At 42.3% G+C, this 72089-nt stretch overlaps 2 protein-coding genes across 2 annotated transcripts in view; both read right to left on the minus strand.

Annotated features, from left to right (window-relative positions):
- Nucleotides 1-4485: 4485 nt before the first annotated feature.
- Nucleotides 4486-35401, minus strand: ZNF326 (zinc finger protein 326). The gene is made up of 10 exons (XM_034778395.1): nucleotides 35241-35401; nucleotides 28627-28759; nucleotides 26085-26490; nucleotides 22944-23139; nucleotides 17458-17572; nucleotides 15772-15919; nucleotides 14320-14419; nucleotides 11580-11710; nucleotides 10009-10104; nucleotides 4486-5226 (listed from the first exon to the last, which is right to left on the minus strand). The coding sequence occupies exons 1-10, from the start codon at nucleotides 35254-35256 to the stop codon at nucleotides 5053-5055; spliced, it is 1515 nt and encodes a 504-aa protein (XP_034634286.1). The 5' UTR covers nucleotides 35257-35401; the 3' UTR covers nucleotides 4486-5052.
- A 32019-nt stretch (nucleotides 35402-67420) lies between these two features.
- The window catches only part of LRRC8D (leucine rich repeat containing 8 VRAC subunit D), a 72891-nt gene continuing 68222 nt past the window's right edge, over nucleotides 67421-72089 (minus strand). Inside the window, 1 exon segment of the mRNA XM_034779424.1 lies at nucleotides 67421-70298. Within this exon segment, the coding sequence (XP_034635315.1) occupies nucleotides 67723-70296 (2574 nt within the window). The 5' untranslated portion in view covers nucleotides 70297-70298 and the 3' untranslated portion in view covers nucleotides 67421-67722.

Genomic DNA, 72089 nt, shown 5'->3' on the forward strand with positions numbered 1-72089 from the left:
CGCAGACTGTAGCACTGCTTTGACAAATGCGACATCATCTCTAGCCTTCTCTGTAATGGTGTAGTAAAGGTCTGAATAGACGACCACATCGCCACCCTGCAGATGTCTTGAATAGGAACCTGCGCAAGGAATGCTGCAGACGAAGCTTGCGCTCTTGTGAGGTGCGCCATTAATACTGGGGTTGGTATCTTTGCTAGGTCACAGCATGACCTGATACATGCTGTGATCCATGAAGAGATCCTTTGGGATGACACCAGGAGCCCCTTCATTTGCTCAGTAATCGCAATAAAGAGCTGTGTCGATTTCCGAGACGGCTTTATCCGCTCAATGTACAAACCTAATGCTCATCTGACGTCTAGGGAATGGAGCATCCATTCCTGGTTATTAGCATGTGGCTTAGGGAAGAACACCGGAAGAAAAAACGTCCTGGTTCACTCAAAACTGCGAGAGCACCTTCGGGAGGAAAGCTGGGTGTGACCACAACTGCACCTTATCTTTATAAAACTCAGTGTAAGGAGCCTCGTACATCAAGGCCTTGAGCTCTGACACCCTTCTCGCTGATGTTATAGCCACTAGGAATGGCACCTTCCAAGAAAGGTAAAGGAGAGAGCATGTTGCTAGGGACTTAAAGGGTGGGCCCATCAGCCTCGAGAGCACCAGGTTGAGATTCCATGTAGGAATCGGCTGCCTTACTTGCGGGTACAATCTATCTAGCCCTTTGAGGAAGCAGCCAACCATGGGGTTAGCGAATACTAACCATCCAGCTGAGCTAGGATGGAAAGCCAAAATAGCGGCCAAGTGTACCTTTATCGACGATACCACCAGGCCCTGCAGTTTTAGGTGAAGTAAATAGTTCAGGGTGAAGGGAATCAATGACTGCAATTGAGGAGTGTCCTTCAGCAGAGACCAAATTGAAAACCTCTTCCACTTGGCCAGATAAGTGGCCCAAGTGGATGGCTTTCTGCTGCCAAGGAGAACCTCCCTAACCCAGTCTGAGCATGCAAGCTCTAATGGGTTTAGCCATGGAGTTTCCGTGCTATGAGGTGAAGAGACTCTAGATTGGGAAGCTGGAAGTGACGGGGGTCCTGTGTGATCAAGCCTGGGACCATGGGCAGAGTTGTAGGCGTCTAGCAGACTAATAGGTCTAGCAGCTGACGTGTCCACGCTGGTGCTATCAAGATTATTGATGCGTCCTCTCGTCGGACGTTGAGGAGGACCTTGTGGATGAGCGGGAAAGGCAGAAATGCACACAGGCAGAAATGCACAGGAGAAAGCCCGGGCTTGCTTGCGGATGCCTATGATTCATGAAGGAGCAGAATTGCTGACACTTCCTGTTGCACCATGTCACGAACAAGTCTATCTGGGGAAATCCCCATCTTTGGAAAATGTTGATCGCGACATCAGGACAGAGAGACCACTCATGGCCATGAAAAGACCTGCTGAGGTGATCAGCCAGTTTGTTCTGTGAGCCCAGAAGGTATAATACATTCAAATATATTGAGTGGGTGATGCAGAAGTCCCACAGCTTGAGGGCTTCTTGACCCACGGGAGAGGAGCGAGCACCACCCTGTCTGTTTATATAGAACATTACTGTGGTATTGTCTGTCAATACCAATACACATCTCCCCTGTAGATGGGTTTGGAGCGTTTGGCAAGCGAGGTGCACCGCACCAGACGTTGATGTGCAGCAGAAGTTTTGCCTGGGACCAAAGAACTTGAGTCCTGAGTTTTCCTAGATGCACCCCCCCCATCCCATTAACAATGTATCTGTGACTAGGGACAGCAATGGCTAAGGTCTGGAAAAGGGTATTCCCGCATATACTGTTTGCAGGTCAAGCCACCACCGGAGGGACTTGAGGACCAGAAGAGTGAGTGTGACCAGTCTAGGTGGTCCTGGTTCGGCTTGTACACCTGGGCTAGCCAAGCCTGCAGAGGCTGGATCCACAGCCTGGCATGCTGTACCACATATGTGCAAGCAGCCATATGCCCGAGTTCCATGCTGTAGGGGTAAGGAATCTTCTGAGATCCTCTATGATGGCGCTCATGGCGAGGAAGCGAGATTCCGGGAGGAATGCTCTGGCCTGACTGGAATCCAGGAGGGCTCCAATGAACTCTATTCTTTGAATGGGGGTTATGGTTGACTTTGCTACATTCAGAATGAGGCCGAGCCTGTGGAACGTTGTCCTCCAGAGGTACAGAGGATAAAGTAATTAATGTTTGAAATACTCAAACTACAGTAATGGGGACCACATATGTACCTAGCCAGAAACCACCCTTCCCTATTAAAGACCTGTCTTATGATTGCCATGAAAGCCAAGAGATCCCATGCTAACCCTGATGGGCTGTTCATTCAGACATTCAAGTTGGCCAGAACAATCACCCCAGAAAGAAACTCTGCCAGATCACCCAGGGCTACAAAGTGCAATGGGATGAACAATTTCCTAATACCACATTCGATCTTAACTCCATTACAAGACTTTCACACAATGGACACACTCAACCAAGTCCAGCTTTGGAAAAGGAGGCTTGCAATTCAGATTGGTGCAACAATTATGGCCACCTGCCTTTATTTTCTCTCAATTCAAACTACCCCCTGTACCTGATAAATTCGGGCCAATAGCAGCTCAGACATATCTCAGTAATACATACATTTAGGGACCATATCTGTGACAGGTTGCCCCTTTTAGGATGTCATCTGATGTGCTGAGATACCGCTGAGCTCGCCTGTTATGCCAGCCTGGGTACCCTTTTTACCTGTCTTGCTGAGCCAAGCTCTTAAGCCTCCTCTAGCACACACGCAGGCAGGGCCACTCCCAACTGCAGAACGAAACAGACACTGAGATCAGTTCTGGGAAAGCTCAGCTTAAGGGACTTTCCCGAGCACTCAGGTGTCGACCTCCCTTGAAGTGCAGACCCAAAGATATATTATGAAATCTGCCTCCTCCCTCAATGTGAAGGAAAGTATTCACAGCATCTCCCCCCGACCCCGTGTGAATTGTACTAATGGGGTTATATTATAAACAAGAAATACTTTTATTAACTACAAAAAGTGAATTTTAAGTGAATATGAGATAAAGTAGATTACTGAGCAAATAAAACCAAATATGCAAGCTAAACTCAATATACTTAAGAAGCAGGTTACAAAATACAATTTCTTGCCCTAAATGTTCTTAGGCCAGTTGCAAAGTTTCTGTGGTTTAGAGTTCCAGTTATTTCTTTTCAGACTGGACCCATCTGTCTGGACTTCCCCCTTGCCTTCCTTTCAGGTGTCATTAGCAGTCTTTCTCCTTGGGTGGACAGGCCATGGAGAGGAGGAGTCCCGTTTGCCTTCCTCCCCACCCTTAAATAAGATTTACATAAGGCGGGAATCCTTTGTTTCCCCAAACTTGACTCCCCTTCCCTTTCAGTGGAAAGTTAGTGGAAAGTTACAAGAAGTCCCAGATAATGTTTACTACCAGGTGACAAGACCACTTGACCCAATAGTGTCACAGTTACATCCCCAGACCCCTCCCAGGAGGGAGGGGCATTAGTAACTTCATGGTTCTGTTGTTCCTTCCTGATGGCCCATCAAATCTAATGGCCTGTCGTCTTGTGAGTGTCTTCCCAATACACACCCAGTTGTAATTGTTATAGTCCATATTCCTAACTTTAGATACAGAAATGATATATGCATACAAAGTGGATAATCACATTCAGTAAATCATAACCTTTCCCATGATACCTTACAAGACCCATCTTGCATAAAGTATATCTGCTACATCATATCTATATAAGCATATTTTCAAAGAATATGGAGCACAGCAAAACAGTGTCAATGATCACGTCTTGAATATGTTTTAATCTCACAGACCACCTACCTTATATTTCACAAGAAGTAACATTCTCTTTCAGCCAACCCCTGCTCACCTTTTCACTCTAGATTATATCAATGGTCTAGAAACTCCAACCTGGTCTGTATCACATAAATTATCTCTTAGTTTCCACAACTAGTTTCCTTCCTCCTCCCCCTAGCTCCTTTATTCTCAACCCTGTCTGTAAGATAAAAATGGCAATGATATAGCTACAAATTAACAGTTTGTTCATGTGTTTTGATTAATCCAGTTCAAAAGAGGACTAGATCAAAGCATATTAAATGTTAATGCATGTCACAAGGTTCCACAAGGATAGATATTCCACAGCAGGCTAGCACGGGGCTTTCACCCCAACTGGATAGAACTGTATGCAGAGTGTGCACAAACACACACACGCTCCCCATGTATACATACAAACCAGGTGGAAGCATGGAATGCATATTGATAGGTGGGGACTGAAACTGTGAAGCATCAAATAAAGGGTGCCATGTCAATCATTGAACCGCAAATGGAATAGTAGGTTTGCAAATTGGGTTAGTGGGATTTATACTTGAATTTTTACTTACAGACATTTCCCCACAACTACAGAAAAAAAATATTTTTGCTAGTATTTAACTACAAAAAAGAACACCCATGTTTCTAAAACATTTTATTGCTACAAACTGGTACATTTTATCACAAAAAGCTACAAGGCATGTTTATAACATGTACACTACTATACAGTGTGCAATACAGTCCAAAAAATAGCCACACTCACAGCACAATTTTTAAGTTTATGCATCGTAGCCCTAAGGGGTAAATATTATGAGCTGCATAATGTATTGTGTCACACAGCACTTGGAATATTTACCCTCAAACTACCTTTCTCAAGTGATTAGAACAAACACTAATAATATAGTCCATTTTCAACACCAAAAAAAGGAAAAGAAAGCTTAAAAAAATATACAACACAAAATGTTTTAATCAGCTCTAACAGTTTGGTTGCTATAAAAGCTCAACTAAAATCATCTTAATGTCATTTTAAACAAATGGGAAACACTGAAATTATATAAACAAGTTCTCCGCATAATGGAATGCATGCATAGGGTGGGGATGTTACACAAGTCTCATCTGTGAAACTATTACAAGGTCTTACATTTAGCCACTTTACAACAGAAATAAAAAGCTGTCTTTCAATTTGAATTTTTTCATTTTCATGCATTTAGTTATCTTCAGTTTGGTCAAGGGTGAAGTCAGTTTGTTCTTCTGTTTCTTCCTCCTCCTCCTCCTCTTCCTCTTCCTCTTCAGCAGGCTCATCAGCCTTGTCTTCTTCTTCTTCTTCTTCCCCCGCCTGCTGATCCTGAGATTGATCAGTAATTTCAAAAGGATTTTCACCCTAAAATAGAGAAATTAAACTGTTCAAATATTTTAAAATCTAAGACATTAAAAATGAAAACTTAATTTTATTTAGCAGAAACATGCACTGTCAAGTCATGTAAGAGAAAAAACTGTTGAAATAATGCCCAAATTTGTTACATTATTTCTGGGGCAACACATGGAGATCAAAAAATGGATTTTTGAGGTTCATGATGGGCTACATCTAATTTTTATATTTAAAACAGACACCACATGAGTATAAAGTGAGAAATAGAAGTACAAATCTCTAGATGTTAGAAATCATGATCTCAATATTTGGCTCTAATGAAATCAAAACTGGCACTTAACAGTTTTGGGTGCTTTCAGTCTGCAGCAGCTCAGTGTTAGATATGCAGCTAAAACCTTAGTATCATGTCAGCATTAACAACTCAATAGATAAAACAGCATGCTTAAACTTCACAAAGAAGCAATTCTTCATATAGCTCCAGCAGCTTTGCTTCCTGGATTGAAGGATGAATTTGAAAAAACTGGTTTCCTTCTACCTTCTCTTATTCACACTAAGTCAGTCTATTCATTCTCAAGAAGACAATTCTATGTCAAAAAGGTGAACTATAAGGCAAAATTATAACCAAGTTAAACCCAGAATTATGAACCTTTTAATGGTCACTGAAATTGTCTGATCTGAAATTCATATTCTTGGTTAACCTTAGTGAACCAGGAAGTAGCAAGCAGATTTCAAAGACAGAAGTGTATTTTAAATAGATTAGTCAAAACTTAATTTTCTCCTGAATGTTCTCCCTGTTTAGTAGTGACATTCAATACAGAACATTTTTGTTTTGCTGTACACCTTTAAGAACTATGTATTAACAGTAAGCAATAAAAACAATGGAATTACATGAAATGTAGACAGCTGTTTTGCACAAGCTACTAATTAAAGCACAACTAGTTTTCTAAGAGTATTACTTAAAGGTGATCTGAAAAGGAAAAAAATATTGGGCTTCTGTTATTTTTGCTTATGATGTGTAAAGAAAGCCATGTAAGTTTGGAGTTTATTTATTTTTTAAGATTTTTTTCAAGCACCACAGTGTTATTCAAGGTCTACTTAGGAGGACTACAACACCAGACATGACTGGAACTTGATAACATCAATATTTCTACAGTTAAAAAAGCAACACTTGAATCTGGATTTATGCCTTCTTTTGAGATACACACACACAGAGCCTGAAAACAGAGGTTACTTACCTTACAGTAACTGGAGTTCAAGATGCTTTTGTCCACATGGATCTCAATGCAGACAAGTGCACCTAAGACATACAAGTGTCCACTAGGGTTGCGAACACACCCTGTGTACCTTCATGGATGGTTCTTGCAGGAAAGGTATAAAGCAGCCCAAACTTCCAGTCAGTTTTTACACTAATACAGAAATCCCGGTAAGAACTCTGTTTCAGTGGGGAAGGAGGGTGGGTCCTGGGATCCATGTGGACAAAAACATCTTGAAGAACTCTTGTTACTGTAACATAAGTAACCTCTCTTCTTCAGGCATTTACCCACACATGGATCTGACTGTAGAACTAGCAGTTATCCTTCAAGGAGATGGGTGATAAAGTCCTATCTAAATGACAACTGTAGAACAGCCCTACCTAACTTGGCATCTGATCTAGAACCTGTAACAATGAAGCAGTGATTGGTAAATGTCTGAACAGAATTCCAAGTAGCTGTTCTACAAATTTCAGAAATAGGAACCCCTCTGAAAGAAGCCACAGATATCAACTGGATCCTAGAAGAGCGTATCCTAACTTGAGGGGGAACAGGTAGATTATTCAAAAGAATAGGAAATTTTAATGCAGTCTAACCTATTTACAGAATCTGAGAGGATACAGCCTGTCCCTCAGACTTATTACCAAAAGCTACAAAAAAAAAGTCTAGATGATTTACAAAAAGGCTTCATTGTGAAAAGATAAAAGGGCATATCCCTAAGAATGTCTAAATGTGTGGAGTTTAATCTCCACAGAAGAGAGTCAAGAGGCTTAAGAAAAAATACCAGTAAGGGAAGAAACTGATTTATATGAAAGTCCAAAACTATTTTTGGTAAAAATCTTGAATGTAGCCTGAGTGTAACTCTGTCCTTATGAAACAGCATATGGAGGGCCAGCCATCAAAACTCGAATTTCGCTCACCTTGTGTGCTGCGGTGATGGCTACCAAAAACATCACTTTAAACAGAGAGGTGAGACAAAGAAGATGACAAGCTCAAATGGAGGGTCCATCAGACATAAGAATCACGCTCGAGTCCCAGGTAGCAAATGGTTCCTTAATATTGGTGGAAATATATGAATTAGGCCTTTTAAAAACCTACGTAACATAGGGTGATGGGAAAAAATCAAATGACCATCAACATTCGGACTATATGCTGATCTGCAGCCAGATGGACCCTAACAGAGCTAACTAATAGCCCTGAGTGCTTCAAAGACAGTAAGTATTCCATAACATAATTAATTACAAACCCAAAGTAATGTATTATAAAATTATTTTATTTATTTTGGTCTTGATCATGTTTATGCATCAATGAGGAGACAGAGTACCAACTAGTAGCTGAATCTTTGCAGAATACCACCGCAGAAATTAGGTTAGCTTTAACCAAAAGAAGGCTGTGGGGGAGATATGATTGCTCTCTTTGAATACATCAGAGGGATAAATACCAGGGAGGGAGAGGCATTATTTAAGTTAAGGTCCAATGTAGTCACAAGAACAAATGGATATAAACTGGCTGTAAACAAATTTAGGCTTGAAATTAGATGAAAGTTTCTAACCATCAGTGAAGTGAAGTTCTGGAACAGCCTTCCAAGGGGAGCAGTAGGGGCAAAAACAAACTAACTTGCTTCAAGACTGAGCTTGATAAGTTTATGGAGGGGATGGTATGATGAGATTGCCTACAATGCCATGTAGCTCAGGGATGGTCAACCTGAGCGTGAGAAGAACTCAAGTTGGCACCTTACTCACTACTACAGGCAGTTAGAAGGAACTGAGTGGCAGTTGGTGCTTCTCTGCCTTTTATACCCTTCCTGTGAGAGGTGCAAAAGTACACCGGTTGCACATGCAGCCGAAAGGGACACTTATGGCTAAAAGATTTCAGGTTTATGTGCACACACATTTGTGGAATCCACAAATTCTCAAAGAAGAATAGTTTGTTTATTTTTTTTAAATTCCTTTGCAGGTCAACTGTAGGTTGCTATTGTCCAGGTACAATCACAACTCATTCTGGCAGTAGTGAAATGAATATTTAATAGATCAGTAAGTGTAAAGTGTATATAACTCAAAATTCTGAACCTTCTTTAAATTGTTGTATATGTTCAATCTTACCATCTGCAACTTCAGGGAAAGACACTTTAAACTATCAGCTTTAAGAACTAAATGCAAGAAAACCAGGAAATTCCAATTTGAAAGTATAGAAATGCATTTTTAAAGTCACCTAAACAAATTTACCTCTATTCTCTCTCCCTACCCCGTTTAGCTTGCGGGCTAGAAATGTTTTGCTAAGGATACTGAACTATAAGTCCAAATTCTGTATATTTGTAGAATTTAATTAAAGACTCAAGAGGCTGGAGCTCATGGTTTCAACTGATGCATCTATGCTAAATCTCACAGCATGAGAACAATTTGACATTTTAAATCCTGGTTATTTGACACATTGATTGCAATCTTGTAATTTTTCCTGAAGATTTTACTCTTGTCAGTATAGATTGAAAAATCAGTATTATTTTGACACCTATGTACGGACAAAATGATGGCTATTTTGACACCTACTTATAGTTACTCTCACTACAGTTTAAATATCAAAGTAGGGTATATTTAGTTGATCCAGAAAATTGGGCATTATATATGAAACTGCATTCACAGGCATCCCAACAGATGTCCTGCTCAAGGGTTGCAAAGATACTTTAATTCTAAGTTTATGGTGGCATAGACTGCTATTAGTAATGCTGATTTATTCGGACACTGAAATAAACTACACTTCTACCCCTATATAATGTGACCCAATATAACACGAATTCAGACATAACGCGGTAAAGCAGTGCTCAGGGGGACAGGGCTGTGCACTCCGGTGGATCAAAGCAAGTCCGATATAACGCGGTTTCACCTATAACATGGTAAGATTTTTTTGGCTCCCCAGGACAGCATTATATCGAGGTAGAGGTGTATATCACCTCTATATCAGACTAGTAATTTTCTTTTGCAGCAAACAGAAGTGGAATAATCAAGTGGTCTCTGGACATATTAGCAATTTAGTATGACAGTTATGAGATGTGCAATGGAATCTTTGAATTTATATTACTGATGAAGTAGGATATTTGGGCAAAAGGATTAGTGCAGTTTTAATACAAAGTCACAGAATCTGCAACCTCTGCAAGAGTCAGTGTCATACATACTGTTATTTACTAATAAAGCATCAACAATGCACCTAATTTACAAACTCAACATGAGTCTGCTTAAAAACTAAAAAAGAGACAAGACTGGACAAACTAGGACACCCCAAAATGGGAATACAATAGGATTTTTTTTTTAAAGTGTTAATAGCAGACTTATTGGCATCACAAAATTTTTGTGAGGTACATAAAAGAGGGTAGAGAGGTGGCTCAGTGAATCAAGATGGGAGGGTATTCCATGGATTGGGGTGGTCTGTAAGAAGGCAGAGGAGACAAACATGCACTGAGATTAGCATCAATGGGGGATGTAGAGAGAACAGGGTGACACCATAAACAAGATCAGAGAAGACAGTATCATTTTTTCCATTCATATCTTACCTTGACATACAGCTCATATCGTGCCTTCACTATTGGGTTATTCAAGATGCTGGTAGCAGTCAGTACACTCTCCCTTTTTATTTGTTCTCTGTAGGCCTATGAAATGGATTTAATTGTAACTATTACAAACCTGATCTATTTAAATAGTCATGTGATACAAATTTAATTCATGCTATATTGGTTAGGGGCTGCTACATTAGAGCTGTTACACATTTCTTGTTGAAGCAGGAAACACTAACTCTTGGCATCAACAGTCCAACCTACACAATAACTGAAATCAGAGGAACTGGGTACAACACAGCTATATTTGTATGTGGGTGAGTGGACTGGCCCATGGCTTTAGCCTTGACTAGGGACAGTTAAGCCCTCATCTACATTACAAACTGCAACCATGTAACTGGTTTCTCTGAATGTATTTAATGCACATTTAAACTTACATTGGCCGCTAATGCAAAAAAGTTCTCTGACGTATCAGAGCAGATTGCCTTGCATATCATTTTCTATAATTTATTATAATAATTATTAAAAATATACAAAACCTCAGTAACTGTATAATGGACAGGGAATGTCCAAACTACTGCAGATTTATATTATTCTCCAAGCCCCACTCACCAGCTACCACCATTTTTCCAGTCATGTTCCTCTTTCAACCATTCACCTTATGAGATTAGTTAAATTAAAAATGAAGCATTTTAAGTTGCAATGGAAATTTTGTTTTTGTGTAGCACTACTACTTCTCAACTGTTCTAATTCTTTCTATATAAGATTTTTCCTTCTTATTAAAAAAGTGCTTAATCAGAAGAAACACCTTGGCTTTAAACAACAGTGAGGTGGCATGCATATGTCTATATGAAACCTGCAGAGGAAATGATGGCAGCAGCACCACCCAAAATACATGAATGTAGTCCTTGCACTAGGTATACATTAAAGTCTGCTATAGACGGGAAAGGACAATGAAATACTAGTGCAATATCACTATAAATAATTGCCTAAATCAATGCTCTAAACTCCTATTTATAAATTTAAATAACTATTGTTCCAACAATTCCTTTCAGTTATCTCATGCATTCAACCAAGAACAGTATTTAGTACTCCTGAATATTTAGTGCAGTAAGTTTTCTTATTAGTTTCAATTTCTAATAGATCGAGGAATTTACTAGAGAAGTATGTCACCACTGATTTTCTTTTGATCCTGATTGGCAGCCATAAAGCACCTTATTATTAATGTATACACTGTTACTGGAAAGTTGAACCTTCGTAAACCATTACTTTCACTAGAAAACTAGCATATCAGAGTATATACTTATTAGTCAGAATATAAATCTAAAGCTTACACTGAATCACAAGAAAACTAAAAAACCCCGTAGCTACAGATCACAAACTCAGCCCTCTTGTCAAATAGCTTATGTTATTGCTCCTCATTAGATGCCCAGTATCAAAATATAAGATTCTAAAGTTAAAAGGGAAACCTGCATTCTATTTTCTCTTCAGATTAGACTGTACCTTCAGCAGTTCACAGAACAATTAATTACGAACTAAGCATTACACATTTATAAAATACTAAATCTTACTTGTTTTCCCTTTGTGTGATCAGGAGATTTTAAGTGCTGTTGAACAGAACTGTGTAGTGCAGGAACATACACACTGCAAGCACTGCAGTGAACAGTCTCAACTTTCATCATGTGGTCATCAGCAGTAACGCCTAGCAAAGAAAACAAGACATTACCACAATTATGAGGCTCTATTGTCTACATCAATCATACACAAGCAAACATTTACAAAGCTCAGTTCATGCTAATTAAATTTGCCAAAGTAAGACAGAGTTGCTTAACTGAAAGAAGTCATACAGATGCTCCTGGGCAAATAAATCAAACTCACTTTAATATTTCAAATATCTGATTTATTTAAAAAACAAAAACACCAAAGACTCAGGTCTAGCACTCTTAAATGGAGCTAGTGGACGACAGTCTTTATGTTTAGAAATCAGAACCAAAGGCAGTCCTGACAGATCCTTTTTTTTATGCATTTTAACCACCCGCCCGGGAGTCTTAAGTGGTCCTGAGCCCTTCAGAATTGTGAGCGAAGGCTCACCTGACCTAGACACAGTCAGGGAGGGGTCTCTTCTTTTAGGAATAGACCTGGATGGGGATCTGTCCTTGTATCTATGAGAGTACCCCTCTTGTGCAAAGCCCTTGGGCTTAGCAGCTCTAGGCTCCATTCTCAAGCTCATCCTCAGAGGATTGCAGCTCATCAGTTAAGGTCAATGTACAGGGGAGTCTCCCTTGCCTGAATCCAAGTGAGATCTCATGGCCTTCTCCATAAGGCGTGTCCCAAGCTGAACATCATGAGCTTCACATATTCATGGGGGAAAACAAATTTCAAATACTGCACTTTGCTGAGATATGCATCTTACCCAGACAGTAGTGGTAGCACTGGTGCTAACTGCTCATGGAGAAGAAGCGAGGGCAAGATATGCAATTCTTGAACCCTGGGACATCAGGCCTAGTCCCAATCCACAGGGAGGGACTCCCCAAAATGGGAAAAGCTAAGTCAAACTAACTAAATTATCGCAAAACTTAAATTATGCTAAATATTAAAACTATTTACAATATATATTTACAGACTGCTATGAAACAAGCTGGGGAAAACTGTGGACCCAGAGGATTCTGAGGGCAGAACTTCACTACCCGTCGGATTGGCGGGTAGGGATTGATCTATCGGGGATCGATTTAGCCGCGTCTCATCTAGACGTGGATAAATCGATCCCCAAACGCATTCCCCATCAACTTCAGAACTCCAGCTCGCGAGAGGCGGAAGCAGAGTCGACGGGGGAGCAGCAGCGGTCAACTCGCCGCCGTCCTCACAGCCAGGTAAATCGACCTAAGATACGCCGACTTCAGCTATGCTATTCGCGTAGCTGAAATTGTGTATCTTAGGTCGACCTCAGTGTAGACCAGGACTGAGGCAGGCCATGTAGCAGTAAGATGGAACAGGAGAGGTGTCAGCCTGCACTGACTCTTATGCTTTCGGTCTGCAGCACGAGGATAGCAACTGTGCATGTGAAGGCCACCAGACACTGCTTACTAAGAATTTCTGGACTCGGGTACACGGCATGCATAGGTACCCATGTGTGGAATACACATAGGGACTAGCACTCAAAGAAGAACCTAATTTTATTTAAGGTACTTAGATATTTTTAAAGTTAAAAAAAAATTTCTCTAGGATTGATCCTATTGTAGTAGCTGTATGAATTGCCACTCTGCCCGACTTAAGGATATATGAATTCCCCCCCCCCCCCCCGACAGGAAAAGTTGCAAGACTCAAATTCTACTTAAAAACTTACAATATTTGCATTCAAGGTTTTCTGTTAACAAGCTAACATGAAAAGGTTTTCCTATACACCGAAAAAAAAGGGGATGACTTTTTAGAACTGCTGTAAATAGTTTAATTTAAGCTATTTTAAATGTTTTATAGTACACCGTAATTTACACCACATTTAGCAGATATGACATCCACTGGACCAAAGGTCTAAGGGGCCTGCCTACACATGAATCGTGTGGATCTTTGATCCAGTGGATGTCTTATCTGATAAGTTCTGTGCTAATTAAGACAAGACAAAGATCAAGGGTAAGATCCTGGCCACTATATGCTCTACAAAAGGGCCAGAGTAGCACGAGGGAGGATTCTTCTTAGTGCACACACTCCGGAAAACAGCCACAATGCTGCCTCCTGAAGATTCCTTGTAAGACCCAGCATAGAAACTCCATCTGGACAGAGAGGGGTGTTGGGGCAGGGCTGCTTACACAGTACCACAGCTCATAAGGCAGGGAGGTCACTGTAATTCAGAAAAGTCTCTAGGGCTAAGTTACACCGAGGGCTTCTCTAGCCCCTAGGACAGCCCTAGAATGGCTACACCAGTGGCTTAAAAGTCATTTTACCCCACCACCTCCCCGAGTTGCAAGTTTAGTGCTGCACTTCTTAAAGGCCCAGAACAGAATCTCATCCCAAAAGAGGAAGGGTGTGGAATAAGTGACATGTAATCGACTCAAAATCTTAGTAATAGTACCTAGTTTCGGAAGGTTTTGAGACCTTTAACACTACAGATGCACTGGCGACCAGAATTCTAGAACTAAAATGAGGAGACTTGCCTTTGGAGTAAACAGCTTTTAAAGAGAGTCTAAAGAGTCCAGCAGATTTTAATCCAAATATCAGATCAGCATGTTCAAATGAGAATAAAATTAAATTAAAAGAAAAGAAAAAAGACCTGGGTATTCCCAAAACATGCACTTTCATATGGAGTCTGTTACTTGCCTTCCATTACATCTTTTTCAACAACTTGGACATTTTCAGTTTGGTTGTTAGTCTGCTGTTTGCGCATAGCTGTCTTCTTGAATTTATTCACCATACACTCCTAGAATGCGGGAAACAGAACATCAGTTTTAAGTGACTGACGTATTTCTCCACCTACACAACACCCCAAATCAGAAACATACTAAATTTTGAAAGTTACCCATCTCTTTCTACTCTTGATTATTAGATATGTACATCTCAACTATTATTAGTTCCAAGGGAATGTTCTGGCATAGTGGCTAACAAAGACATTCAAAACTATTAACTTCAATAATGGCTTACTTTGTTAACTAGCTGTGAAGCAATGCTACTTCTCAAAAATTCTGAACTTGCCTTTCTGTTCAGTAGTGTTTACCATGGACAACCCTTTTCCTGAGTGAAATGATCTAATGAAAAATTAAGTACTTGTTTTGAAGATGATAAATGGTACAATTTAATTTAAACTCCAATATGCAAGTGACCTACAAATCAAGATAATTTAGATGTATTCAAGTTGGCAAGGTCTGACAAAATTCATCCAAGGGTATTTAAGGAACTAGCTGAAGCAATCTCAGAACCATTAACAATTATCTTCAAGAAATCACAGCGGACAGAGCCCTTCCCCACTATCTCCCCTGCTCCCTCCCCATCCCACCACCACTGCTTCCCCTGCTCCCTTCCCCCACACCATCAGAGCCTTTCCTCTTCCCTCTCTCCCCCGCCCCCCCTCCAGAGCCTTTCCCCACTGCCTCCTCTCCTCCACCATGGGAAAAGGCTTTGGCAGTGGGGAGGCAGCTGGACACTACACTACTAAAACTTGAAGTGCAGACATGGGAGGCACGGCATGGGCATGTAGAGAGCCATGTAGGGTATATACCCTAGGGGTTCAGGGCACTTACTCTATTCTACGTAAGCCAGGCCTCTGTATACACTGTATTTTTACTGGTGCTAGCTTTGCATGCCGTGACTGAACTCTACACGCCACTGTCAGTGCACATATAAAGAGGACCATAATTAATTATCAAAGGGGTAGCCGTGTTAGTCTGGATCTGTAAAAGCAGCAAAGAGTTCTGTGGCACCTTATAGACTAACAAACGTATAGGAGCATCAGCTTTCGTGGGTGAATACCCACTTCTTTGGATGCAAACATAATTAATTGTTCTCCATGTCCACTGAAGGTAGGACAAGAAGTAATGGGCTTACTCTAGAGCAAGCAGAGAGGTTTAGGTTAGATGTTAGGAAAACTGTTCTAACTGTAAGGGTAGTTAAATTCTGGAATAGCTTTAGGTTGTAGGAGACTCACTGGAGTCTTTCAACTCACAGGTTGGACTGGGTTTACTTGGTCATGCCTCAGCACAGGAGGCTGTACTAGATGATCTCTTGGGGTCCCTTCCAGCCCTACATTTCTATGATGCTATGAACATAATGACTTACGTGCAGAAACTCCATCACTACTTTGTCAAATTTGGTTTGCTTCTGAATATGATCCAATGTTTCCTGGTGAGCAGCACTTTCCAAATGAGCTTCAATGTCTTTCTCTTCAAAGGTTCGAAATTTACAGAATGAGCAAGTGAATGCCATTCTAGCAGGAGAAACATGTATGTTAAAGGTGTTACTGTTCAATAAGTTTTTGTTTGTTTTTTTAAGTCAGTGTTTTTCAAGAATTACCTAGGTGGCTTATGTGGGGACATGTTCAATCCAGTCACCTATGACAAGTAGGAAAGTTTTCCCTAGTAAGTGTAGAAAATTAAGCCAACTTTTTCTATAATTTTTATTAATGACATTTACATAAGAGAAAGCTAAATTTGCAGTGCTATGTTTCTGAAGGTAAGGGCCAAAAGTGAGCTGAATGCAAACCCAACCAGTGACGTCTATCTGAATTTTTAAATAGGCATGTACTGAACTGTTACTCAACATTTTGTTAACTGTTGGTTAATTTTATTGCTGATATTCAAAAACTCTGTCAGTGTTTAGCAATAGCGAAACTATCAGGTGTGTCAATCTCATATTGGTGGGGAAAGGTACAAACAGCAGGGACAGGAAAGAGGACCAAAAAAATGGAGACAGTTTGAGGAACAGATGTAGTCAGAGAGCTTTTCTTTCCCTCCACCCAGATAATACGTAATCCTATATAATCACAAGACTACCAAAAAAAAAAAAAAAAAAAAAACCACTTCAGTCAGAATAAGATCACATCAGGGAGATCTCAATTTATTTTTACTACAAAGCTGAAATCTTACATCAAAATTCCCCTTGCACTCTGGAGAGTTTGAGATCCCGGTATAATCTTAATGAATCCATTTTCCTGGGGCACAGTTTAGTGGAATATACTTGAAACTGAATACTCCTCTTATTTACTAAAGTATTCCATTTTTGTGTGAAACCCAGGCCTCCCAGATAATTTGGCACTTTTGTAATGCTTAAAATGGAGACAAATGAAACACAGAATAAGATCAATTCCTATCCTGAGGAGCTTAAGAAGGATAGCAGAAATACCCTTTCAGCATGTAGATTCATCTAATTGTACTAGAAACATATGGCGTAGTACTGAAAAATGGTACCACTGTAAAAGATGATTATTTTAACATCTCATAAGCATAGTGGTGTGCACTAATATACTTTCAGAAATATTAATGCTACTATATCTCAAAATGTTTCAAGTACTCTAGTTGAGCAATCTCCTCTCCTCCAAGACAAATTGTTTTTTTTAAAAACACTGTTGTATACCTAGCACCCTTTGATGTATTCCTCTATAGAGAGCACCCAGCAAAAGGTGCTTCAAGGGCAGGGATGGGCAACCTTTGGCACATGGCCCATCAGGGTAAACTCCTGGCAGGCCGGAACGGTTTACCTGCAGCATCCACAGGTTCGGCCAATCGCAGCTCCGGCTCCAGGCCAATGGGGGCTGTGGGAAGCAGCAACCAGCACATCCCTCGGCCCGCGCCGCTTTCGGCAGCCCCCATTGGCCTGGGACGGCGAACCGCGGCCAGTGGGAGCTGCAATCAGCCAAACCTGCAGATGCTGAAGGTAAGCAAACCATCCCGGCCGTGTGCCAAAAGTTGCCGATCCCTGTACTGGGAATGATGATATTAAATAGAAAACAACACCAACAGCACAAACCTGTATCCATCACCATATTTTTCACTGTTTTTCTCCCTTCTACGCCTCTGTTTCTCTCTTCTTGCCTCAATTCGGCGTTTTTCCTCCTCTTCACTTTTGACCTCTGGTTTGGTACCTGAACACATAGTGAATTGGGTTAAACACTTTATATCTCCAAAATCCAGAGAGTAGAAAGTGTAATGCTTGACTTCCCCTAAGTCTTTAACAACCATCTTTTCTAGTCCCAAAATGTGAAATAAAATTCAAGTCATAGTGACTTAATGGCATAAGTTTTGGGTATTTTTAATTTAAAAAAAAAAAAAATCAGTAAACATTAATATTTCAATGCAAGTTTAGAGGATAAGGGCCTGAATTAAACTCACAAAGTGAGGAAATTCAGAGTTAAAGCCAACCCAACCCCATTTTGCCTAGATACTAAAGGCATTTCCAAGTAAGTGACCAGGAGGGACACTGGAAAATCGCAATTATTCAAATACCCCACAATTTTAGTGTTTCATTGCAATATTTGCAGTTGCATAAAACATAATTTATCATTAAAAAGAAATCAGTCTCTAGCCACCCTTTTTGTTGTGAAGATAGCTTATACAATGAAAATAAATACAAAGATGATCTACAAGGAAAAAACACAATTGTTAATGTTTCCTTTTGATTATTTATGATGTATAGGCACTGAATATCAATTTTTAAATCCTCCCACACATACTTTTGGCTTATAGCTTGAAGATAAATAATAAATCTTCCTGGTTTTTGCTAGAGGACTAAAGTAGTGGAGGATGAATTTTCTTAGCAGGGATAGTAGAATCTTAAGCAAAGAAATTCTGTCAAATGTTTCTCAGGCATTTGAGTAAGAATATGTTGCCAAGTAACTAAGTTTTAAAATGTCTGACTAAAAATCCCTTCCTTTCTTAACTGCTCAGTTTTCAGGCTTTTACCAATCACAATAGTTCTGTATTTCTGCTCTAGGATTCTAATGAACAACAACATGTGTTTAAAAAAAATAATAATAATAATTCAGGCCACCGTTCACAAGAAGTAAGAAGGTATAATTTGTTTTTCCTTTTGCAAGTCAACTTTAAAGAAAGGTCATTTCCCCTGAAACGTGTGTCCAGCCAAACAAACAACAGAAAATGTGTACCCACCCCTATGACAAACTCATCTCAGTGAAGAGAATTTCAAAAAGCTAGCTGGAACCAGAAGTAGTATTAAGTGTTCAAAACATTCATAATTACTTTAGAAGAGCTGTGCTTCCCTATTGGCCTCCAAAGACATTTTGTATTTTATTTTGTGGAATAGGCTCTTCACCCTCCATGTAGGAACTGAATACTACTCTGCTCCAGCAGAAAAGAGAATATCCCCCACCCGTATCATTCTTTTTACATTTCCCAATAAAGCGCTCCAGGGTTAAAATTTTCAATGTGGCACATTACCTTCAACCCAAAAGATGGGCAAAGGATTCCTTGTTTAACTGCTGCATAAATCATCTGGTATGGAGTTTTGTGGAGTGAAATGGCCTGAGCATCTTACCCTCAAGATCAGTAGATACCTTTAAAATGCCCAGCCTCTCCAGGCCAGGGAATGGAAGCCTTAGTCCAGATATGAACTTGAGTCTCCCACTTTCCTGCATGACATTGCATCCATTTAAAAAGCTGCATAAATTTTCACACGCATTTACTAAAGTGGCATTATTGATGGATCCAGAGATTTGCAATGTTTCATACAGGACCTCATTGGAAAAGCACACCTGCAAAATAGGTTAACTAGCAGTCCATTCTTTACAATTTACTATTTAAAGTGAATGATTTGCAGTATTATGCATTTACTGAGTGAAAGTCTCAGAAACTGTTCTGCAGATTTCAGTTGGTCTTGTAAGCAGAGTAACCACACAAACAAAAAGGTGTGTTATAGTTTAATGGAAAGTCCATTACACAGTATGGAAAGTATGCCCACAGCAGTCCAAGAAAACAAACTGTACAATTTGCAGCAATTTTAAAGCATTCCTTGTTATCAGACAAACCATACATACAATAGCAAGGCATATCAGAAAAGGGGATTTCTAGTGTAGAACAGGCCTCAGATCCATTTAAAGGCCTGGTAGGCAGAACAAGCTTCCTGTAAACTGAGCACATCTAATATGGAAGCCAGTGACTGAAACTTGGAACAAAACAACGTGGGGTGTTCATATAAACACCCCACGTTTTGTGTTTTGTTGTTCTAAGTTTTAGTCGCTGGCTTCCACATCAGCGGTGCTCACGTTTCAAAGGGGAACCTTTTCAACCTGCCAACATACAGAGAACTTAGTGCTTACTAAATAGCTAGCATGTTCCAGTGAACATGTTCTGGTCACAAGACTGAGGGTCAGCAGACTTGGCTTTTCAATTAGACTATTCAAGGCAGTAAGCCAAGTAAATTCTTCAGACTTTCATCCTCACATTGGAGGTTCAGTTAAACAGCTAGTTATGTTGCACAAACAATTCCACGTCCTCAAGGTCACCCAGACTGTGTTCTCATTTAACTGAATACTCATTTTTGCTGTGAAGTGCCACCTGTTAAAAATTTTAAAATGCATGCCTGTGCCTATCCAACTAGATGTACAGTTGCCAGCTAGTATTAACACTCGTTTTTTAACAGGATATATGCAGACACTATGCACTACAACTGGAATGGAATAGACAAACTGCCCAAAATCACAAGTTTTCAATATGCTAAAACGTAAACTTTAATTTTTACATAAAACAGATGAATTTTTTTTTACTTTAAATATTTTATAAAGACAGTTTAACTGCCTATAAGTCTTTCGGTCAAAAGCATTTAAGAAATTCTTCTTCTTAAAAGGTGCACTTCATAAACTCCATCCCAGAGTGTCCCAAAACTGTATTTTCCAATTCTAAGGATATTTACCTTGGCAGCAGAATCCTGGATAAGTGTCTTCAGCTCTATAAGCATGAAATTAGGAAGAAATTTAAAGAAAATGAAACCACTGACTAAAACTACTCTGTCATTTATTAGTGTTTTGTCTAAAGCCTTGAACATTAGAGAAGTAGGAAGTGTGGTCAGAAAAAAGGAAAGATTAACATCCAACTTAGACTCTATAATGTAGATATAAAAGTATTACATAAAATTCATTTCCCTGAATTTAAGCAGCATTTTATAGGCATCAATATTTGTCTCTCTTTACCCCAAACAGACAGATTCCACAATACTGGAAAGAAAATGGTACTCTGCAATTACTGAAAATGGTACTCTGCAATTACAGCAAAACCATTTTGAAGTAAACCTCCATACTGTGTAATTTATTTTCAATTATGTTGTTACACACCTTTTAATTTCAAAACTTCACAATTCCTGCTTAGAGCACCCTCTATTAGTTATGGCAACTGACAAGAACTAAAACACAGTAGAAAAATTCATAATTGGAGTCAAGTTTCCATTCCTCTGGTTTATACAACAATGCACTTTTTAAGATTTGGCAAGTCTCAACAGCTACAATACAAAATACTATGGAATAGCAAGCATTTATCATGCATCTTTACTGAACTCATAGCATCCTGAGCAGGCACTGATGCATCACACTGCAATTTTTCCATGGAGGATTAGTATACTGGGAATATGTTTTAAAACAACAAGGATAAAGGTATGCACAATCCCATTCTTACAGCATCAGAGCCAGGCATGGAAAAGAAACCCAAAGTAAGGTTCAATACTTAAAAAGAATGCCCAAGTTCAAGCTGAATGTCTAGGGTTACCATAATTCCACAATCAAAAAACAAGACACTGGGGGGGAGGGGGGAGCCCCGCCCCCGCCCCATCCACTCCCTCCCACTTCCCACCCCCTGACTGCCCCCCTCAGAACCCCAACCCCTCCTGCTTCTTGTCCCCTGACTGCCCCCTGCTGAGAACCCCCCACCCTAACTGCCCCCTAACACCCTACCTGTCCCCTGACTGCCCCGACCCTTATCCACTCGCATGGGTGGCAGGGTTGTAGAAATTTTGGTAGTGCCCAGAACCCTCGCCCCCACCTGCCTAAGGCTCTGAGAGGGGGGTTGGGTGAGGGGAAGAGGTCTGGGGTGCAGGTCCTGAGCTGGGGATTAGGGTGCAGGAGGGGTGCAGGGTACAGGTTCTGGGATAGAGTTTGGGTGCTGGGTGCAGACTCTGGGCTGGGGCAGGGGGTGGATGTGCAGGAGGGGGTGAGGGGTGCAGGCTCTGGAGTTTGGGGGTGGGAGGCGGTGCAGGCTTTGGGAGGGAGTTTGAGGACAGGAGGGGGGGTGGGAAGGGGAGAGGGGGTCTGGGGATAGGAGGGGATGCAGGGTTGAGGGCTGTGGGTCTGAGGATGAGGGGTTCATGATGCAGGAGCAGGCTCGGGGCTGGGGCAGAGGATTAGGGTGTGAGGGGATGAGGGCTGGGGCTGAGGGGTTTGAGGCGTTGGAGAGGCACAGGGCTAGGATGGAAGGGCAGGGTAAGGGCAGCCTGTCTTCCCATTAGTGGATGGGGGACGCTAGGACCCGGGGGCAGCAGACAGCAGTTGCTGCTGGCTCTGGTAGTACAAGCAGGCAAGGAGGGGGGACCCCCACGGGGGGGGGAGGGGGAACGCACAGAGGGAACGCGCGGAGGGGTGGTGGCAGGTGGAGGCCAGGGACCCATCCAACACTCCCCTGCTCCCTGACTGCCCCCCCACCCTCCCCTTACCATTCTAGCTCCACGTGTAGGCAAAACACGCTGCCCGGTGGGTCGGTTTGTGTGTTACACAGGGCTGCAGACAGAGGGAGGGGGGAGCAGGGGAGGGCTCTGGCTGCTGGAGGCCAATGGGAGCGGCTCAATCGGCCCAGCCGCCCAATCAGCAGCCGCACTCTGCATGGAAGGGAGGGAGGCAGGCAAGGGAGAAAAAAACCCCGGACATTTTAACCTTGTTACCATTTCCTCCCAGACAGCTATTTAGAGACACAAAAGCCAGACATGTTCGGGGAAATACGGACGGATGGAAACCCTATGAATGTCAGACTCCCAGGTTTAATATTTGCATTTAAGTGATCCCAAGATCTGAAATTACTTTAAATAATGAAGGGGGATTATTTAATAACAAATTTGCTGTGACACTGTTTGCTTAGAGACAGTCTTCTGCAATACTTATTTAACACACCAACACGACCCTTACTCTCATTGGATAAGCTATCTTCACAACAAAAGAACGAGAAAGTTTATTTAAATAAACAATTTGTTGGCGAAAAAAAGATACACCTGAATGGATTTACCTTCTACCTATATGTATTTCTAACATGCCCATGACCATAATATCTACACACCAAGGTGCCGATCTGATCTATAGTTTTTCAAGCCCTTAGGTAATAAAGTTTTGACTTGTGCCAACACCAAGCCCTAGTAGAGAACTTCAGTGCTGAAGAATGAAGAATTGCAAAACATTACAAATGCCTGTGTCTAAAAAGAAGAAATTAAACAATGCTATTTGTATGATTTTTCATTTAATTACTTACTAGGTAGTTTATTCTGGTTCATCATAATAGGTTTTGTCAGTTTGGGTTTCTTGATAAATGTCCCACCAGGTTTGTTATATGGCTGCTGTATAATTTTTCTCTTTATTCCTCTTGCAGCAACTGCTGCAGAACTGGGTTTGTTATGATAGTCAACAACAATTCCAGGTCTATGCATCCCTCCAAAGTCTCCCATATGCTGGAAATTTGTGAAATCAAGAAAAAGTATTAGTATATGAAATCAACAGAAACAACACAATTGCTACATGTAAATATTTATAAATACATTTAAGCAGATAAAAATCTGTTCTCTGGAACAAAACACTGCTAAATTAAAACACATCAAAATTGGGTGCTTAATGACTTTGTTGATGCTTCACTAACAGATTAAATGTGCACCTATGAACTGGGTTTCTGCTTATTCAGAACCATTAGTCCAGGCTATGAGTATGCCTATCAGAATTCATAGCTCAGTACACCTCAGCTCCTTCTCTTTAGAGTCTCTAGTTGATACTTCTGTTCTCTTTTCTGGCGAGAAAGCCATCCAAGTTCTTCAGAACTCAGCTGACAGCCAGAAAAAAAAGTTTTCTTTGTGGATTTGGGACAAAGAAAGAGAGATAACCGTCGAGCTTTTTCTATTTTGATGGCTACCTAAAAGCACAGAAGTTGTCCGGACCACTGACTACTGGAGAACATCCAATATACTCTAGTTATTTTACCCTGTCAGGAGGATTTAAGACAGTGAATCCAGTGAATTTACGACTTCTTTACAAAATTGCTTTTGGAGGCAAAAACATCCATGCAAAAAGGAGCTGAACAGGTCAGCAACAGGGACAAGAAATTTGGCTAGATGACAAGTCCTCTAATTCCTTTTTGTCTCGTCTCTGAAAGAGACTGTATAATGGTGCAGAAGTCTGGAGAACTGTATCTGTGACAGTCAACTCTTCAGAGGCAATGGAGCAGGGCCGCCCAGAGGATGCAGGGGGCCTGGGCAAAGCAATTTCAGGGGCCCCTTCCATAAAAAAAAAAGTTGCAATACTATAGAATACTATAGTCTCGTGGGGGCCCCTGTGGGGCCTGGGGCAAACTGCCCCACTTGCCGTCCATCCTCCCCCCCGGGCGGCCCTGCAATGCAGTAATCTGAAGAGGAGGAACCAAGGCATAACATCACAAAACTGATCTATTGCTCATTTACTTGATTAACAGAAGGTAGACAGGAAAGCCCACATGACTGGATGGATGAATCAGATAAGCAGAAATACCTGTACTATCATGAAAACAAAACTAATGTTTTATTACTCAAATTAAGAGTATCTCAGAATCATTTAGTGTAATGTACTATATGAAAAAATATATATTCATAAACGGTGAATACATTTTAAACACACATGGCTGGAATATAGTACATATTTAAAATAGATATATTTACAGTTTTTAAAAAAATAAAAGTCCATGCACAATTTCTCAAATAATTCCAATGTATCTATTTAATTATCAAGGTACTACTACAAAGGTATCTAGCACGTGTGTTTATACTGCATGTATTTAAATTTGATGTGAAGTACACACTTGAATAAACAGTCTTTCCAGGTGATTCACATTTTTACAAGCAAATATTTCCATCATCTATTAAAGGTGCAATGCATTTTAAATATGGTAGTTGTTTTATATTGTCCTCAAAGAATTCTTTTATGAAGGGTAAAACTGATAACATTAATTTTTAAGAAAAAAAGTTTAGATAAAAGTACTACACTATATTTTTAGACAGAACTTTTAGGTCTGAAACAGTTCTAAAAAGGAGGGCATCTGAATTTAAAACCCCATCACTTTCAGTTTGACAAACAGAGGAATATAAAAATTAGAATCTTTCAATTACTAAGCTGGAAGTTAGCTAGCAGCTATCTGTAGGTTTTCTGGGCTAAATTGATTATGGCAGCTATATTACTTAAGAATATTGGATAAGTAAACCTTTTTAACAAAAAACCAAAACACACAGGCATTTAGAAGACCCAATACAAATTATTCTCATCTACATTTTAAGCTACAAACAAGCTATATAGTTTACTATAACAAAACTGCTTCATAAAGAAACATGGTATGTTTACAAATTGTATAAGATAGTAAGTTATCTCTAAGGTCAAGGCAAAAAATGTTCAGTAGGTGAACTATTTGCACGAAAAAAAAAATAAAAGATGGAATTATAAAATTAAGTTAAAGAGACACCATCAACTTAAATATCAATTCTATCTGGATATTTTTCCCTGTTATAATATCTAAGATTAAACAAACTGAAAAAATGTAGAGCATGTTTCTCCAATCTTTCAGCTTTTCTACTTTGTGCAGTCAGTTTCACTATTTCCTATTTGTCTGGCTCTTGTACATAGCAACATGGGAAATGTGTAAGTAAAACAAAATTGGCAGAGGTAGTGGGAGAAGTAGATGTAGTATATGAAACTCATTTTAATTCCGTTTAAGATTACTAGATTTCAAGTTGATGACATCCTTTCAAACAATACTTTAAATTTAAGAAAAACCACTATAACTGCTTGACACCTACCTTTGACATTTCCGCCCCTTTCCCCAGATACAAGTTAGAGTAAGAACTAAGTTTAAAATGAGACCTCCTGTTTGGTCAAGCATGTGTTTAACAAAGAATTAGCTAAAATTTCACCTGCCCATATGAAGAAGAAAAAAAAAAAACTGTTTTATGGCATACACAGTCTAACATTTTATTTTTACATATACATTGCACCTTTAACCTACTCAAAACTTCAAAAAGGTTCAAGTTAACCTTTCATAATCATCCAAGAACTTTCCCACCAGCAAATATGCTAGTGTTTACAAGGAAAAAGGCAACTCCTTTTAACCCCTTTTAGACCAAACCTAGTACTTTTATCTTCACCTTTCAAACAAAAGGAGAGATTTAACAAAACCTTAGCTTATATTGCTCTTTACTTCCAAAACAGAGGGTCTCCGTACTTCTTCATAAATCAACTTCAAAGGGATTACCGGGCTGATCGACCAAGACAGTTTGCTTGATCAGAAGTACACTGTGATGAACAGTGTATTAATTTTAAAGCTGTGGTCTTGAAAGGGTTTAAAAGAGTGACTAGTGAAAAGAATCTGAAAAGATTCTGTACTTACTCCTCGGCCTCGGCCTCTGCCTGTTGATGGTCCTCCAAAAGCATCATAGCTTCTGCTTCCAAATCCACTTTCAGGATAAGCAGGCGTTCCTCTCCCCCGAGAGCCTACAGGTGCAGGCTTCATATGGGGTGAAGAAAAACTGCTGTAGGAAGAGTAACTCTCTCTTCCTCTGTCCTCCATAAACCCAGGCCTCAATTTTGAACGTGAGTAAGGTGCTTCCCAGCTAGACCCGCCCTGGTTTCTACCTCCGAAAGAGTCAAGGCTATTCCGGTAGGAGCTGTCAAATCGACCACCATAACTACCTCCGAAGCGGCTTTGTTCGGGTTCATTATAACCATAGCCAGATCTGTACAGATCTCGCCCACCCAGAGAAGACCCGGAGTCGTAAGACTCATAAGGTCCAAACCTGGAAAAGTTGCACAGTGGGGAAAAAAAAAAAAAGTAAGCTTACTAGTGTTATACATTTCAAAAGACAAGTTATCAGTTGACATTTATCAACTAAAATCAATTTATACTAGACTGGTTTGCACGGTTTTGTTACTGTTTTGATCTTGATTAGGGCTGGGCAATTCAAGCTGGGACCAGATAGAACACTATTGGAGTCATTTTCTGTACAAACAATTCTAAAGTTCAGTATGTCTGAACTTCGTTCAATTTAATTTCTCAGCAGTATTTACTAAACATTGTTTGAGCCCAGCCCTAGTCTCAGGAAAATAATCACCTGCAGAAGCTCACAGGGTAGTCAAACTGTTTCTTTTTCAAAGTCATGCCTAACATTTTAACAATTAAACAGCATTTAAAATAGCTTAATTTTCAATTGGGAAAATAGGCCAAAATATATTTAGTATTTATAATACAACAGAGGTGATTTTTACACCCCCATAGTTTTACTTTAAAAAACAGAAAATTAGTGATCTATAGTACTCATTTGTATTTTGGACATTCTTTTTGTAAAATTTAAAATTTTCCAGTCACAGAGATCATGATCACCAATACCCCTCCATCTTTTACTTGTAGACCATTAAGTCTAGCAACTTCAGCATTTGGAAAATCTGTACAAATATGTACACATTACACATGGAGATGATCCATGGGAATCTCACAGTAGAGTGATAAGTAACAGAACTCTTTAGTTATTCACTGGGATTTGTTTTGTTTGTACTTTTTGAGGGTAGGGAGGAGGCGGGGCAAGGAATCATTTTCATCTCTAATCATGTTGGGAAGAGGAGCTCATTAGTCTCCCCAGAGAATTAAAATAGGGCAATTCCACAGAAATAGGGAAAGGCAAGCCCTTTACTAACAGAAATACAAACTAATAAAACGGACTCAATTGCTTTCCATGTCTATGGTAACATGAACGCCTTCATTTTAAAGACGTTAGTCTCAGAAGACCCAAAACTACACACAAAATGACACTATTTACAGAAACAGTCCATGCACAATTGCAAGGTTTTATGACAACAGACATTTTAATGTGTTCAAGTCTCCAGTCAACCTCAATCATATACAGATTACTAAATGGTAGGTACATCTTATTCCTGGACCTGTGCACAGATTTTAATTGATCATAACATTTATAATTTGCAAATCCTAATATTTATCAACTAGTAGTCTAACAAAACTGCAAAGTATATTTTCTGTATTCTCCCTACTTGCCCAATGACTCTGCAATAGCATTTTCTCTATCCTCCCTCCTGTCCTTGCCCAATGGCACTGCAATGGCTACATACAGTTACCATACAGTAGTCCTATCATCTCCAGTCGAGGATTCAACTGTGCAAATGAGGATACCACCAAGTTATTACACTTTCTTCTAGCTTTATTTTGTCCCAGTTCAAACTAATCTGCACAGGATTTTAAAACCTGAAATAAACCAGTTGGTATATTCTGTATGTGTAAATTTAGCCTGAAAAAGTATCAGGAACACTTGAGCATTACATATGCAACACTGCACTAGAAATTTTACTTTTAGACCAATGCATCTTACAAAATAGCCCAGAATACGCAATTTTGGTGTAATTAGTACCTGCCAATAAAATAATCTGGACATGACTTTAAGTCATAATACCAGTGAACATTCTCACAGTTTACATTAGAATTGAAGGGGTAAACACAGATCCTAAATGTTCCTTGGAAATGGAATGTTGATTCTATTCTTAGATTCAATCTAAAGCACTGAACCAATTAAAACGTTTTACCTACAGACTGCTAAATTAAGAGACATTAAATTAAACCACTCTAAATTTACTGATCAGCCACAGACTGATGAAAGTCACTAACTACAAAAAGAGCATTGTAAGTTTTAGTTAAAAAAAGTAAGTATGTCATTATGACTGCAAGAATTATCCACAAAGGTATTGATTTGGACTATCAAGATGTCATAGCATAACTTTTCCAGTCTTTATTGAACATGACTTACAGAGAATGGAACTCCATATATATCACACAACATGCCTAAGGAACACTTAAGTTGGAAAAAGATAGTCTTCAAAATGTTAACTGGATTTGTTAAGTTCCTGAGACAACTGAATGATTATTTTACCTGTTACCACCTCCTCCTCCTCCTCCTCCACCACCTCCTCCTCCATGACTCTCCATCCCGTAAGATTGATTTAGATAAGAGTCCATGGATCTTGGGCCACCATAAGCTCCATGTCCATAGTCACGGTCCATTTCTTAAAAGAACAAGAAAGAAACATTTAATAGAAGTTCTCTTTTATTTTGAGAAACAGGTAAAGTAGAGCTGCATGATGGTATCCAAAGAAGATTTGGTAGAGCAAGCAGTTGACAAGATTGTACTGTATAGTGTCCTTGCTTGCCTACAACCTGTCAAAGACTAATGCTTGGATGACAGTCAGTTAGGTTCACCCTGGGTAAAATGGATTTATTACTGGCTGTAGAAAATACCTGGAATATGGCAATGACAACTCAATAAAGGTGGTCCACCCTCCACTTTGAAAAATTCTAAGGAAAACGTTTTACAAAAATCAAAAAGTGGTTAACCCTGTGGACCACAATTTTATCCAGCTCTGGGATTATGAACTTGTTATCATAAGAGTGATTTTTAAGTGATCAAGTTCTATATGGATTGTTAGAGTGACCTCCATATCATATTGTTTGCAAATCAAAATTAATTCTTGCTCCAAAAACTTCTGTGATCTATGTTCTCTCATCCATCATAATCATTAAAGATTCTGCAAACAGAAGTGAACAGACAGTTTTGTTGCGATGACTTGGCATTGTTAATCAGCCTGGGTATACATGCATTTGCACTCTCCCTCAAATATATATATGTTTTCCTTATGTCCACAATGCTGTCCACAAAACATAAATTTACTTTAAGGAGCGTCTAATCCTTTGGTCACATAAATAATCTTCCAAGCATAGAGAGATGCAGTGGAGAGTCTTCAGACAGACTGGAACATTAGCGCTAAAAGTGGTGTGGACTTCCCCCATTTTGCTGCCTGATTCGATGTCAATTTCAACTTCAGAAACATCCAAGCTAAGGTGTGGTCAAATACTCTATTATTTTAAATGGATATTCCATACAAATAAGGTTTCAAAAATTAAATTTGTAGGGTGACAAAATGTAGGATGTCAAAAATGTTTACCATAGTGCCCAAACTGATGATATGAAATGCAAGTTATGTCCCAGTTTCAACATAATCAGCTGGCTAGCTGACAAATCTCCCACAGACTGACCATTACTCCCTGCCTGTACTACCCAGGAGAGGCCCTCCTTCCTGTTTTAAGGTTCATTTAAACAAAGGCAGTGTTTACACAGATATTTCGGCAATTCTCCCACTAGTGGTTTAGCACTAGTACAGGTTCACCAATCGAAGCACTAACACTGATTGGGTGATGACATATTTATTATATTGCCCTAGGATACCGTACCCATAATGGTGGGATAGGTAAGATAACACACAAGTACAACAGGTGTTGGAAGGAAAGCTGGTGTCAATAACATCAGCTCAATCTTCAATGGTATACTGGAATATTGCTTTATTGCAGGGTTTTCATTAACTTTTTAAAAAAGTTTACATATAACTTGTGCTGTCCTAGGAGCATTGATTTTTGCCTCAGCTTGGCCCTCCCTCTGTTGTCCCCTAACACACAATGCATCAGTGTTCCCTCTAATTTTTCCCACCCATGTGCAGAACAGATTTTGTTATGTGTACCAATATGGAGGGAGAGACCCCCAGGCCCAACCCAGCCCCAAACTTGCTGTGGCTGGGGGACAGGCGCCCCTCCGCCGGCCCCAAACCTGCCGCAGCAAGGGGACAGGTGCCCCTCCCCCAACCCAGCTGCGGCCAGGGGACAGGCACCACTTCCCCAGCCCAGCCTGGACCTGCCACGGACAGGGGAGAGACGCCTCTCCTCCCAAGCCTAGGTGCTTCCATGTTGAGAGAGAACGGGTCCTCTCTCCACACTGTCGCCCTAGGGAAGCCCACTGCACCCCAAACCCCTCATCCCCAGCTCCACCCCAGAGCCTGCACACCCAGCCAGAGCCCTCACCTGCCCCCGCACTCCAACCCTCTGCCAGCCCTGAGCCCCCTCCCACATTCTGAACCCCTCGACCCCACCTCGCCACATGAATTTTGTTACATGCACCAAAATGGAGGTGATGTGTGACACCTATCCCACCATTATGACACATCACCGCCATATTGGTGCACATAACAAAATCCGTTCTGCACATGGGTGGGAAAAATTAAAGGGAACATTGATGCATGTGTGTGTGTTAGGGGACAAAGGAGGGAGGGCCAAGCTGAAGGCAAAAATCAATGCTCCTAGGACAGCACAAGTTATATGTAAACTTTTTTTTTTTTAAAGTTAATGAAAACCCTGCAATAAAGCAATATTCCAGAATCCCACTGAAGATTGAGCTGATTTTACTCTTTCAGATTATTAATTTATTTTAAAGCTCCTAGAAAAGTTAGCCTTTTTGACATAGCACCTGAAAAAAACACCTAAAAATAAGTTTTAGCTTGAAATTGCTATTGCATTATTTTCTGGGGCTTTTTTTTTATTTTTTTTTTAAAAAACACCCACAAATCTGCTGAGCTAATAAAAAGCTCAAGAGTTCGCGAATGCCCAACTAACATCATCCCTAACAGGGGCCTGCCCTTTCAAGGCATTCAACATAAAATTAGGAAGTGCTATGAATATATTTAGAAGCAAAAGGACCAGCATCATTTTCAAGCACAGATAACTGTGAAGAATAAAGTCAAAAGAAAGAAGAAGAAGCAGGGACAGAAAAAGAAAGTTCTTGCTAACACTGATTTGAAACAGCTAATGGAAAAGAAAAACCTTTTTGTGAATAATTTCAATGCCAACTTTAAAGAAACTTTCTTTAAAAGGAAAGTTTAAAAATCTGAGCTAAGGGACTCCTCTTGACTGATAATTCCTATATGCAGTGGTGTTGTAGCTGTATTGGTCCCAGAATATTAGAGAGGCAAGGTGGGTGAGGTAATATCTTTTACTGGACCAACTTCTGTCCATTTCAGATGGCAAAATTCGATGTCTTGCCATTTTACAACCAGAATTGCCTATAGTAATCTTAAGTCTTGGTTATGCAACAACAAGTCAAATGTTTTCTGGCAAAAATTATGTATTAAAGTTGACTATGTCCCTTTTAAGACCCTGTCCCGCAATTAGATCCAGAAAGTCACACCTCTGTGCATACAGAGAGCCACTCAAGTCAATGCCTCATCCATCCATATGGATGAATTTGTGAAATGAGGGTTTATGTGCACATAAAACATTTAGGAACTGAGTTATATGTACAGTCATGAGCATATTTAAAATGTATAACAGGTGACATTCAGAAACAACAAGGAATCTGGTGGCACCTTAAAGACTAACAGATTTATTTGGGCATAAGCTTTCGTGTTGTTTTTGTAGATACAGACTAACACGGCTACCCCCTGATAGGTAACGTTCAGGTATGTTCTAGAACATGTATGCACCTGGTTCCACTTTCTTTCCAGATTAAAATGAAATTGATTACAGCAGTCTATGTATTTACATTAATTTACTATAGTTTTAGGTAATTTATTCCACAAGCTGCTCCAAGTTTTTACTGTCCCTTCATAATTTCAGACCAAGCTATAGGTCCTAGAAGAGTTACAGCAGGCATCGGTCACCCTTTAAAAAGTGCTTAGAACTGGCTAAAAAAATTCCATCAGAAAGAAACTTGCCAAAAACTCAAACCAGACTTAATTGAGGAAAAGGAAAAAGTCCATATACTGTACTAATATGCAGTTTGTGTCCTCTATTGCCACCTACTGGACATTTACAATTTAACTTTCAATCCACACTGCTCTGTAGAGAAGAATTGACCCAATCTGGATGCAACAATGGGTCAGGCATCCCCTTCTACAGCACACATGGCAAGGATTAAGATCTGATCCTATACACAGTCTGTGGCATCACAACTGATTTTTTCTAGTACTTTTAAAAAGTGTTCTTTTATTTTAACTAATGCAAAGCGAAGCCATTTTAGAAGCATCTTAAAGTTAAATTCTAATGATATGATATATACAACTGACCACTACCCCTCATTCAGAGAGAAAACTGATTTTGGATTCATTTTAATAATGATAAATAATACCATCCAGATCTTTTACAGCGTTTTTCAGCAGACAGGTTTTAGAGTCATCCCATTTGGTTAATGACTTTACTGAATGTTTCAATATTTTAATGCCCATATAAAAATTGCATTTTTCATTCCAGTCTCTTCCACTGACAATGCACTTCCTACTAAAATGCTGAAAATTACTAAAGATCGGCATTTGAACTTAATATCAAGATAAAAGATTTTAAACAGGTTATTTTGGCTTCTATAAAAGATAATGAAACTTTGGATTTATTGGGAATACATTCAGCCAAAGGCTGAAAGACCATACCATAGGAACTGTGACACTGGGGTCTAGTACTGTTTCGGATAGTGACTATTTAGAAGTGCTTACAAGAAATCCTGTAAGGAACAATTATGAAATAATCTGCCTATTGAGGGAACATCTTCAAAATCCCAGTCTTTTAGTGGATTGTTTATGTACTGAGGCATAAGGATTTAGAATACCTAATTTTTTTTTAAAAAGCCATTCTAATGTAAGGGTGGATATAGTTAATGAGAATATTGATGTCTAATCCTTTTTTGAATCCTTATCTCGTCCTTGTACTTCTTGTAGAAATGAATTCCACACATTAATTATGCATAAATCTGCGAGTCTGTCACAGCGGTCAGGGATTCCATGACTTTCTGGGACCTCCATGACTTCTGCATCTGCGGTGTGGCTGATCCCAGAGCTGCTTGAGCAGCTGGGACAGCCTGGGGGCCAGCCTCACCAGCCACTGCCCCAAGCAGCTTTCCCCAGGGGATGCAAGAGCAGCAGCGGTCCCGGAGCAGTGACAGTTCCCTGGGCCCCCCCCCACCCCCTAGCAGCCATGATGCCCCGGGCCACCCCCTCCCTTTCCCCGGAACAGGCGTGGCACCCTGGAGCCCCCTAGAAGCACCTAAGAGTTAGGCCTTGGCTACACTTGCAGCCGTACAGCGCTGTGAGGTAAACCTGTCTTCGTGCAGCTGAGTAGGGAAAAGCACTGAAGTCTGTCCACACTTGTAATATTTGCAGCTGTGTTGGGAGCGGTGCATTATGGGCAGCTATCCCAGCATTCACGTGGCTGCAATGTGCTTTTCAAAACGGGGGTGGGGGGATTGTGACAGGGAGTGTTGGGGGAGAAAGAGTGCTTTTTAGAGCAGGTCAGCTCTCTATTTTGCAAGTTCCGAACTCCCAGCCCCCTGCTCATTCATTCACTCCCTCAAAGCAAGCTGCAATCTGTTTGTGTTTCTCTGTGGTAGGAGCTTTGAAACCAGCACTTCCTCATTCCTGCAGCCAGTCACAACAATGGAGAGGATTGGCCACTTGACAAGGTATTTAGTACTGGTTTACACTCACACTCAAGAGTCGTAGCCACTCCACCTGCAGCGGTGTACCCAAGGAGATACAGCGCTGGAAGTGCCCTGCCAGTGTGGACGGGAAGTGAGTTACAGCGCTGTAACTTGCAAGTGTAGCCAAGGCCTAAGTCAGAGGTGTTTATACAAGTCATGGACAGGTAACAGGCTGTGAATTTTGTTTATTGCTCATGACCTGTCCATGACTTATACTAAAAATACCTGTGACTAAACATAGCCTTAATTATGCATCATGTTAACATTTATTACTTTAATCACTTAAATCTGTAGCCTCATTTTTAAAAACCCTTTTTCATAAAACAAGAACAATTTGCCTTCTCTGAATCATTTATTTCAGATCCCTTTCAAGTCCCCTCCTACTCAAGTCATCTCTAAACCAAACAAACCCAATCTTTACTCATATGGAAGTTTTTCCATGCCTGTAAAAGTGGGATGACAACAAAGCCTGCTCTATTTCTACTATGTCATTTGTGATATAGAGTAACAAGAAGTGAGCACAGTATTCCAAGTAATATCATTCTATTTTTTTCATTGGTTTCCACCCCATTCTTTGAATAGCTCAACATTTTATTCCCCTCTCTCTTTTTTTTTTTTTTTTATAAGGGGAAGAGGTTTGTATTGATATGTCCACGCAGACACGCAACTCCTTTTCCTGGCTGATTACAATTAATCTAGATCCAGATCATGTGTGCAGCTAGCGCACATTATACCCATTCCAGCGAATAACCTTGTTATTATCACCAGTGGCTTCTCAGGCAGATCGCTTTGGACTGGATTTGCTGCTCACACCCGAAACTGACACCATATCGTAAGGGAGTGTCTGGGGAGCCGCAGCTGGCAGCAGGGACTAGTGGGCCAGCGTGAATGCCCCGGTGCTGGGCTGCCACGAGGCAGCTACTGCTCCTGTCACAAACTCGCACCAAGGGCCCCTCACCCCCCTCCGGCGCGACCTCTCCTTACGCCGGGCGCGTGGCCCCCACCCCACTGCGCCGAGGCTGCTCCTCGGGGCCCGCTTCCCGGGCACAGACCGCCCCGCTGCCCCAGGGCCGGGAGGCGGAGCCGGGGGCGCCCGTTCCCGTTGTACGACACAAAGCGGACGCTGCCATTTTGAGACAGAGGCGGGTCCCGAGGAGGCGGCGGCGGCCGGACTCTCCCCTCGCTCCGGGGAGCGCCCTCACCTTCCCCGTAATCCATGGCAGCGGCGGCGGTGCCCTGTGTCCGGGATCGGCGGAGGCCTCCTTGGGACCACGACAGCGGCGACTCTAGCGTCTCTCAATGGCGCCTTGAACCACAACGAGGCTGGGCGGGGCACGGGAGCGACCGCATAATGACGTCGGTCCTCGATTGGTCACGTTAGTGGCGTCACGTGACGATCTGTGGGCGTGGAGACCAGCGAGAGGGCGTAGAAATGAAAGACAACGCAGAGGGGAAGAGCAGTGGGTGCCGCCATGTCTGCTCCGGGCATCGTTTTTTAGGGTCATGTAGGTCACTGGCTGACTAGTCGGCGGCCGCCTTGGTTTCTGGGGGCGGCCATTTTTGAGTGTGGCATATAGCCTAAGAGCAGGACTTTGGTTATTAAATCACTTTTAAATGCAAAACAAGGGCGTGGTTCACTTTTTTTTTAAGGTAGCCAGCCCATGGAAGGTAGCTGTATTTAATAAAAAAAATAAATACGGGTGTACGTGCCTTTTAATTTCCATCCATATAAAGCTTGACATTAGTCACACATAAATAATCATTTAATAATCAAGAAGTGCATCGATCACTATTTTCTAACATAACTTACATTTACTCAGATCCTTAATGTTTACATTTGTTAAGTTATAGAATTCCTTAAATAAATACATATATAGTGTATCCTCTGGGTTAACAAAAAGAAGTACCAAATGTAGTGTACCGGCTAGATTTAGTTGCTAATCAGTGATCAACCATTTTAGAAAATGACGAACCAGTACAAATGCAAAACAAGATTTAAATTGATTTAAATAAAATTACTGCTTGCTGATTTAAATCAATATACACTGATTCTCTTGCTCACTCCCTCAAACTGAGGGAGAAAATCAGTCCCCTGTTGAAGAACTGCAGAGCTGTTTGGACAGTGGAGTGCTTATTTACCTAATATCTCCACATCATATACTGAACCCAATGTTTTTCAACACCGACTTCTCTATGAACCCAAGGCAAGTTACTATAGCCCTATTACAGAAAAAAGGAAGATGAGACTAACCCAGAACCAGGCTCCTTTTTTTGTCCTAAACCAAAAACTAAGTTTTAAAGCAACTGTATGTATGTTTTCTACCCTCAATCTCTACATGGAGGCAATTGAGAATACTCCTGATCTTGATCTTTGGAAATGATGGACTGAGGGGGTCACGCACTATAACTTTTCTTGTAGAGCAATCCTGTTCTAAAAAGCTAACCTCCTTTCTCACCCCTGCAGAGGTGTGAGCAGAGAGGATGAAAATTTTCTTCCAAATGGCGCCTTCACCTTGGCTCTATCACAGAGTTCTCAGCCAAAGATACATTATGCTTGGGGAGAGCCAAGTATTCAGCATGCAGTCTGTGCACACATCTCTTTGCACATGCAGTCCTATGCAAGCAAAATGTTTTTTTGGATTCAGGGATTTGGAGCAATCAAATTGTTCAATTGCTCCACTCCAGCTCCAGGCATAAAACCTACTGGTCCACGCTCCAGCTGCGGGCTCCACTCCAAAGCCCTGTTTATATTACTTATTACTATTACTATTATGTATGTAAAGGATAGAAATAATATGTAGGATTAAACCTTTTTGATAAATTAAGCACAAATACATTGTGCATACCCATTATATTTTTTTTTGTGTGCGCACAGTGAGTTGCATGTGTAGAATCATACACACATGTGAAGACCCCACTGAAAATTTGTCCCTAAAATATCACTACCTAAAACTCAACATACACTTCACAATGCTAAAGAATTCACTGAGCACACACAGTGAATCCCCATCACTTTTCCAATGAGCCTGACTGGGCAATCGGAGATGCCTATGTAATGTCAAAAAAGACAGCAAGAGGAGAAAGTAACTGCTCAGTATAGGTAGCTTTATGGTTGCTTAATCCAGAAAGGTTGCATAGCTCCTGTCGATCAATAGGTGCAGAAATCATCTTCCTATGAATAAAGTATTTGAGGACTAATTCAACTAAAATAAAGTTTGTAACTTCCACATGGAAGGACATAAAATGGACTCCATAGACACCTGATGAAGTGGAAGCAGACTACACAACAGCCCTATTACAATCATTCCTTTACCACTTAATCCTATAGGTTGGAGTATTCCATTTAACACCAGACAATGGCCCAGGTCCTCTGGACTGGCTGAGCTGTGTTCTGCACAAGTCTGGAGGGAACAGGAATGGGACTAAGGCACCTCTGTGGCTCATCAATCCTGAGGTAAATTGGCCTTGGTCCAAGACAGAATAGACTTTCTGCAAATATTCTCCATTGTTGTCTTAAAAGGCACTGTCTCTGAACATTCCACTGACAAATTTATGCACTAGAATACACTAGAAAATGAGCACAAAATGGACACAAACAGTAAATGCAAATTCTACTTAACATTCATAGAAATAAATTTGTAATGTTCACCTAGTTCTATTCTGTCAATTTCCCTGCTATCTTCTAGCACCTCTTCACTCAAGTCTAGTCTCCATTGACAAGAGCACATAGTTCTCTTCTGTTTGCTATTGAGATTCATGAGATCTCTATCCAGCATATGAAAATTTAATTCCAAAGGGATAGAAGTAACCCACAGAGACAATCAACATCATACAAAATATGCCTATAGAGCCTATAGAGCCTGATCCAAAGGCCACTGAAGTCAGTAGAAAGATTCCCATTGACTTCAGTGAGCTTTGAATGAGGCCCATTCAAAAAAAGATTAAAAGTCCAGCATAATTTAAATATAAAACACAAAGTTCTGACTAGAATTACTGCTATATACATTGGGGTCATTTTACATTATAAAGCAATTACTGACAGATGAAGAGACTGTCTTGGGGACAGTGATATGTCTCATTAGTAACACACTGGTATAAAAGGGACGTATGACCAAAAAAAAGTGAACACAGAACAGTAACAACAGAGGTGCTTTGGGCACTAAGCATTGCCCCCAATAAGCTTGGGACTTAGAAAATGATAGAGTGTGCTAAGAAACTGGACCTGCAAGCAGATTGAAGGTGCAGCAGGCATAGCACATAAGTCTTTCGATTCAAGATAAACAGGCCAATAAAAGTGTATTATTTTAGCCTTAATTATGATCAATTGGCTGCTGTTGGTTTGACCCTTTTTAAAACAAAGGCTCCTTTTTAACTCCTGCAGGATTCCCAAAAGTGAAAAACAAAGCAAAGAAAAACAAATGGAGAGGCAAAAGGGGAGTGAGAATAGTACTATGCTTTATGATCCAAAATGTGAATGTTTTGGCTAAACACAGAATCCCCCTCAGAAATCTCACCCTGCTCTTGAATTCATGTTCTATTGCATCCTTTATTTTACTGGTGTTTTTGTCAATTATTTTGAGCAGTCCATGTTTTGGATGCCATGTTTTCTGTTACTTTCTGTACATTCAGAATATTGTCTAAAAGCTGAGGAAAATTTGCAAAAAGTTTCCACTGTTGCTAACAATGGGTCAGCTCCACTGGTATTAGCAATGTTGGGAGCCCTCCTCTGGACAAGTCATCAGTGTTTTAAGCACTGTGGGCTTGATCCAAAGCCCAATGAAAGTCTTTCCACTGATTTTCATGGACTTTGGTTCAAGTCCCTGTCACATGTTCGGCTTTTTGGAAATTCCTCCCGGACAGGGATTTGAGAACCAAAAAGCCGGACATGTCCGGGAAAATATGGACATATGGTAACCCTAACAGCCGGTTCTAAACCGGCTTCTAAATTTAACAACCAGTTCCAGCGAACCGGCTCCAGTTCACCACTGGCCCTGTGTCAGTCTTCTAACCCTATTTAGAGCAGGTTTAATTGACAAAAAGATTTCCAGGAGCCTATCTCTATTCCAAGGGCCCAGTGCTGCTAACACCAGTGGATTTGAGCAACATTAACACAGAGTCTAACCACTTTGATTTCTTCTCTCACATTTCAATACAATATTCCATGGGGGGCAGGGGGGAATCATCCTTATTTCTAGAATTTGAAATCTAATTCCTCCATTTCAATCAGATATAAGCAGACCTGATTCTTCAAGCAGGCAGACCAATACAACCATCCAGAGCCCACTCACTTCAGTGGGCCCAGATGCACATGTGGATCTAATTTCAAGATTGATCAGAACCATAGTCTGGCATTTCCTAGACTGCTACATTACTGCCTTTGCACTGCATTCAAAAAACTAAATCAGACACTAGAGTGGGAGGGAAGGGTCAAACTCTTCTGTGATGGGATGGCCACATGGTACATTCCCACAGTCAAACCCACAGGAGGTAGACAGAGAGCTCAGTAAATTCCATGAGCTTTTCCTTCACATGCTCCCCACTTGAGGAAGAGGGTTGGGAGCGTAAGACCCACAGAACCCAGGGATCTTCTGGGAACTATTGCACACAGCACCACAGTTCCTGAAACTTTTGCTCTGCTCCTTCCCTGACAACATAGTTCCTCAGAAAGAAAGAAATAGCTTTCAGAAATCAGAAGAATAATTTGAAAGAACACTTCATTTGACAATAGTGAAATATACTAGGGTGGCAGTCAGAGTCATTTTATTCACCAGTTCAGTTTTGATATGTTTTGCAGTATGTGGTTGGGAATATATATATATATATATATATATATATATATATATATACACATACACAGAATGAAGACTTAATAATCTCACCTCTCTAGAGCATGCAGATCTCTGCACAGCAGCATATTAGTAACCAGCAAATTACCAATGAAGTACTCTACTTTTCTTATATGCAAATACCTCATTAATAAGGCTACGATTTAGTCACAGGTATTTTTAGTAAAGGTCATGGACAGGTCACGGGCAATAAACAAAAATTCACAGACTGTGACCTGTCCATGACTTCCACTAAAAAGACCTATGATTAAATCTTGGGAGGGGGTGCTGGAGGGCAGCATCCGGGGGACTCCTGCTGAGGAGAGACTGGAGCAGGGGACACCCAGGGCCAGTGGCACCAGCTCCCGGGGGCTGCGGACCACAGCTGCTCCGGATAGTTGCCCAGGGACCGATGCCATAGGCCACATACTGCAGTTGCTCTGGCTGGCCACCCGAGGACTGCTGCCCATGGCCATGGACCTTGGCTGCCCGAGGACCACTGCTGGTGTGGCTGTCCCTGGAGCCACTCCAGCAGTGGCTGATGTGGCTGGCCCCGGAGCCTACTTGGGTGGCCTTAGGGTCAGCCACACTGGTCCCCTACAAAAGTCACGGAGGTCACAGAAAGTAGCAGAATCCATGACTTCCACAATATCCATGACAGATGTGGATCCCTACTTATTAACAATTATGCTTACTGCTTTTTAGATTTACAACTGGCCTTCATTTTCCACAATTTGGATGTCAACTGCAGTTATCTGATCTGTACATCAAAGTGCCATTTCAGATGTACAGGACTCTGGCTGAACTGTATGCCTTGGCTACCCCTCTTCCCTCCATGGTGGGCAAGGGAGAGAGAAAGGGATCATAGCTGCATTGCTGTCCTAAGCAAATATAGGATTTGGAATCCTGCCATTGCTCCTTATTCTCTTCCTACCAGCCACCCACCAGTGCCTTGTATCATTTCTTCTTTCAGCTTGATGTTACAATTTCTGCTGAGTCATATGCAGGGGGAGCCTTACTTCCTTCCTAAGAAAAATGCAAGTGGTGAACTAATAAATAAAATGCATTTTTATATATGTATATATAAACACACACACACACGGGATGTTTTGTGGTTTGTTTAATAGACTTGTCCCTTTTAAAAAAAACTCTTTAAAACAGTGGTACTGACTGGGATACAACTGGGAGTGGTGACAGTAGAGACCAATACACAGGCCAGAATAAGATCTGAGGGAACATGTCTCCCTTTAGTGGCTAGCACCAAGGATACAAGTCTCCTACCTACTCATAACTAGGACTCCGTGTTTGTCATGGAGGTTGCGCATGGATTCCGTGACTTCCTGCGACCTCCATGACTTCTGCAGTGGCCAGCGTGGCTGACCCCAGAGCCGCCCAAGCTCAGGTGGCCCTGGGGACAGCCACACCGGCCACTGCTGGAGGCGTTCTCCAGCCAGTCGCTCAGGCGGCCCTGCAGCCAACCCCACCTGCTGCAGCCCGGGGCCAGCCATACTGGCCGCTGCTCTGGTGGCTCTGGGCAGCTGGCCCCAGGAACTGCCCAAGCAGCGGCCATGTGGCTGGCCCCAGAGACTGCCTAAGCAATGGTCCCAGGGGCGGTGGGAGCAACCGCAGCTCAGTGGCTCCCGGCAGCAGCACTGGGGCAGCCGGAGCAATGGCTGGCCCCCCGGGGCTTCCTCCTGCCCAGTGGTGGCCGGAGTGGCAGTGGGTCCTCTAGGGCTTCCTCCCCACCCTGCCAGCTGGTGCCATGGGCTTCCCTGCCCCAAGATGAAATCAGGGCTATTTATGGTATAAGTCATGGCAGGGCCACTCCAGCTTTTTTGCCGCCCCAAGCGGCGAAGCGAAAGGGGGAAAAAAAAAAAAAGATAAAGCCAATCGGCGGCACTTTGGCGGCAGCTCAATCGCACCACTTCATTCTTCAGCGGTGGGTCCTTCGCTCCCTCTCTTCCTCTTGGTGGCAGTTCGGCAGCTGCTCAAAGAGGAAGAGAGGGACAGAGGGACCCACCGCTGAATTGCCGCCGAAGACCCGGATGTGCCGCCCCTTTCCATTGGCCGCCCCAAGCACCTGCTTCTTTCGCTGGTGCCTGGAGCCAGCCCTGAGTCATGGGCAGGTCATGGGCCGTGATTTTTTGTTTCTTGCCTGTGACCTGTCCATGACTTTTGCTAAAAATACCCGTGATTATATCATAGCCTTACTAATGAAGTTATTTGTTTAGCTCAAGAGGCTTCTGCTTTTGGTGCTGAAGAGCCTGGGCTTCCACCCTGCCGCTGAACATGGTGTCTGTGTATATAAAAAACCTTGTGTTTGTTACAGAAGGACAGAAAGGGAAGAATGCAGCCTTCATGAGGAAATGGGGCTGTCTCTCAGGGGACGTGCTACTCCAAAAACGAAAGTCTCTTTCCATACCAGTTGGTCTGGGTGGAGCAGAAGCAATCTATCACAGGCAGCTTTCCTCAATCTATTGTTCTGCCTTGGTTCTCCACCTATTCAACAGTGCATGGCAGTGTTCCTGTTGCCCTCTCAATCTGTGTTTTGGGGGGAGGAGGGGAGCAGAGGCATGCTTCCTTACTCTGCTCTCTGTTAATCACTTCTCCATTTCAGACTTTCCTCCATATTGACCTAGGTTCAAAAGTAATTGGGATGCAGTATTGCCAACACAAAGCATTCAAGAGTTATTAGTCAGGGTCCTGACAATTATGAAATATTTTTAAAAATCTCATGGTTTTTAAGCCAATGTTATTTTTATCTGCATTCTAATTTCTAAGCTGTTAGGATGCACTTGAGTGAAATTTTCAAGCTTTTCTCTGCAGCCGTGAGGGCTATAAACTTTTTTAAGCTGAAATTCTCATTCAGGTTTTGTCTACACTACCAAGTTTTGTCGTCAAAAAATGCCTTTTGGCGACAAAACAGTGAGTGCGTACACACTGCGATTCGACTTTTGTCAGGAAAAATGCCTGGTTTTGGCAACAAAATACTTCCACCCCTACGAGAGACTTTTTCTTCTTTTCCCTTCCCTTTATTATCGACAAAGAGCCAGTGTAGACACCATGCATGCTTTAATCGCTTTATTTGGGCTCCTGGAAGTGTCCCACAATGCCCATCCTGACCGCTCTGGGCAGCAGTATGAACTCCGCTGCCCTGCAGCCAGGTAAACAACAATCCGCCCCTCCCACTTGCAAGCTCCGGGAATTTTAAATTCCATTTTCTGCTTGTTGGCTCAGGGAGGGTCTCTTAACGTCTTCCCAGGTGACCATGGCTGGCTATTGCACCAAACACTGTCCCGCCTGGACCACAGCAGAGCTGTTGGATCTGATCAGTACATGGGGAGAGGAGTCTGTGCAGTGCCAGCTGTGCTTGACTTGTAGGAATTGGGATACCTATGGGCACATTTCTCAAGGCTTGGGTGAAAAGGGCTATGATTGGGACACGCTGCACTGCAGATCGAAGATAAAGGAGCTGAGGTAGGTATACCATAAGGCGAGGGAAGCAAACCGTCACTCCAGTGCTGCATCTAAGACCTGCCATTTCTAGAAGGAGCTGGACTGTATCCTCGGTGGTGACCCCACCTCCACTGCCAAAAGCCCCATGGATACTTCAGTGGGAATGGAGGCAGCGGAAAGAAGATCTAACCTGGAGGATGAAGTTATTGATGAAGAAGTGGAGCTAGACAAGGATGTGAAGCTCCCGGTGGGGCAGGCAGCCAGGAACTTTTCTCGACTCCTGAGGTACCCAGCCAGTCTCAGCAGTTGCTCTCCGGTGAGCAAGCAGCAGGAGATGAGATGCCTGGTAAGCAGGGGTGATGAGCTGTATGGACCCCTGGTGCCCCGGCTCCAGGAATATTCAAGAGAATGGGGGCCCGGCTCCACCAATGTTTGGGGCCAGGTCTCTTCCCCAGCCCCACCTGCTGCCCCCATACGCCTCGCCCGGAGCATCTCCCAGCCATGCCTGCTGCCCCTGGGCGATTTAAAAGGGCCCGGGGGCCCGCACCGCCACCACCGGCAGTGCAGCAGGGCTAAAATGGCTTCCTGCCTGCCCTCGAAGCTGTGAGGATGGTGCCTGCGAGCAGTGGTGTGTGGAGAGCCCCGGCCCCTCCGCCTAGAAGCCACTGCCAGAGGGATGTGCGGGTGGCTTTCAGGAGCCACCCAAGGTAAGCGCCGCACCCCTCACCCCCTCCCACACCCCAACCCCCTGCCCCAGCCCAGAGCCCGCACCCAAACTCCATCCCAGAGCCCACACCCCTCACCCCCTCAGGCACCCAAACTCCCTCCCAGAGTCCGCACCCCCTCCTGCACCCAAACTTCCTCCCAGAGCCCATACCCTCTCCTGCACCCCAACCCCTGCCCCAGCCCAGAGCCTGCACCCAGCACCCAAACTCCCTCCCAGAGCCTGCATCCCTCCTGCACCCAAACTCCCTTCCAGAGCTTTAGGCAGGTGTGGGGGCGGGACTTGGACCTGTTCTGGACACCACCAAAAATTACACAAACCTGCCACCCCTGCTGGTAAGTGGCTGTGGCTTGTGTAGTTTAGAGGTGGGTTCAGGGCATAGAAATGTGGGAGGCTGGCTGTGTTTCTGTGAGGTGGACATTTCCCCGTGTAGCTATTTGATACGGCAGAACAGGGTGTTGATGCACACCGAGATCTCACAGGAATCCTTCAGAGAGATCTTCAGAAAAGTTTCCTGGAGGTACTCAGTAATACTCTGCCGCAGGTTGCATGGCAGTGCAGCTTTGTTCCTTTCCCCATTGTAGGACACTATCCCACACCATTCGACAATCACTTGTGCAGGAACCAAAGCAGCACATAGGTGAGCTGCATATATAGCAGGGTGGAAGCCGCGAGCATGCAGTAGATGTACCCTGTACCCTGAGATAATTTTAGAATTATTTCCTTGTAAAGTTGCATCGCAACCCCTGCAAAGACTGTATGTTCTTCTATCCAGGTGCAGCACCCCCCCTCCCGCCCCAGCCCAAAACTCACCATGTTTTGGGTGCTTGCAGAGATGTGTGCCTGGCAAGGGTCAGTGAGAAAGTGATTGGTATGTTGCAAAAGGGGCATATAAGTGAAATGTTTCAATGCCGTGCTTGAATTTAACAATCCTGCTTCTGTGCACTGTCCCATACTTCACCAGATGTGACCATCAGGAACACCCCACACACCCCTGCCGACCATCTCCGCCAGATAAGAAAGAGGCCAAGACGCAACAAAGACGACGTGTTCCGGAAGGTACTGCAGTGCTCCAGTACAGAGAAAAGGGAACGAAAGGAGTGCCGGGAAGCCGAAAGGCAGGACAGAAAAGAGAATCAAGCATTTACTAGGGACGCAACGGAGCAGATGATAAAAGTAATGGAGGAGCAAATAGAAATGTTCAAGTCTTTAATAATGCTGCAGAATGAGCAGGTCTGGGCTCGACCTCCTCTGCAGCACATGCGCAATTCTTTACCAGCCTGCCCCCCCTCCCAGCCCGCACATTCCTTTCCACTGTCTGTAACTCCTCAGTTTCCCCCTCACTCCACCTCCTTGCACAACTTTCACAGTGACAGCTGGAGCTACACACAATTGTGAGGGTCTTCCCTTTCCCAGTTTCTCCTTTCTCAGCAAGCATCTATGTTTTGGTGAGTGTCACTGTTTTTTCTTGATCAATAAAGGCAAAGTTTTATAATGGTAAATCATCTTTATTTTGTTTTCTACAAATTCACATTGCAATCACGAAGAGTACATGTACAGGCATTTTAATCATTTTCTTACTGGGATATGCAGCTCCAAATGTCAACATAGCCTCTCAGAAAAAAAAAACATGGAATGCACCATGGAAGCTACTCTAAAGATATACGTTGCTGCTGTTCATTGTCAAAGTGCTTCCTCAAAGCCTCCCTGATTTCAATTGCCACCCTCTGGGCTCCTCTGACAGCCCTGGTATCTGGTTGCTCAAACTCAGCAGCCAAGCGTTCTGCCTCAGCACTCCACCCCTAAGCAAACATTTTACCCTAAGATTCACAGAGATTATGCAAAGTGCAGCATGCGGCTATGATCATGGGAATATTCTCCTCATTAAGGTCTAACCTGCCATAAAGGCAACGCCAGCGCACCTTTAATCTGCCAAAGGCACATTCAACTGTCATCCGGCACATACTCAGCTGGTTGTTGAAACACTCCTTACTGCTATCCAGATGTCCCGTGTAAGGTTTCATGAGCCAGGGCTGTAAGGAGTAAGCCAGGTCTCCTAGGATCACTATAGACATTTCCACATCCCCCACTGTAATCTTGTGGTCTGAAAAGAAAGTCCTCACTTGCAGCTTTCTGTACAGGCCGGTGTTCCTGAAAATGCATGTGTCATGCACCTTTCCAGTCCACCCCCACCTTGATGTCTATGAAATGCCCATAGTGATCCATAAGCACCTGCAACACCATGGAGAAGTTTGCCTTCCCATTGATGTATTCTGTTGCAAGGTGGTCTGGTGCTAAAATTGGAATGTGTGTGCCATCTAGCGCCCCTCCACAGTTAGGGAAACCCATCTCTGCGAAGCCATCTACTATTTCACGCACATTTCCTAGAGTCATGGTCCTTCGTAGCAGGATGCAATTTATTGCCCTGCACACTTGCATTAGTGCAGCCCCAACAGTAGACTTCCCCACTCCAAACTGATTTGCAACCTGGAGCAGTCTGCAGTCTACAGTCGCCAGCTTCCAGGCAGCAATTGCCACACACTTCTCTACCGAGAGGGCAACTCTCATTCTGGTGTCCTTGTGCCGCAGGTCTGGGGCCAGCTCAGCACACAGTTCCAGGAAGGTGGCTTTACACATCCAAAAGTTCTGTAGCCACTGCTCTTCATCCCACACCTGCATGACGATGCAATCCCACCATTCAGTGCTGGTTTCCCTAGCCCAAAAGTGACTGTCTACCCTATGCAGCTGCTCTGTGAATGCCAAAAGCAATATAAAGTTGCTGCTATTCATATCAGAATCTCGGGTGCCTGTGACTCTTCCTCTGTCAATAATTTCACAATTAACTGCACTGCCAAGTGCGATGTCCTCATGACACTTAACAGAATATAGGACAGAAGTGCGGGATCCATCCCTTCTCACTATAGATGCCGGAGTGCACAGCAAAGAATGGCCGTTGAAAAAATGGCGTGAAAGAAAACCGGAAGCCAGTGGAGGACTGGGACATAAAGCAATGCACGATGGGACATTTAGCACAGTCCCAAGATGCACTGCGATCGGCTTCGCCTTCCCACAACTCCTAGCGACAGAAGGTGTCACCCTACACTGTGGGATACATACCCACAGTGCATTGCTCATACTGTCGATGACGGTGCCCCCAATGTGGACATGATCTTACACCAGAGGGGGCTAGTGTGAACAAGCTTTTCAGATTTTTATTAAGTCGACTTTTGGGTATCAATAAGTGTAGTCAACAAAAGTTGGTAGTGTAGACAGAGCCTGAGCTTCTTGATTCTAGCAGCTGGGGCTTTAAGAAAAGCACTAACTACTGCAAGACTCATGATAAAATTATAAGAGTTGGCAACATAGGAAGGTGTCAATATCTTCAATATTTTTGCTTTTTATTTCCAATTCTTCCTTCGCTCGAGTAATTTCAGTCTGGTACCTTGCCTCCAGCCAAGAGACTGCACAGTTTCTCCTTCATTTAATTTAGTGTTATGAGATGGGTGAAACCTTGTTAGCGATTGAGGTGGATAGTCACCCTTTGACTATCATAACTGTGAGCATATGCCCCACCTAAGAAAAAAGATGTGTGTGAACCCACCCAAGAGCTTTTGCTGAGTATTGTTATGGGTAGGGACATGTGTGCAGGAAGGCATAACACAAAGAAACTCAGAAGAGACAAGAAAGAAGTTTGGGAAAGAGAGAAAGAGCCAAAGGGGGCAGCTGGAAGTACAGTGGCTGACCCTCAAAAAAAAAAACAAACAAACAAACAAACAAACAAACAAACCCAGAAGAGGTTTTTGTGTCAGGACTGCAGGCTGAAAAGAGTGTCGTGAGCAAAATAAACTGATTCTTTCTGTGTTCAGAGACACAGGATTTTGTACATTTTTTGTAAATAAACAAAATTGCATCTAAGAAATACCAGACTATCACCACTTTCTACTCCCAACTGGAACATTCAGAGGAACAACATTATATTACACCCCTGCTAGGTACTGCTGAAGGAGAGGGGCTTGCAGGAGGGACATTTCACAGATCTTGGAGAAACTGCCAGCTGACTTTACCAGGTTTGTTATGTACTGTAGTTACCAGCGGCGGTCCAGGCACCAGCTCTCCAAGCACGTGCCTGGGGCGGCAAGCCACGGGGGGAGGCCTGCCGGTCCCTGCGAAGGCGGCAGTCAGGCTGCCTTCGGCGTCTTGCCTGCAGGAGGTCCACCGGTCCTGCAGATCCGGCGACAATTCAGCGGCGGGTATGCCAAAGCCACGGGACCAGTGGATCTCCCGCAGGCATGCCGCCGAATCCGCGGGACTGGGGACCTCCCGCAGGCATGCCGCCAAAGGCAGCCTGCCTGCCGTGCTTGGGGAGGAAAAAAAGCTAGAGCCGCACCTGGTAGTTACACAGTGCACACGTTTAAGATTTTAGGTTGCAATTTATTGGCAAATCATCTACATTTTACAGACTTTTTACTACAAATGTAGGCGGAATTCTTTGTAATTTACCATATAAGAAAATGGCTACATTTTCTCACACCACACACACAATTTTTCTTTTGTTCTGAGGAAGACACAAGTTGCAGCAGACAATTTACTATTCAAGAGGAGTAAAACCTGCATATACAATACCTGTTTCTGAATTGCTTTTTCCAGTTGGGATGTGTTTGTGTAAATTTAATGCTGTTGAAAGTAAGAAAGAGAGAAGTGTATTTGCATGAATCAGACTAGTTCAAGCATGGACTCTGCACGTTTAACCTCACAGTCCTGCCACAGCAGGTCTGTCCTTAAGTGCTGCACTCCCACTTTTCCAGTCTGTCACCTCTCAAGTCAGAGACCAGCATGCGTGTGTGCAAAAAAGTGGGAGTAGGGAGGTGATGTGAACTTCCGTGTGTTGCACCAAGGGCTCTGGGAACGATAGGGAAATCTCAGAATTATAAAAACAGCCACTGTGTGGTGCAACACTCTTGTGGAAATTTGTGCTAAAAAGCAACCTCAGTATGCATAGACACCAACATAACAAAGATTTAAAAGAGCACCACCCAACTCAAAAGCCCAGAAGAAAACAGCATGGTGGTGGTAGGGACAAATCATTCCAGACAATAATATTTCCTTTCCCTCACCAAAAGAAAAAAGACAAGCCAACAAACCAAACACATCTGGCTTTCTCAAAAAAGCCAAAAAGACTAATGGCAAATTAAAATTTAAACCAAACCCCATATGTAAGAAGGAAACTAAACACAATAAGTGAATGGAGAACTACCTTGAAATGAACACCATAATCACCAGTTTCCCTTTGGCAATAGTGCCCTCCTTGTCCACAGCACAGCCACGCCAGGTACAGCTATCCAGTTGCAGCTGGTATGGTTCTAGCACAGTTTCCCTGAGAAGGTATTTGTGTCCAAAATGCTAGCTACACCACACTATCGACTAGACCACTAAGTAAGCCGTTAGATTAGCTTCACAACAATATGGCTCTCATACAAAAAGAAGATCCCTGCCCACACTGCTGTGGGAAAGCTGTGCCAGAGGCCTACTAGCAACAGCCATATTTAAAAGCTTGTGTAGCAATGCATGGACAAGGTCTAAATGTGAACTAGCTGTAAAAAATTTAATTCTATCCTTCTGATTTGACCACCCGACCTGCTTAGAAGCATGGCATAGTTAGACAGTGAAGATGAGGGACCTACCATATCTTGGTGCCTCTATCCAAGAGATAAGCAAGTGCACGGCAAGGGGCATTTTACCAGCCCAGACTTAACTGTTGCTCTTTTCTCCCATTTCCCTCAAGAAGTTTAGTAGAGAATAGAGCTGGGGCACATGAGAATGAGGCTGAGGGAACTGGGGTTATTTAGTCCGCAGAAGAGAAGGGAGGGGGAGAGGGGCAGGATTTGATAGCAGCCTTCAACTACCTGAAGGGGGGTTCCAAAGAGGATGGAGCTCGGCTGTTCTCAGTGGTGGCAGATGACAGAACAAGAAGCAATGGTCTCAAGTTGCAGTGGGGGAGGTCTAGGTTGGATATTAGGAAACACTATTTCTCTATGAGAGTGGCAAAGCACTGGAATGGGTTACCTAGGGAGGTGGTGGAATCTCCATCATTAGAGGTTTTTAAGGCCTGGCTTGACAAAGCCCTGGCTGGGATGATTTAGTTGGTATTGGTCCTGCTTTGAGCAGGGGATTGGAGTAGATGACCTCCTGAGGTCTCTTCCAACCCTAATATTCTATGATTCTATGTATGACTTATTATTATATTAGCATATACACACTTCTTCGTTGCCATATACTGTTCTTATTCCTTTGCAAACCTTTCTGTCTCAAATAAAACTATTCCTTATATAGGAACGGGTGTTGCTCTTGGCTTCTTTCCTGGTCAGATGATCATTATCCTAACCAAGCTGAAATGAAACAATTTTTGAAAATATACATATTGAGCCCATTTCATTGAAATCTGTCTGAGGTCTTTCCATTGATTTCAATGGGAATTAGATTGAGCCCACTGTCATTAATATACATGCATAATTACAGCCCTTGGAATTGGGATATATCAGCATGCCTGCCCCAGTCCTTCTCTTCCAAGCTATGGGTATCTAGGGGTGCCTTCAGAAATGACACAAATGTGAGTGAGCAATAGAATAGGTTGACCCATACTTTGAAAGTAATGGTGCAGTACTGGTATGCACGTCATTCCTATGGCAAACAACCAACATCTGGTAAAGTGTTAGGCACAAATATTAAGGACCAGATTCTACATTTCAGGTATATGGGATCACTATGCAATTTGGACAGTCTTCTACTGCATGTGTGCAAACAGGACAACAGTGGTTTATCCGAAAGGGGTATGTTGTGATGCATGTCATCTAAGATTAGAACAGAGACCTTTGATTGTATAAAGTCATGCCCCATGCATACACAATTCCTGTGTAACTATCACAGAGATCCTGGGGTAGTTATTACACAAATGAATTACTACATACTAAAATAAACAAAAAACTAATTGACATACCTATAAAACAGAAGAAGGAACTTTTCTTGTGCAGTACTCCTAAAATCAAAATTCAGACTTCTGAACCAAAGGTTGCTCAACAATTTTATCAAAAATCTGTAGTTCCTAAGATGACATTCCATAGCCTGTCCCCTGGAATATCTCTCTAATATTGCCTTCCTTTTGGAATGCAAGCTTGTAGAAAAGCTTTCTCTCTGAAGAAAGCCACGGTGAGGCCACAGTGAAGATTAGGATTTCCCAGTGATGTGCTCAATATGATTGTGTTGCCATTTCAGGACATAACTAGAAGCTGCTGTAATTTACATACCTGGAGCTGGATCTTCAGGGAAATTGGTCTCAGTTGTTAGTTTTGGAGATTCCCACCTCTTTGTGCTTCATTCCCTTCTCTTTTCTGGGCAATGCCTTCCCTCCTCCGCCCTTTGCAAAAGTCTGTTAAAATGTATAAACTCTCCAAGATCCACAAAGAAAAACGTACCCATGGAAGAGCAAAATAAGATTGTCATCCAAGTTACACAGAAGATTTGCAAAATTCACCTTTGCAAAAGTCTGGGATATCCAACTGTCAAGAGCAGAAATCCCAGTGTGTCTCTATAGCCAATCATTATAAACAATAGAAAACTAAATGCTCTGAAATGTGGTCTTGGCTGGCTCAAAGGGTTAGTAGTAGGACTTGGAGTTTTTGGACCAGATCTTCAGGTTTGGTCAAACTATATTTGACACAAAATTTGAGGGGGACAGGGAAAAAGTGACTTAAAGCCATCTTTGAGATCCCCTGATCCTGGGGAGGCTGGAGACTGTTTTGGCTTCCAGCACTTATTAGAGAAACTTCAAGGCTGTTCTATCCTAAACTTGCTGTAACAGTGCCTCCAGGACCATTCCACAAGCCCAGGATCATCCTTGGCACACTTGTACATCAGGGGGCTGGACAGGAGTGGCATAGAGGCAGCATATTTATTATAATTAATTAGTGGTATTACTGTAGCACCTCGGACACCTAGAAATCACAGTCAGGGACCAGAACTCCATTGTATCAGGTGCTGTATAAACACAGAATAAACATCTCTACATCAACTTGAAATTTCCCTACATAAGTGGAATCACCACTAGCTACCCATTTAAGGCAGTTTTCTAAGATGTTGTGTCTTAAGGGTAGTAAAAAATGGCCTTTCACATCTAAGTCAGTAATGCAGATCATATCACCAGCTACCACATACTCTTAACATCTAGAACAGAGGTGGGCAAATTACGGCCCAAGGGCCACATCCGGCCCGTGGGACCCTCCTGCCCAGCCCCTGAGCTCCTGGCCCGGGAGGCTACCCCCTGGCCCCTCCCCTGCTGTTCCCCTTCCCCCGCAGCCCCAGCGTGCCACACCGCCGGTGCAAATGCTCTGGGCAGCCGGGCAGCGCAGCTGCCAAGCCGCAGCCTGACCGGGTGCTCTGTGCTGCGCGGTGGCGTGGCTGGCTCCAGCCGGGCAGCATGGCTGTAGCGCCGTCAGTCACCGGTGCTTCAGGCAGCGCGGTAAGGGGGTAGGGAGCAGGTGGGGTTGGATAGTGGGCAGGGGAATGCGAGGATGTGGATGGGGTCGGGGTGGTCAGAGGGCAGGGAACGGGGGGGTTGAATGGTTGCAGGGGTCCCGGGGGGCAATTAGGAAGCCGGGGGGGTTGGATGGGGCAGTGGGGGGCCGTCAGGGGCAGGGGTTCCAGAGACAGTCAGGGAGAAGGGGTGGCTGGATGGGGAAGGGGTCCCGGGATGGGGGGGGCAGTCAGGAATGAGAGGAGAGGTTGGATGGGGCGGCAGGGGGCAGTCAGGGGTGGCGGTTCCAGGGGCGGTCAGGGACAGGAAGCAGTGGGGGTAGATGGGGTAGAGGGCCTGGGTGGGCCATCAGGGAATGGGGGGGGTTGGATGGGGCAGGAGTCCTGGGGGGCGGCCGTCAGTGAGCGAGAAGCAAGGGGGGGGGATAAGGGGCAGGGGCCGGCTCATGCCTGGCTGTTTGGGGAGGCACAGCCTCGCCTAACCGGCCCTCCATACCATTTTCAAAACCCAATTTGGCCCTCGGGCCAAGAAGTTTGCCCGCCCCTGATCTAGAAGCTGTGCAATGGCCTGCTGGATGTGAAATAAATTGACGGTCTCAGAGCAGTTCCCAATGGGCTGGGGTCCACATCACAAACCTTTGTCACAGATGGCACTAGCTGGCACCCTTCTTGGGAGCTGCAGCAAAGAGGAGTCCATGGGGAGAAGGAATGAGCTGTTCTATGTATGGTCTCTCTCCAGTTCAGAGATGATGGCACAGCATAAATAGGGTCCCACCATGCCGCACTTGGTTTGTGAATAAACGTGACAATGTTAAATTCATACATTGTAAACTCATTTCTTAGCCTATGTTACTAATTGCACCTTCAGCTTTTTAGAACAGAATAATTTAAAATCCAAATTACAATCAACACTGGGCTTTTTTATTTGCTCTTTGAGTTTCTTGGACAATAAGAATTAGTTAAGTCAGTTTCATTTAAAAAGATGCAGTGCTTGACCAGGAAAAAACTACAGGCAGATGTTTATTTGTTTCACAAACAACAGTCTCCATTGAAATAAAAAGACAATGGAAACATTTCTATTAATTTTAAGCTTTGTAAAATTTGTTTTTACAGAAGCTATGTGGTAGATTGTGCAACTCTTACTCACAATGGTGAACACCTACTTGGGCAAATAATTCCATTGAAGCAAATGTGGTAGCTTCCTATTCCCTAGCAAATTAAATCATGGGAATTTTGCCACTTTACCTCAAATTCTAAAACTATGAGATTCCTGAAGCTTCTGATGTAGTCATCTTAGATGTGTGGCAAACTAATTTAGGAAGAAAATGGACATTTTTCCTAGAATCAATATTGACAGAGAGAATTGGAATGATCCCATTGAAGTCAATGGAAATTTAGACAGATTGTAGTGGGAGCAGGATCAGACCAAATATTTCCACCTTGTACCGCTCCAAACCAGCAGCAAAGGAGGAAAAGTGTTTTCCCAAGTGATTTATTTGTGCAACCCCAAGATAGCATGTTGTTTCTCACAGGGGAGATCACTGGAATTCAGAAGTATATAAAGGGCCACTCCAAATGCTTTCTCTTCTTTCGTCTAACAAAGGTCTCAGAAGCTGGAGTTAACCTGATGTGACAAAGAAACTTTTGCAAGAAAAAACAAAATCACAGAGGAGAAAAATAAAGAGACTTCAAAGGGAGCTTTTCAAGTGCTGTCAAACTTTTAGCAGGTTGAAATAGGAGCTGCTCTGCACAATGGTTCAAGTGTGCAAATTTCTAAAGAGGTATCTGGAAAAAGACTGGAACCATTTCTTAGGGACTGTAAAGCCACAGAAGCTAGCCTTGGAAACAGAAAAAAAAAAAAAAAAAAAAAAAAGATCAAAAGGCGAAGGGCTGTAATACTTCACCGCTATATCTCAGCTACTGATCAAGTTCTAAGAAACAGCCCAGGTTTCTTGGAAGACTCAGACAATGGTGCTCATTTAACTATATGCCTCATAGGCTAGAGTTGCAACACACTGTGTCAGAGAGAACAGTTAGCACTTTCAATGCTCATGTATTGCAGGACATTTACATTCCAAAATTTGTTAGTCTCTAAGGTGCCACAAGTACTCCTGTTCTTTTTACATTCCTTTGTTTTTCCATGATGTGTTAGGACTGGTTTCAAGTTCATTGAAAGATTGGCATCCATGTAAAAAGCCTTAAAAAAGAGAAAATTACATTTTTATTAGAAACAGTAACTTCTGATGATGCGTATTTATCCACCATATTTTGTGTGTACACTTTGCGAGCTGGGTAACACAGGAATAGCTTCCCAGACAATAGGGTGCATGTACTTCACTGCCCTCCTCAGTAATCAAGCCAGCTTCCCTGGGTGGCAGTGATGGAGAGAGCACCATTGTATTTAGGGTTCAAGGCATTTTTACTAGCATGTCACATAGAATATCAGGGTTGGAAGGGACCTCAGGAGGTTATCTAGCCCAAACCCCTGCTCAAAGCAGGAACAATCCCCTATTTTTTTTCTTGCCCCAGATCCCTAAATGGCCCCCTTAAGGATTGAACTCAAAACCCTGGGTTTAGCAGGCCAATACTCAAACCACTGAGCTATCCCTCTCCCCTATAACACTTGCTCAGAACAGTTCTAGACAGCATGATGGCCAAAAAAAAGTCTAAGACCTGACTACACTAGTGCTTCCAGCATCATGCTATGGTAGGAAATTTCCACAGCAATGACAGTGTTGACATCTTCTCCAGCCTTTGCACTGAGTACCACTAACTCTCACAAGGAATTCCATTAACTGCTTACATGAGTAAGTGCTACTCAATGCAAGTAAAGGTTGAAGAATTGGGCCACAAGTTAGCACCACCCGCAGGGCCATCTAGACCTGCTCCAGGTTCTCCAGTGCATCTGAGCCTGATCCTTCTCTATGTATTCAGACTTTAAGTTGCAACAGGGACTTGAGTTTCATACAGTGCTAATCACACTGTCAACGTGATAGCAGCATCTTAGGGTCTTAGAATAACTACTCTGCAAGCTGAGAAAACTACAATATCTGAATCTCTTAATGCTGAATTTTGCAAAAAATAAAATAGCAGGTTGTTTTATCCTTACACTAGCTTTCAATCGTATGGATTCTCCTGCATGGACTGTCCAATACATTCACAATTGTTCTGTGCTTTACACCTCCCGCTATTGTATCCCACTGAATGAATCAGCAATTAGTAGCCCTTTGGAATGACAGTGGATGTTAAAAACATTCAATTAAACAAATTATTCGGAGGTAAACAAACGGATAAAGCAAGCCAACATGAATAGGAAGATAAACAAAGCCACCACAACACTAAGGCCTTGCTTGTATATGTTAGAAGTGTGCATTGCATTGGTATGGTCCTGGCTACATGAGAAAATGGTACCAATTTAACTAAATCGGTTTAAGGTAAATCTACACTTTAAACACTGCAGCGGCACCGTATAGCACTTCAGAATAGATACTACCTATGCCTACAGGAGGGCTTCTCCCATTGTTATAGTAAATCCACTTCCCTGAGAGGAGGTAGGTAGTTAGGTTGATGGAAGCAGCAGAGAGTCCTGTGGCACCTTATAGACTAACAGACGTACTGGAGCATGAGCTTTCGTGGGTGAACACCCACTTCATCAGATGTATTCACCCACAAAAGCTCATGCTCCAATACGTCTGTTAGTCTATAAGGTGCCACAGGACTCTTTGCTGCTTTTACAGATCCAGACTACCACGGCTACCCCTCTGTTAGGTTGATGGAAGAATTTTCCTTTGACTTAGCGCTGTCTACACCGGGAGTTAGGTCAATATAGCTACACCTTTGAGAGGTGCGGCTATTTCACACCTCTGACAGACTAGCTATACTGGTGTAAATTCCTTGTGTAGGCCAGGCTTCAGAAACTGATCTAATTATATCAGTGCAATTCCCTTTCATGGGCACTTATGTCTGGTCCACACTAGAAAATTGGGTCGGTTTAATTATCACTCGGGCTGTGAAAAATCCATACCCCGGAGCAGCATTGTTAAGCCAACCTAAGTCTCCACACAGGACTCGTCTACACTGCGAAGTTGTTGACAAAACTTTTGTCTTTCATGGGTACTTAAAAAAGCTCGCCTGCAAAAGACAAAAGTTTTGCCGACGTAAGTAGCAGTGTGAACGCGGCTTCGTCGGCAGGAGTGCTCTCCTGCCGACAAAGCTAATGCCGCTCGCGGGGCTGGAAGTATTTTGTTGGCAAAAGTGCAGACAAATTACTGAAAAAGAGCATTTACACATGCTGACTTTTAGTGCCAAGGCTGTGTTGACACAGCCTTGGCGCTAAAAGCTGCATGGCATAGACAAGCCCTAGACCGTGCTAGGTCAACTGAAGAATTCTTCCATTAACCTGGCTACGGCCTCTCAGGAAGGTGAATTACAGGAAAAACCCTCCCATCAGCAGGATCTACACTGAAGAGCTGCAGCAGCCCAACTGCAGTAGTGCAGCTGTTGCTGTAACATTTTAAGCGTAGACGCCTTGAAACTGAATCAAGAGTATCCATACAAAAAGATTACACTAATTTAACTAAATCAGCTTGGTTTGATAATACTGTGTCACATAGGCAAAGTGTAAATTACTCCGGCCTAGTCTACACTAACGGTAGGTCTACACTTACCTCCGGGTCCAGCGGTAAGCAATCGATCTTCTGGGATCGATTTATTGCATCTTGTCTAGATGTGATAAATCGATCCCGGATTGATCCCGGAAGTGCTTGCCGTCGACGCCGGTACTCCAGCTCGACGAGAGGAGTACGCGGCATCGACGGGGGAGCCTGCCTGCTGCGTCTGGGCCCGCGGTAAATTTGAACTAGGTACTTCGAATTCAGCTACGTTATTAACGTAGCTGAATTTGTGTACCTTAGTTCGAAATGGGGGGTTAGTGTGGACCAGGCCTAAGAATTTACTTTGGTACTGCTATGTCTCTCCGGTATGAAAAATCCATACTCTAAGAGATGCAGCTATATCCACCTAACCCCTGGTGTAGACAGTGCTAGATCAATGGAAGAATTCTTCCATCAACCTAGCTACCAACTCTCGGGGAGGTGTATTATTTACATCAACAAGAGAAACCCTCTCATCGACATAGATGGTGTCTACACTGGGGTGCTGCAGCTGTGCTACTGTAGAATTTAAAGTGTAGACATACCCTCATTTAAGCTAAACTGACATAAGCTGGTATCGAACTGCTTTGAGTGTAGCTACGTTAATGGATTTGCACCAGTTAAATTTTTTAACTAATATAGTTAAACTAGTGCATTTTTCTAGTATAGACAAAGCCTAAGGAAATTCCAATGTTTTTATGTACGCGATTAACAGTTATATTTTCATAGGTCTCATCTACATCATAAATGTCTCTGGTTTCAAGGACTCATTTACAACACAGTTTGCCCCTGCCTGGACATTATTGAAGACATGCTTCCAATCCTGCTATGGTTAAATCCTGAGCTCCCTATATTGAGCCTGGCTCCTTTCTGACTTGCACCTGGGGTAGTCATCTACACTAGTCCAAAGTGGACATAAGCACCAAACCAGAAGTCCCCTTCACACTGGTGCTTGTATTTTACACCCAGTAGCACCCCCTCAAATAGGGTGACCAGATAGCTCAATATTAGGGGCTTTGTCTTATATACACAACTATACTCCGCCCTCCCTGAAAAAATAAGTGTCCTGATTTTTCGCACTTGCTATCTGGTCACCAGGTCAACATTTACAGGTGTAAGTTACTACGCAAGGTGAGAGGCAGTGTGGAGTCAGACTCCCCGGCTTTTCCTCATGCCTTACCCTGGAAAACTCCAATCAACCTTTAAGCAAGTTTGACAGAGTGAGGGCTGAGCAGAAACAGGGGAGGACTTTTGAGTTCAGCCTTTGGGCTTGTGTGGAGCTGCAATACAAGTCAAGAATGTGTTTGTGATGAATCAGCTGAACATTAATTGACTAGCAGAGTAGTGTGATGAATCTGCTGCTCTCTCCTGCCCTGGAGATTCACAGATCAGGAGGCGGAAGGGTCCAGGCAGCTGGAGCGGAGAGCTGGCAAGGAGTGAGTCAGGAAGGCAAAGGATACATTAATAGCATAGTCACTTTTTTCTGAGTAAACATCCTACTTAAAATAAAGCCCCGATAGTAGGTAACATCCTTTTTTCATTCCCTTTTCATTCACTCTATAATCATAAAAGAAATTTTGGATTCTGCTAACTGGAGGATGAGGTGGACAAAGACATAGGGTTCTGCAGGGACACATGGCTCAAGTGCCAAGGACTCTCAGCCGTCTTCCACAATGGTTTTGACACAGGAAGCTGGGTTTTAAGAGGAATGTACTTATCCTGGTATTAAAATGTTGTGCATCACTGTGTGTGTAGCCTGCCAATCAAAGGATGACAATCGTTACGAAATGGAGCCTCCCAAGCTTTGGATTTTTTGGCTCCAATGTGGGAAGTTTCCCCTTGACTTAAGTTGCCTAAGCACTTGGCAGGGGTGGTAACGATACATGTGCTTATTTGTATAGTCTCATGGTGTCAATAGTTTTAACTGCACCTATTGGGGTGACCATTTCAAAGCGCAAACATCTTTACTGAATATGATGCTCAGATGGGATTCTGGTAGGGAGCCATATAAATGCCTAGGTAGGTAGAGACTTTCAGATCTCCAACTGAGAGAAAGATGAGACTGGAGTAGTAAGTTGTTTCCATAGAATCCAGTGTGCCTGGGACTGAGGTCAGGCTCAGGCCTCTAGAAATGGGGTTTTATAATTTACATGCAACTTTATGTTCTTCAGGAAACTTGCCACCAGCACGAACATCCTTTTAGGTAGGAAACAGTAAGGTGGCAACTGTCTAAACCCTTTTCTATTGTATATTTTCTGTGCATTATGGGGATTTCTACTTTGCAAATATACTAGAGTGGCAACAAGTATAAACAAAATTATCTTTAAATTATATATATGGGTGCAGCTTCTCAGGACTGCTCTCAGATAGAGTACACTCAGGGGATTAGATAAATCTGTCAACCACTACTAGAGGGGCGATCAGCAGAGTGTGATTGAAATAAGAGCTAAAGCACAGCAAAACTCTTCTCCCATTCTAAGATCTGCTGGGGAAACTACCCTGAGCGTGATCCTGGGTATTCTTATCATTTCAAGTTGCACCATAGAGATGTTCACTGAACAGACATTGCATTAAGGTGGGGGGAAAGATGCTTGTAGAAAAGTGTACAATTTTTAATTGACCGTAAGAGCAGAGACAAGATGGGTGAGGTAATATCTTTTATTGGACCAACTTCTGTTGGTGAGAGAGACAAGCTTTCGAGCTTGCACAGAGCTGTTCTTCAAGTCTGGGAAACAGAGTGTCACAGCTAAATATAAGATGGAACAGACAGTTTAGCATGAGCAAACAACACACAAACACACAGAATTGGTTGTTGACAGATGACTCACCTATGCACATTTATTTGCAACACAAATGGTGATTCAGGTAGAAAAAATCTCAACTAAAGCTTGTGTGTGTGTGTGCAACTTGTCTCATCAATTTCAAGTTAAGCAGAACCAGAACAGACCTGCCGCAGGACATTGTGGAGGTGATTTAACAGCTGGCATTCTTCCCAATCAGTCATTACTAAACCAATCACCCAGCATTACCCGAGGCATCAAGGGGCAATGTGATGTTGTAGATGTCCACTTTAGATAAGACAGAAAACCGGGGTCCTGACCCCTTGTAGTTATTAAAGATCTTCAGCCCTAAGGGGGGGGGGTGGCTGGAGCCTGGCTGAATTCCAGGTTTCTTAATAATATTCTCACTGCCTAAAACTCCACCCGTGGTTTTAAGCAGGTATTGGCTCTTCAACTCCTGTCCTAAAGAATTGTGTAGTGATGGTGTACTGTACATGGTCAATTGCCAAAATTACATCCCAGAGTTGATTGCATTTAATTAGCAAGAAGGCAAGGGGTATTCCTTTAGATGTGTTGTATACTTACCCTTTATCCTGGAATATATACATGGCTGTAAATTGTCTTTTTGCAAATCTATTTGTGAGTTTAGTTCTAAAGCCCCACCTATGCTACAAATACAGCCATTAGAGGGAATGTCGTTAAACCATAGGCATCCCTCAGTATGGTTAAAGGGAGGCTGAGTAGCTGTGCAAATGAGAGTTTGCAATTCCAGCCTGCTCATATGTCACATTAATGTACACACTCAGTTTCAGCAGAATTCAGAAATGTTTTGTTCCCTTGGTTTAAGAACTCAAGAGAGATTTGTATAACCACATTTATCCAGTATCAACTGGTCATTCTTCCGTAGCATTAAAATACCTAATGGGTTACAAAGAATTTCCTAAGCTGAATGTTAAATGCGCAGTTTACATTGGCTACCATTGTGGACTAAAAAAAACAAACTAGGAAAAAATTGAGTGTGCGCCCCACGCCCACTAATCTTTCAGTTCTGGTAATCTTAAGGATTACTCATAACAAAAGTTTATACATTTTTAATTAGACAGCATCTATTTAACTAAAAGGACCTAGACTGACTTTTTGTTGGGCAAGTGCCAGTTCTGCAGTCTAAACCTGCCTGTAGGCTGTATTAATTTGTGCACCGTTGGAGCAAGATCTGTAAACATTCTGTTCCCTTGGATTGAAGTACTCAGAACAGAACTGTGTAACTGCTTTCATGCACTATCAACGGGGAAATCTTCTGTCCTTCTATTGCACCAAGACTCTAATTGCTTGGAATGGGATGGCCCAAGCCAAATGTTAGGAAGACAGCAATCTATTATGATCTGTGACTATGCTACTTAATTATCTAAATCAAATAGTTTCTTTACTTATGCACAAGAATAGGACTTGGCCTCGCCTACACTGCAAATACAACCATGTCAATGGACTCTGTTGTCTATCTGCAGCTAGCAAGAAAACTCTTGGATTTCTATTTATACAGTATAAATACTCACTGCCATAATATCTGAACCTGTCACATTCATTAACAGATTTTATCTTTATGGCAGACTGGTGTGTTAGGGAAGTACCATCTCCATTTTATAGATGGGGAACTCAGGCAGAGGAAAACATACATGATTTTCTCAAGGTCAGAAAGTCTGTGGCTAAACTAGGAAATGAACCCAGGTCTCCTAAGTGCCAAATCCAGTGCTCTATCCACTAGGCCATCCTTCTTACCTGGTTCTAGACTTCACCATAATGATCCACACATGCATGACCGTCCGCCCCAGCTTAATTATTGTATTTCTTTGTACCTAGGCAACCTTATAAAGATACAGTTGGTTCAGAACAGCAGCCCAAAGTTCAGCAACACAGGGGTGCTATGGAGTGCTACAACACCCCGGTGCTCTAAATTTTGCACTGGATTACCACGTCAAATTCAAGATTTCAGGCCTCATCTTCAAATCCCTCCATGGGGTTGTCCCAAGTGACCTGAGGGACTGTTGCATTCCGCACGATCCTGGCTTCCCGCACCACCTACATTCCACCAGACCCATAGAATAGCTATCCTCAACTATTGAACTCTGGCACGTGAGTGCTGTTTTCCTGGTGATTGAGGATTGAAATCTGGAACTCACTCCTACAAGAGATTCGGATGAATACTAACACCAGAGTTTTCAGAAGTAAATACAAATGCCATTGCTTTGACCCACTATTCTGACAGTAATACCATATTAAAAATAAAAATCTGAAAATAAGAAAACTAACAAAACCCCCAACACCAAGTAAACAAAGCCCAGTTGCTCTATGTATATGTACGGTACATAATTTTGGAAGGTGCTCAGCTACCAGTGATGGAGGCCCTACGAAAACCTATCTAGACAGTGACTGACCATTGCTAGGTGTAGCCCAGTCTAGGGCTCAAGGGTTCCCTGAGGTTTTTGTGACCAACTGAACAAAAAACAAAAAAAAACCCTCGACATTGTTGCATGGATCAGAACCTCCCCTCTCAACACAGGAGCAGATCGCATGAGACTGGAAAACCAGCTGCTTGTCATTAATACACCAGCCAAACACCATTTTCATGATTACTGGGATACTATTTTAAATTTTGAAATGCTCAATTTTTGACATGATTAATAAATGAAAAGAGGAAAAGGTTATTAGATTAAATCTTTTGATGTATTTCTGGCAGGGTATTCCACTTGAAAAATAAAATTGTTTCAACATGAACATATTATAGTGACATAGTGAACACAGTGGTTAATATTTTCCCCTTCAAACAAAAATACACATGACTGATGATGAAGATAATTCAAGAAGTAGAATATGATCTGATTTCCTTGTCTGACACAGTCATATACCTTTAACAAAATACTGGATATCCTTTCTAGACCAGAACCAGAACCTGCAGACGTGGGGGGTACTGGATCACCAGAAGGCACCGTACCAAAGGGCAGTTGAAACTTTAGTGAAATATGTGGTGCCACGTTATGTAGAATATGACCTGCTTAGTGCTGATTACCCTGTGATGATAATTTGATCATCAAGATGTTTCCTGCTTTTTCATGGCGCTGGCCAGGGTACATTACAGTTCCCCACTTCCTCTTATTTCCTTCCTTCCACAACAACAAATGTCTATCTGGCCTTCTCCCGAAACCCCTTGCAAAGACCTACACTAGCTCTGGATATTGTCCCTTCTCCCCCGAAGAGCCCACCCCTCCAATGGAGTGGCAGAGTAATTTGGGCAAGGGGAAAGGTAGGTGGAGTAGTGGTTTGGAAGTATACATTTTGAACCTCCGGCTTTACTGCAAGGGAAACCATCAACTAGTTTGTAAAACCCATGACCTCTGCTTGAACCGGCCTCTCTCTAGACAACCTATTACATTTGCAATGGGACGTTTGCATGTCCAGCAAAGAACTTGGAAACAGAGTAAAAATTCCAGAGAAGTTACATTTATAGATCTTTAAATCACTTTGTAAGTCCTTTAGGTGATGAGCGCTCAGTCTTAATTTTATAGCATTAAGATGCTCATTTTAGAAGACCTGGTGAATTGACTGCCAAACTCTATAAAAGGCAAACTTGCTCTAGAGAATCTCCCTTTGGAATGCACAGGATTTGAGGAAGAAAATAATTTCTCTAGACAAATGAAAGGGTTCCCAGTCACTTAAATTTGTACATGGCAATGGGAAAGTTACCATCAAAAAGTATTCCTCTATATACTATTTTCCTCCCTCCTCCCCACCAAATCCTTTGAGGAATACACAGCCTCAGTTACTGTTGTATAGCAAGAGGCCATATTCAGGTCTACCTTAGTAAAGAACTCTCCACACCTGTTTATATTTAGAAACACCAAAACATTCTCTAGGGTTGAAATACCTGAAACAGGGAATTTGACTGCATAAACACACGTCTTCATGCATAATAGAACAGACAGGGAGAGGTTTTGTAATATTTTCTTCTAAAAAAAAAAAAAGTATGTGCCTTTTGAAGTCTGATTTTGGAAGAGGGCTGAACTTCAAGGCTTTAAGCAGGACAAAGTCGGATTAGAAATGGGAAAATAATGTGGAAAACTAACCACTTCGTGTATGATGAGGAAGGCTGTTTTTTCCTCCCCCTCTGAAAAGGTTCTTCTTAAATTAAGAACTGCTGCTATGCTAAGTAAAGGTCAGGATTGAAATCACCTCCCCCCTAAAGAAAAAATCTGAGTGTTTCAGAAGAAGCTGAGTGCCCTGAGTGCTCAGTGGGCTGAAAGAATTAGCTCTCAGGTCAAGACAATGGTCTAGTTCTATAGAACCAAGTTCTGTGGGTTTTTAACTGTGAGCTGGAGCAGTGGGAATGTGGACTGCTTGCAACTGGCAGTGGTGAACTTCCAGAAGGTGATTGATGGCCAAGTGCTTTGCTATGCTGAGGGAAGCTCTCATGTAAGGGGTCTGCTGCTCCAGGGTGAGCTCTGCTCAGGTTTTTAGGAAGGTGACATTTGTCCTCCTTAAGTTCTGCTGCCACTACCGGTCATCCCAAGTCTGTAGCACTATCCTGTCCCATCGGTCCGTGCATGTTGGCCAAGTCCAAAAAAGCAGCAGTCCACTGAATGAAGCATTCCATGTAAAGGTCTAGGAGAAGTGTCTGCTCAATGTCAGCCTCATCCTGAGGTGCCTTACTAGGGCTGCAGACTACTGCCTGGTTGTGAGGTCATTGCACAACTGTACACAGGCCTGTAGTGGCCTGTTTATAATCATCACCATGAGGATTGCAGAGCTCACCAGTGCTTCATGCTGCCTGACAGAGCTTTAAAAAAAATGCATTGGCTTGCAATGTCCAATGACGTGAAAGGAGGGGAATCATGGCAATTACACAGTTTGAACAAAGCCTCAGAATTCTAGTGCCTTTCAGTAGGTATCCCCATGATGACCAGTGTCCAGAAACCCCCAGGGATATGACCCCAAAGAATAAACAATTGAAACAACTGGTTGTATATACTGTTATTGTGTAAAAATATGTTGAGTAAGGTCTTTTATGGAAGTGTGTAATGTTCTGAGCTCGATGGTCATCACAGGATATGTATAGAGATGGTGGTTATGAATTTATGTATATAGAGAACTGGGTGTTTAAAGCTTTACCTCCATCTCACAGCAGGGCAGTGGTTGGCCAGGCAAGAAGGGAATGCCTCCCCAACCTAATGAGACTAGCCCCAAACACTTAGCATTGTACAACCCAGAAAAAGACAAATGATGGGCCAGTAAAGTTAATGGGAAAACACAGACACCCCAGCTAGAATTTCCCCACCCACGTAACCATGGTTACCATGGAAGGAGGAAAAAAAAGGAAAATAGCCTTTTTGAAAAGGAGGCTTGAAACCGAGCTCTTGATCCAGAACTGGAGGAACAGTCTTGAAGGTGGGGAGGAGGGAGTGGCTGCCTGTCAATGCTGGATCCCCTCTATGGAGCGGGGCACACTGGGAAACTGTTCAAAGGCACTAGGTAACTTGTGTTAGAAAAGGAAATGTATATAATATAGAAGTGCAAAGCTTGAAGTTGTGTCTCTATGTTTATTTTCTCTGTAACTGGTGTTTGCTTTTCCTTATTTCATTTCTGAATCGGTGATTTTTCTATTAAATAAACTTGTTTATTTTTACCCCAAGGCAGTCTCTGGTGTGCAAACTGTGTGGAGTGTGTGCACCAAAATAAGCTGGTGTTGGGGGCAGGTTTCATACCTTTGGTGTGATGAACCAGAGGGGGAAAGTCTGAGTGTCTGGCAGACAAGAACTCAATGTAGACGGATTTGGGAACTCTTAAGACTGGAAGGGCCGGCAGGGTCACCCCGCAAGTAACAACTAGGCTGGTACAAGCCAGGCTGAGACCTTTATGCCTGGGGGCTGGCTACTGGTGTCATAGCAGCACCGCATTACAGCACCCAAAGTTCCAAGACAGGCGCTGACAGAGCACCTTACTCTTGGGAGATCCTCAAAATGTCACAATCCCACAATGGAAAGACTCCCAGAAAGCACTGAGCACAGGAGCAGAGCAATGCACTATGGGATGCCTGACCAGCATGCAGAATGCTTGTTTCAAAATATTGCTCTGCTGTGTGGCAGCAATGATACAAGGCAAAACCTACCTTAATCACAAGGTAATGTTGTCATGCGTCTGAACCGCTCATGCAACACTTGCTGCAGATCACTTAACACAGATACGCAAAACTGGCAGCAAGTTGCAAATGCAGACATACCCTTACTTACAGTGACATGAATCAGGAGTAGCTCTACTGAAGTCAGTGGAGTTCCACCACGGTAGCACTGGTGCATGAGGAGAATCAGGCCCTTGGATTTTAGCAGGGTTGTAGCACAGTTCAGTACCCAACCACTCTCCAGTAGAGAACTCTTTTAACTATTACAGGAGTTTAACTTGTAATCAGCTCTCCCAGCAGGTGATTTTGCAGATTAACAGTTTATACTTCTGTAGTGATTCAGGCAATACTAAGTCAACTGAAAAATAATACACTATGCTAGCTGCTTTTTCTCAATTTATTTCTTGCCTCATCTGGCAAGTGTTTATAGATTCCTGTGCTAACATTTTCAGTGCTTAAATGACCCAAAAATTGGATTTGTTTGGAGGAAGGATTATCTTGCGGTTAAAAGCACAGACTGTCAGGTCTCCTGTGTGAAACTGGGCAGGTGATAGCCTCACATTCCACATCTGCGAAATAGGGCTGATTCCCGCCTCCTTCACGCAGGTGTTGTAAGACAAAACATTCATCAGTACTTATAGAGCACCGTGGGATTTCTGGATGGAAGGCTCTGTAGAAGAGTAAAGCAGCAATAGTAAAACCACTGTATCTTTATCTAAAGACCTTCCACCATCGCCTTGCAGAACAATTCAAAATGACGAAGTTCAGTACTTGTCCTTGGGCCAATCCAACAGCTTCGTGGTAGAGATCTACATTTGACCATCTATCACCACTCCAGTTAGCAGTATCTGGGAGCACAGTGGGGCAACACAAATCTGTTCTGAAATGGGGAAAGGCCTTTACTGCTTAGCAGAAATAGCACTGTGTACAAAGGACTAGTGCTCTAGTACTGGTGGATTATGATGGGAATCCAGGCCTTGTTGGTGAGGGATGTGGAGAGCCCTGCTCCCACAAACAAATCACATACCCCTTTGTAAAACAATTGGAAGTTTTGCAGCAATTCACAACATCAAAGGCAGACATACATCCTCAGTAAGTGAGGCAGCAATGTATGAGGATTAATACTACATTACACACCAATGTGCATTTCAAGTGCTTTTAGGATAATACTGTAGTAGAAACCACTTACTTTTGTGCATGTTGGGGGAGGGTGAGGAATTAAAGTCCAGACATTAAAGAATAACTTATATAGTAAGAAAAAGGTCATCAATTTAATCAATCATTTACTTTAAGCAGGCAAGCAATTTGTAAACATTCAAAAGCGGCAGCATCCAAGTTACAAACAATTTAGAAGAAAAAGAATTGAGATTAAGGTTTTTTTCTTTCAAAAAAAATTGGAAAGGATCATTTAAAATGCTACAAACACTGAACAGTTACATCCCCTATCATCCTGCTAATAGTTCTTTCTTATAAAGATTCCAGTATTTCTAAAATTCATGATCTTGTAATAACTTGTACATTAGCATTTGCTGTTGCTTGGGAGTTACACCTGTATTTAAATCCCGTTAGCAAAGGTAATGCTTGTGTCTTGATTCAATATTTCTTTAACTTCTGAAGGCAAAGTGTCAAAGAGGTGATCTTCCACAACAAGCCCGCTTTTCCTGAGAAGCCGACATTGTCCTAGCATAGCTGGTAGCCGATCTAAGCAGTTTCCCTTCAGTTCCAGGTGAGTTAGCTGCACAAGCTGACCAATTTTATCTGGGATCGAGGTAATACAGTTTTGCCCCAGACTCAAAGTCCTTAATTTCACACATTTAAACAACTGTTTTGGCAAAATATCCACTTTGTTTCCTGTGATATGCAAATGCTGCAGATTTTGAAGCAATCCGATTTCCAGTGGAATTACTGCAATTGAGTTATAGCTTACATCTAAGCATCTGAGTTTCTGTAAACTGAACACTGCGCCTGGCAAGGATTCGAGTTTGTTATTGGAGAGATAAAGTGACTCCAAGTTCTTTACATGGGTAATGGAGGAAGGAATGTTGACTATTTTATTGTGCCACAACTTTAAGCAAGTAAGTCTTTTTAAGTGCTGGAAGCTGATGACTTCTTCAATTGTGCGTATGCTATTTGATTTTAAATCCAGATCCTGTAAATTAGACAGACTGAAAATGGCATGTGGAATTCTCTCCAGTTCACAGTTCTGTAGTTCTAACTCAGCTACATTCATCATTTTCTTAAGGCTATTCAGTACCACAAGCTTGGTGCCATCATTGTGAATTATTAGTTTTGTTAGATGCGGTGCCACATCTGTGATATTGGTGGGGACTTTGGTCAAATTACTCTTCACATGGAGAATTTTAAGGTGTCTTAACTCTCTGAGGGATTCAAGCCCTATCATCTTATTGTTTTCAGAATTCAAGTTGCCTATCAAGTATAACTCACGGAGATTTTTGAGCAAATACACCCAAGCAGGAATTTCTGCAACATCTGTGAATTTCACGTGAAGGCATCTCAAGTTGTCACGGAGGAAGCTGAAAGCAGTCTGCTCAACCTTTGCAGGGCAGTGATAGAGATGAAGCTCTTGAAGGTTAGTCATCTGGGAGATTTTAGCTGGGATTTTTGCTTCAGGAATCAGCTCAAGTTTCAGCACATCCAGGTCTGTCAGATCAAACACTGCATCAGGGACCCCTGATAGCATGAAGAGATGCAGCTCTTGCTTGTCTTGTGCATTGCGGGAGACATGCTGCCGAAGTTTTTCAAATGTCCACTCGTGGTTTAAACTAATTTCACGTAGCTTGTTTTCACTTACCTCTGACAAGAAGACACCAAATCTCTTGGAGTACAACTGGTCGTATTGATCTACCATATGCAAAAGAAATGCAAAATCGTTTTTAACATCAGGAATATCACTGAAGCTGCTCTCTTCTCTGACCTTCTCAAAGGAATATTCTTTTAAGGGTATTCTAAACAACCAGAAGAGTGTGTACAGACAGACAAAACCATACACACAAATGAGAGAAATGTAGCTGATAAGCAGCTTTTTCAACATATAAGCCATATTGTGTGTGCACTCAAATTCCTTATAGCCAGTCAAATGCTCCACTTTTGGCCTGCAGTTGTGCTCAAAACTAATCTCATTTACAAAGTTAGCTGATTAGCAAAGAATAAATATGAACTTGACTGTCTTGATGACTGTCTGGACAACATAGAGTTTATAAATCAAGTCACTGTCCTCCACATGGGCCCGAAATTTTCGAACTTTTTCAAACAGGGCTTTGGCTTGTTCTCCGTCTTTTTTATCTAAAATAGTCATGCTGGGAACCTCAATAACTGGCTTTTCAGCTGAAAACTTGAAGCCAGTCTTGGTTATCATGGGAGTACTAGCACTTGGGCTTCCTTCATCACTGCTAGTGGAAACGTGCTTTGGCAGGGACTGGGCACCCGTTAGTCTCTGTTTGTTCTCCTCAGAGTCCTCACATGCTGTTTCAGATAATGCTTTTGTAGTCCATGGGGATTCAAAACACTTTCCTAATATAGACACAAAATGTTCAATTTTTGAGCATGTTTTGGGATATTTAAACCAAAAATTGCTACTGACCATTAAAATAATAGTATGTATGAGAGCAAGATAGGGAAAATACTTTGAATACCAAGGAAGAGCCAAATGATAGCACATCTGGTTAATAAATACATATTGCTGATAATCCAAATTGGTTTTTCGGCCTGAAGAATCCTGTTTCTCATTCTTCGGCTCCTGATTTGATACAGTAGATTGCAACTGAGAATAGGTAGTTCCGCTCAGTGGTATGTCTGGTGTTATGGTAGGCGGACTTTCAAAGGAAACTGTTCTCATTGCCATTTCTTTATCCTGATCAGTGGTTGCTTCAAATCCTGGTGTAACATCAGCATTCCCTGATATGCTGGGTTGTGCTTTTGAATTTACAGCAGACTGCAATACTGGCAAGCAGACCACCTGATCTTTGGTCAGCTGCATGGTTCCAGCAAAGATGGCAACCATTAGCATAACAACAGCAAGATAATCCATAAATACATCCCACCATGGTTTCAGGATGCGATAAGTTGGCTGAATGTCATTAAGTGATGCAACTTCTGCCAGGGTAAACATTCCTGAAACAAAACAAAACATAAATTACTATAATTTGTTGTTGACAGACTGGCTATAATTTTATTTTCTATTGAACAACGTAACATCACAAGACATATAGACTCTGAAAAAGTTTTCCTCTGCTCTTTGTATTTTGTTGAATTGTATGCTATTGTCCACTACCCCATAAAATGGAAGAAAGCCAGACAGGATCCTTTCAAGGGTGTACGGTGTCTCTAGAATAACAAAAACAACAAAATCTCTCTCTCTACTGTCAAATTATATTTAGAGAGAGCCATCACTTAACATTACAAGAGCTAAAGGTTTGCACTGTAGGATATAAATATCTGGACTGTTAAGAGCTGTAGTTGATATATTTTAAAAACATGAATAGCAAATAGAATATACCTTGCGAAAATCAGTTTCTGTAAAAGTGATTGCACTGTGCACTTTGAATATGTGAAGCACTATATTAGTGTTCATTAAAAATATATTTTAAAACAAAAAAAATAAAACATTTTGCAAAACATTCTGCACTCTCTTATAACAATATGACAAATCCTCTCATTTCCAATTCATTCAAATAAGCTAAAAAAACAAAACAACAACAAAAACCCTCAATACATTTCACTCCTTTGTTATCAGATCCTTTTTCCTTAGGTACCACCAGCTCACATCTTAGCAATGTTAATGTTTCAGCTATTATATAAAAATTCTATACTAAAAGAGCTGCTTTCAATATTTTTATTTGTTTTATAGTAAGATATTCAAACTATTTAAAAGAGTCTGGAAAATGGATAGAATCTCTCATTTCTCAGTTAATGAAAAAAAAAGACAATTATCTGGAAATCAGTTTATATAGCAAACTAGTTTTCCAATTAAATTTTATCCATTGCTACCTTGAACTGTAAATCTGATTTGGATTCCCACCCAATCCTTGTTGCAGCATAGTTTACTGCCCATCAAATAGATGTTTCCTTTGATTATTATGCAGTCTGGAGGGTTGAACCCATCTGTTCAAAGAATAAACTTCCCTTGCAACCAGGATGTGGTAAAAACATCAGTTTAACTGTTATATTCATGACTAAAATTTGTAATTTTAGCTGTAATTATGTAATGCATGTGTCACGTGCATCACCTATACCCACACAAGCGGCAGGGAGGAGGAGGGGAAGGGAAATCTGTATCACATACAGTCAGTTTAACATAGTAGGAGTAGCTAATGGGGAGAATGGCCAATCAGGATACTAGGAGAATCCAAAGCAGACAGGCCTAGGATGGACCAGCTGGGTTAATTATTTTAACTGTGTGGCAGTTCAGATCTATGTAGAAGTACACCTCAGTTTGCTGTTTGTTACTTAGAGGGTACAGTCACAAGTGTACATGCACAGAATGCGATCACTTGGTTATTTCTAATCCATATTTCTTCATACTTGTCAAGTAAGCTTGGACAGAGTCTATAGCAGGACTGTATTTTAAGACACTGAATATTTACAGGCCAAATAGTGCAATTAATAGTTGCTTCTTGCTCACATCTGTGTGCAGAACTCAAAAACTGGCCACATTCCATTTGGCCAACTTCTTATATAAACAGAGTTCACCGTTAGGCTGAGAATGAGCAGGAGACATTTCAGCCAAAGCCAAATTTTAGTCAGAAAGTTATAGGCACCTGAAAATAGGGGCCCAGAATGGAAGAGTCAGCGCCATCATGCTGCTACAACTACCTGCACTGTAGCTACAACACAAAAGCCATGGCCCACATCATCACCTCCTGTGGGGAAACTCACAGGAAACAGCTTTGAGGGAGGCAGTCT

The sequence above is a fragment of the Trachemys scripta genome, chromosome 8 (genome assembly GCF_013100865.1).
Source record: "Trachemys scripta elegans isolate TJP31775 chromosome 8, CAS_Tse_1.0, whole genome shotgun sequence".
Lineage (NCBI taxonomy): Eukaryota > Metazoa > Chordata > Testudines > Emydidae > Trachemys > Trachemys scripta.

Coding starts and splice junctions, on each gene's coding strand:
- ZNF326 (XM_034778395.1), bottom strand. Junction 11,711..14,319: donor TGAAAAAGATGTAATGGAAG/GCAAGTAACAGA, acceptor TTTCTTTGCTAG/GCGTTACTGCTGATGACCAC. Junction 5,227..10,008: donor GATATGAGCTGTATGTCAAG/GTAAGATATGAA, acceptor TCTCTATTTTAG/GGTGAAAATCCTTTTGAAAT.